Genomic DNA, 71609 nt, shown 5'->3' with positions numbered 1-71609 from the left:
TTAACTAACAACTGTTCATTACCTGATAAGATCAATCATGTATTCATCGCCCAATCAAAACATTTGAAACATTAATCATTTTCCTCGGATAAGAATCACTTACAGACTTAAAAGATTTTCGACGATTGAAACTAACCTTGCTGTGCCAAGTTCAAATAACCTTGTTGTGCCAAGTTCAAATCTTTCTCTGACATTAAACATTTTAAACTCTTAAAATCATCAAATATTTCACATAACTCTTTTTATGCAGCTTTAACTGTATAGAATTATAAGATATACTACACACTCTTGTATTGAAATACATTTCAAACCATTCATTAACATAAGGACGAAAATCGTAATCTCTTTATTGAACTCAGACTGAACCAGAACTGATATTTCGATCAACATTATCTTCGTGCAAATGAAAACTTCAACAATCAAACTAACATTAATTTGTCACAACATTTCCCAAATAGGATCATTCCGATAGATATAATTCAGTATCAAGTCTTCAAGAATATGAGTTCTTCTTCCAGACTATCCCTCAATTCACACATGTTCATTCAAAGTTTATCTCCAATTAAATGAATAGATTCAGACACATATAACCCAATTATCTTTTCAAACAAATAATTCAAATCAGACTAAACCACTGAATCAGTCTTTTTGAATGAATCTTTTCTTCTCGTTGATAAGGATAACCCAGACATATTGTTTCATAGATTTAATATTATTCTTCTATCATTTTCAATTTTATCAATGTTGGACTTTTACGAGAACTAGAAAAGAGTTTATAATGAAGCTATCTCATATATTATTTATCGAAACTCTGAATTATACAGAAATCACCTTTCATAATAGACATAGTCCTCTTTGTCAAATAGAGATCTCTTGCAGATAATCACGTGGAATTATAAGAAAATTGAAATAGCAAAATTTCAGCATATGGAGTCACACAGGATATCTAAAAAAATTACAACCCATATAGAATGATATAAGATTCCTATGATATCCCAGAAAATGTCCAGAAAGAACGATGTCATTCTTAAATACTGAAATCTACAATAACAGAAGCAATATAATCTTCGCATATATATATTCAACAGAACGATAACCAGTAGAAATAGAATATTGATATCATACAGATTTTACCGTCGACTTTCGTATCTACACAATGAAACGAATTACTAGTGAAAGAGATAACAATGCCAAACATAACCTAAACAGATCAACCATGTTTTCATCTATCAGTACATTTAGTTAGCTTTCTTACACGATAAGAATTTTGTTTCTGAATTTAAACAGTCACATATACTTCAGAAGATAAATGTACACATAGAATACCCAGAAAGAATTATAGTAACTGCCTAACTATATCCATTGTACTCAACTATCAACAAAATTCAATCATTATTCCACTGTCTAATTCTGTCATCAAAAATTTTTCACATTATCCTATCACTAACAGAAATAAATTCAGGAAAACTTTCAATTAATACTTTCTTTAGATAACATACCTGAATACGTCATTTAGTCGAAATTAACTTCTTATTTACCAATGACTCTGTATAATCTGAATAGTCTTTAGGACTATCTAATATCTCTTTTAGTACTGTCTTTATTTGCTGATTCATTTTCTTTTCTGACCACATTACTAATCTTTCAAACACGAACTTCTATAACTCCACACTTGTAAGCTTATTCAATCCAAATCTTACAGATTTCATTATAAAATTTCACTGATATGGGGGTGAGGATAGTAAAGCCTCAAATTTAATTTACACATACATGCACATAACATATATTATCACAAATAGCCAATTCATTTTTAAAATTCACATTCTCAAAACATTTAAAAAATTTTTGCTTTTAATCACTTTTATTCTTAACACGTTCATATGTCAACTCAAATCACTAACTCACAACTAGAGCATTTCAGATAACAATCATAACTCAAATATCATATATCATATGCTCATATAATTACAAAATTTATCAATAACAATTTTTCATACAATTTAATCCTTACCTTTATGAGTCTCAACTTATCACCAACACATTTCCACTCAAATATTTGAGTATTTACTTCTTTACTATCGGAATTAGCTCAGTTGGAAAACTTATCTATCTCACCAAAACAAATTTTCGTCAGAGTTGGAAGATATCACACTATCGCAGATTAAATATGGCATGTATAGCTAGACTCACATACGCTATAGTAGTCTTAGAACCGACTAAACCATAGCTCTGATACCAAATAAAATGTAACACCCTAACCTGTATCCGTCACCAGATTAAGGTTACGAGGCATTACCGAACAAGACACAGTTCAGCACAATCATTTATCTCCTTTCATACACCAAAGAATAACGATACATTTATAACATTATCAAACTTGAATATCCTCAATTTAGTTATTTTAAATTCAAATGTATAAAATGATAATTACAATTAAAATCAATCATACCTTACCAAGCATGTATCACAAATAAACACATTTCAAAATTCAAACTAATTCAATTTAAACATACATCAAAGCTCAATCGAACATATTCTATAATTGACAGATTTGAACCAAACTTGTATACATCAGAGTCATGTTAAATTATATAATACTTTCAATATTCGATTTCCCTAAATCCATCATATTAATGACATTTTCATAATTAAATCATATTCAAGCATATATCTTCACTTTTCATATATATAAAATATGTCCGTACATAATTTCACTATCTAAATATCAAACATTGCATTTCATAACTTCTGTATATGTACATAATGAAACCAATATGTATACAACTTAATATCCAATCACATTTACAACATTAGTAACATTATATTATGGCCGTATATACCTTTGATGTCATTATATTATACACATATGACCATTTCAATGAAATCATTCAATCATAAACTATATACACTCAATACAAATCAACTTATCCTTTAATCGACTAATCCAATAAATTTATAAAAGCTAAATTCAAACTTGTATTACTCACTTAACTATCATTACTCGAATTTGTATGTCTTATTCATAAATTTTAAACCTACCTTAAAATCATTTATATATATCATTTAAAAGACCAAAAACATGCATATTTATCTATTACAAGTTTGCGCATATGAATACACCATTTTAGCCATATCAAAAAAAAATCCATACAATTCATATCATTTTACAAATATAAAATCGAATATTAAGTCCACTTGCATGAGCAAATCGTACCTTTATTAAATACTCCACATTTCTAATTTATTTCATAACAAATTGACATCCATAAATAACCTCATAAATTGTACAAGATTTAGCCATTAAATCATAAGTCAAAATATGCCATTTCCGAGTTCACTTAATTACTAAATTACATAACAATACCTTAACAAAGCATATCAAACAAGATTCACATATATTTACTTATAAATAAACCATAGCCGAAACACTACAACTAAAACGAAACATATCACACATATCATATATATAACACATAACCAAGATTAATTAAGCTTGAATATCATTTACCTCATTACCGAAGCACATGACTAAAACACCATAATATATACATTTACACCATGGCCAATTCAGAGATTAACATATTATACCAAACTCACTTCACTTATATACTTTAACTAAGCTCACCTATGCCGAATTATTTACCACCTTCTTAACAAAACATATCAAACATAATTCACATAAATAAATATGCCAGAGCTGAAATACCAAAATCAACATATCTATCACTTGATCAAAAGTATAAAAACCATGCTTAACAAAATAAATAAGCCTTTTTTTTTTTTTTGCATGGCTCATATTTACATACCCAAAAATCAAACATATTAACTAGACTATACATGCCATAAGTTTAAATTCAGACTTAGTAAAATACCGAAAACAGTCGATAGTGTGATAGACTTCTCTGACGATTCCCGTGTTCTTAACCAACTTCCAAATCTATAAAATTGGAAGCGATTACACACAGTAAGCTATTAAAGCTTAGCAAGCCATAAGCAAATAAACATTTAATCATTTACATAAATTAAGCTAGACAATTAGTAATAAATCATTATAATTTCACATATAATTCAATTTATCAACTTATATATCAAAACTTATATAATTTGTAATAACTTCCCTCTTTACCGAATAATCAATTGAACATTAATATAATCAATCATCACTTTCCTCAATGCACATATACGTCAAAGGCCGAATATATATATATATATATTCAAATATGCAATCACATAATTCATATTTCACATAACTTCATATCATCAATTCAAGTATACAACTTACCTTATTTTCAAATAGGTAATCAACTATCACATACCTGGTCACTTAGCCTGATTTATACATTCGTACACAACTTATCTTTGCCCGTTGAACCATTCGGAATTAAAAAGGATACTCGGATAGTCGAAAGACTCGTACAATGCCAACGTCCCAGACGTGGTCTTACATGTAATCACATATCGATGCCACTGTCCCAGGCAGGGTCTTACACGAATCAAATACGATGCCAATGTCCCAGACATGGTCTTACACGTAAACACAAGTCGATGCCGACGTCCCAGACGTGGTCTTACACGATAACATATATCGAAAATCCTATGTCATGACATATGTATCCTATCTATTCCTAAGGTTCGTACGGCTTTCGGACAACGTATCTCGATCGAATCAAACACGAAATAAAACTTCCTGGCTTATCACAAATTCGGCCAATACACATATATATCCACAAAATTCAATTCAACAAATAACATTTATATATTTTCAAATTCAACAACATTTATATGCTAATAGACTTACCTCGGATGTCGTCGACTATTAAATCGGCTACTCGACCACTTTTGTCTTTCCCCGATCCAAATCTGATTTCTTTAATTCTTGATCTTGAATTAAGCTTCAAAATGGCCGAATGTTTCATGCTTTCAAACCTTGTTTTTCTTTTCTACATTCGGTGAAGAAAGATGAAAATAAAATGGTGGCTTTTAATGTTTTGTTTTATTATAACATATATTATTATATTATTATTATTTTAACTTTTATTTATATATATATAAATCCCATATCATCATTATGCCATCCACTAACTATTATTATTGGCTAAATTACAACATAAGGCCTCCAACTTATAAAGACAACAACAATTAGGCACTTTCTTAATTAACCATCAAATTTTCATTTTACGCGATTAAGCCCTTTTTTTTCAAATTAAGCACACAAACAATAAAATTAATTCACGAAACTTTCACATATGTAATTTCACACATCATTAACACAGAAAATAATATTAAAATATTTTTTTAGACTCGAATTTGTGGTTCCAAAATCACTGTTCTGATGAGGGTCAAAATCGGGCTGTTACATTGCGGGAAAAGAAAACTTAAATATAGGTCTTTAGCATGAGGCCAAAAGATTACAGTGAACTCAAATTCAAAACAATGGACTAATGTTACCTAGGAGAATGGAAGCAGCTATAGCAGTGTTGTTTTCTGCAGCAGTTGTTTGCTTCATTTTGGATATATAGCACAGTACAGAAAATAAATATAAACAGAAGTAGCTATAACACAGTCTTCATGTTGTTATTCGGAGGAAAATCTAACTGCGATTTTCAAATATGGGGAAGGAAATCAGGAACATCCATCAAAAGAAATTTGAACATCCACAATTACTCCTGGTAGCTCTGGTTTATGTTGTCAAAGGGAATAAGTGAATTCATACGAGATTCAATAAATTATAAATTAAGGAGCAAAAGATATGATCGAAGTGTAATAATGGTTTATAGAAATCACCAGTAGAAACACAAACGAGCATTTTCTAATTGAAACATAAATGGCACAGGTATATATAAGCAAATTAAAGAGAACTAGAATGAGGATACAATTAGGTAAAAGTAAGCATACAACCTCCACCACCAGCTCCTGTCAACTTGGAAGCTAGTTTATACTTCATTACTATTTGAAGAATAGTTTCTTTAGATGCATGGGTAACACCTATAGATAGGAACAAACCCTGATTCGTTTCCATTAACTCTCTTAGCCTTTCTTCATTTGCAGTTACAGATAAATCATCTATAGTATGTGACTGGATAATCGTAGACCATTCCTTGTTAATAGATTCAATAACACATAACACAAGGCATCGGGATGCCTTGATTTCCTTGCTGAAACATTGGCAACCAATGCATTTGTATCTCTCCCAACTTTTGTGTTGGTAATCAGCATTCTCAATGGCATGTTGGAATCGATACCAGTCATACTACCTCACTTGTATCTTATCACGTTGTCTGTCCCATGAAAAAGAGAAATTAATCAATCACGTAGATATTGATAAAAAATAAACAATGATGCTTACCAAGTTAGATACCAAATGTGCTAACTGAGTTGTCAACACCAAAGGGTTTCCCATAAATTATCTTCTCCTATTCAAAAGCCCATTTATTCACCATTTCCAACACCAGTTTCCTTTAACATCAACCACTCTTTTTGGCTCATATCCAATTTCATAGAATCAGAAAAAGCTGGTAGATCTGTTGAAAGCGCAACACAATATGCAACTGATAAGCCAAGAGCAGCACCTAATGGAAGCTCAGAAGTTACAATAATTGTACCTGGCTTAAACCTAACTCATACAGTCACTGAGTCCATAACTAGACCATCGATACTCAACATGAAAAAGAGTTACATTGAAACATCAAACTTACATCGAAACATCAAACAACATACATACCCTAGGATAGAGGTGTAGAGCCAAAGAAATGCACAAACACCTGAAGCAAGACCAATCCTTGTCTCAGGGAAACTTTGCTCATCAACTAGAGAAGTAATAGATTTAACAGTTTCCAATGAGCATAATGTAGGTGTCGAAGAAAATAGAGGTGTAGAGCCAAAGAAATGCACAAACACCTGAAGCAAGACAAATCCTTGTCTCAAGGAAACTTTGCTCATCAACTAGAGCAGCAATCGATTTAACAGTTTCCAATGAGCATAATATAGGTGTCGAAGAAAATAGAGAACCCAAGTGAGATAACACTTCTTTGATTCTTTTGATTGGCCATGAAAAGTCTAATCCAACATCCTCGAGCTAAAGTCTTATTGGATCTTTATTCTCTATGGAACAAAATCAAACGCAATGAAATGAAATAAAATAAAGTCAAGGAAGATCCCCTCATCAATCATCATCCAACAAATTACATGAAAAACAATAGAAAGAAAGTAAGAAACAAGCAAAAAGTGGGAACTCAATTATAATTTTTTATGATCTCGAGAGGGTGTTTGACAATCATCATTTAAACAATCTCAAAAAGATCAATAGTTACATACTTACATATCATGTGAATAAATAAAGAAAGAGAGATATATATACTAGAGTGAAGACGAAGAGAGACAACAATATAGAGATCAATGGAGGAAGCAATAGCAGTATACCCATGAACCACGGCATGTTCACTGGCGAGAATAAATTGATGATGATTATTGGGTTTCTTCCATGTTAGTATCGACCCGATTAAGCAACAAGTAAAAAAAATTAGCGGAATAAATTGAGAATTGAACTCATAAATTTTTAATGTGTGAAAACTCGTCCAAAGAGGATAAAAAAGTATGGACAAAGTTTAACTAGAAGATTATTTCTCAAATTTGACTGAAATATGAGTCATACTTAACAAATCTCCACATTGACTCATATTTCCACAACGCCATCTTTGCCAAAGCCTGCCACGAATCTATCTTGAACTATGTAAGGAATTAACTGAGTTGAATCTATGCTTAGAAACTGGAAGACTTTTAGCCTTCAACTTGTAAATTGCCAAATCAAAACTAACCTGGGTTTGATTTTTACGAACACAGTGCCTTAACTTTTCAAAACCTGCATCTAAAAGAGAACATCTCTTCAACGAAACGGTCATACATTTTTCCCTCCTATGACCAAGTTGCCTCCGCTTCAAATAAGTTGATTTTGACTCTGTAACGGACAAGGGACGTCCGATTTCATCGGTCACTATAGAACCTTTCAGAATATAAAGACTGCCAGTTATTTTACCTTTTAAAAAAACGAGAGCTTTGCGAGATACTTTAATGTTGCTCGACTCGATATTAATTCTGCATCCTTTTCAAGTCTAAAATACTCAATGAGATGAAATTCTTTCGTAAATCAGTTACATACCTGACATCTGAGAATGTTCTAATTGTCCCATCGTGTACCTAATTTTAACAGTACCAATACCAATTACCTTACTAGATGAACCGTTTTCCATGCGCACAACTCTACCTTCAACCAAATTGTATGTGGAGAACTATTCTCTATTGGGACACATATGGAAAAAACATCCCGAATCTAATACCTACTCAGACGTGAGCTTGGAGTTATCGCTCGTTGATACTAACAAGAAATCATCACTGCTTTCATTGGCCAAATTAGCACTAGCTACATCTTCCTCGTTACTCTCAACAACTCTTTTATTTCACAATTTATAACAATCTACTTTGATGTGACCTAACTTTTTACAATAGCGACACTTTTTTGTCTTGTTTCTTTGATGCTACCAAAACGAAAACTTGCTTATCTACCTTGCTATCCAAACCAAACTTATTGTCGAGTTTGTCTCTGCTCAACAAATGACCCTTCACATCTTCAAACAAGAGTCTGTCTCTGCCATAAATCAAGGTCTCCTTGAAAGACTTATATGAAAGGGGTAAAGAGCACAATAATAGCATAGCCTGATCTTCATCGTCAATATGAACCTCAACATTCTTGAAATCATTTAAAAAAGTAAAGAATTGACTGATGTGATCTCTAAGAAGCTCACCTTCGTTCATGCGAAACGTAAATAGACGTTGTTTCAATACTAAACAGTTAGCCAAAGACTTAGTCGCGTAAAGAGTTTCTAACATTTTCCACAAGGCAGATGAGGTTTTATCCATCAATACCTCCTGCAATACCGTATTCGTGAGACACAACTGGATTGCAGACAAGGCCATTTCATCAAGCTCTTCCCATTCTATTTGATTTAGATTCTCAGGTTTTTTCCCGGTAACAACCTTTTTAAGCCAGTTTGAACTAGAATTTCCGTAATCCAAATTTACCACAAATTGAAATTTGTCTCACCATCGAACTTCTCAATTTCAAACCTTGTTGCTGCCATATCTGAATGGGTTGATCTATGAAAATTGAGGTAGCTCTGATACTACTTGTTAGAATCGACCCGATTAAGTAACAAGTAAAAAAAATAGCGAAATAAATTGAAAAATTGAACACACAAATTTAATGTGGGAAAACCCCTCCAAAGAGTATAAAAAACCACAGGCAAAGATAATTTGACTATAATGGAAAAAGAATGAAGAGTACAAAAGATGGAGATAAAAAAACTAAACCCTGAAAACCTGAAAACAAAGAACCCTCAAAACATAAACACAAAATTCTCTAAATGTGTTATGAGTTCTAATATCTAATGGGTGTTTTTTCTAAGGTTGTAAAAGAGTCTATTTATAGGCTAAATTCATAGGTCAAATAATAATAAAATAATCTAAACTAATCAGTGTTTGATTGAAACAAATAAACAGAGTTTAACTAGAAAATTATTTTTCAAATTTGACTGAAATATGAGTCATACTTAACCTTCCAAAATCAACTTCTTTTCTTTTTTAAGATAAAAGAGACTTTGAAAGTTAAGTGATGGTGTGGAAGGTTGGAGCAAATATTGAAAAGGAAACAAGGCAGCTCGGTGGCAGCCGTGGATTGACCTAGGAGGCGGAGGAGGTGGCTAAGCAAAGGAAGTTGAAGACACTTCTCCGCGCCAATCAAACCAGAATGAATTCTTGTCTTATTTGCTCGTCTGCTTGTGTTCTTTTAACTTGAGATTAAAGTCATGCCCACGAGACTTACTGGCGCGTGAATTTCTCAATGTTAATTTGGCAAGTTAAGTTTTATTTTTTGTTATTTTAAGATTGGTCTAATGCTGCTCAAAGTCTCTTTACTCTTCTCACATCTATAATATGGTCCCTCTTCTCCTTTTGTTTTTATAAGTTACAAGTTCCAACCTAGTTAATATAATAAATTATTATAAGCATCTGAGTGAGATTTAAATACAAGATCTCAAAGTTTGTAGGACCACTATTTCTGCCTTTTCCTCTTCTTTTAATCCCATAAATTTATCCCTCTACACTTTTGTTTCAATAAAACTCAATTGATAATATCTAAAAAAAATTCATTAAATTGGATTATGTGACATTTTTAAAATAATTTAAAAATTGATAAAGTTGTCAGCTTAATGTCATGTGAAAACCATAAAAGCAAAGAAAAATATCGACTTTTACCTTGCTTTTCTAAAACAATGATGAAGATCCTCACAATTCTATGTTCAGAATAAAAAACCTTAGAATCCCATATTTAATATTTTTCTTTTGTTTATGTGGCCTTCCATATGTATAAAATTCGGATTTCATTGATGGTGTGTGTTATCAATTGAACTTTAATTATCATATCATGAGAGTAAAAGGATTAAACTAATGTGATTAAAAGTAGATGATTCCAAAGTGCAAAGAGTATAAGGATAAAAAGCATAATTAGAACTTTAAGATTTGGGAAGTTAACTTTTTTTAATTAACATAAGAAGAGCAGCAAATGTTGTTTTTGTCAAAATAATCAAATCCACATTGAAAATTTTAATGGTGTAATGGGCTTCAAAATGTTGTAGGTTGGTGAGAAAATGAAAATCAAATTCTTACTGGTTATCCTCAAAGGAGTACCAAATATTCTAACAATTAAATATTAAATTTTTTTTATTCGAATCTTATACTAGTTTCAGAAATTATGTAGAAGAGAAAAGACTGGAAAAGAAATGAAAGTTCAGTTAGTAAATTTCTCGGCAAATCCAGCTTCTTCTTGAATGGTATCATAAAAAGCCTCAACTAGATTCAGCAGAAAAGCATCTGAACCATGTTTTGCTAGCAAGGAGATTGATACAGGCAGATTATTATGCATCCCCAACGGAATACTCACCTGTAAAAAAACAAGAAGAAGATGATCATTTTGATATTTTCAGGACCTTTTTCTTGTGTTCTGTTTTGTGTGTGTGTATGTGTCTGAGAGAGAAAGAGGACCTGACAGAATCCGGATACTCCGGCAATGGATAGCAAGCTGAAAGCTCTAGCACGAAACACTTCGAGCGAGGCCAAATCCGTCTGTAGCTTTGGTGGATCACCTGGAACTGTAGGAAGAACAAGGATGCCTTCATCCTGAAGAAACTAAACATCAGTGCTATGAAGGAATTACAATCTTTGTTGCTCTTTTGGCAAGTTTGTTGTTAAGTACCTTAAGAAGATCTGTAAGAGCAGCACGTAATTCAGTCTGAACGGAGCGGCAGATGCCGATGTTTTCTTCTGGTGATCTAACGGCATCCCATATACGTTTGGATAGTCGGGGGCCTAAATTAGGATTCACCGTCGTGAGCCATTCGGCATGGTTTTTCTTGAATTCGCACCTATGAAATGAAACACAAAACAAAGTTCAGGAGTCCATTTAAGGATCGGCATTCAGGTTGACTGAATCGGTTAAAAGTTCCAGGATGCTTTGCACCTTTGAAGCAATCGCATCGAGCTTGAAAGGGCGGCCAATGACGGTATATTATATGCATGATCGTTCCCCTTGGCCATGAAATGATGCAAACTTGGTACTTTTTCCTTCACATAGTCTCCAAGATTTACATGCTTTAGAATTGAACCTGCAGTGGTAAATGTATAAAGTGCATCTGACCTGAATAAACTCTACCATCTCAATACCATAAATGAGTTTTTGCAGTTTGATTATTACCTCCAACGAGCTTCTCTATTGATTTTATGAGAACTCCAGTTGTTCGAGCACTTGGAATGCTCGACAAACTGAAGCAATCTTCTGGAATAAAAATCTGACTAGGTGTGACAGGGTTGACATTAGGTAAATGCAGCAGAGCACGTCCAACTCGGTTTAAAACTGTAGGATCTCTAGCAAACCATCCTACACTAGAAATAATGTTCGAAGAATGACTCGTAAAATCGACCAGTTCGACAACTTACACAGGATCTCTCAACCATTACTTACCGACAGTATCAAAACTCTGAGCCATTGGAATAACTCCAGAAGTACTAATGGCATCATGTGAAGGCCTAAACCCGAGAATCCCACAATATGATGCAGGAACTCTCACACTTCCTCCGGTGTCGGATCCTATTTAAAAGACCGAAACAAACTTCAAATAAAACTATGGAGGAAACTAAGAAATCGAGTCCTTGTTAAAGAAGGAATTTCCACCTAAGGAGAAGTCGACCAGCCCTGCGCCTACTGCAACAGCAGAGCCACTGGAAGATCCTCCAGGTACTCTATCTGGTGCACATGGATTTGTGGGAGTGCCATAATGTATGTTTTCTCCATTTATACTGAAAAACAAAGGGGAACAGTTTAGTCACATATATAGGTGGCAAATATGGAAAGAGATTGGACTTGAAAATTCTAACCAGTATGCCATTTCATCCATGATAGTCTTGCCAACACAAGTGGCACCTCCTTCTAAGACATCGAGCACAGCTGGTGCGGTCAATGTGGCGGCTGAATGAGTCCTTTTCCAGTCAGGGTTTCCAAACCCAGTCACATATCCATCCACATCAAATCTATTTCCATGTTTTAACATGTAGATACTCGCATAAACAATTGGACAGATAAGCTTTATATTGATAAAGTTGAAGACCCCAAGAGGAAACAATGGGTATATGAGCATTAAAGAACATCAGAACAAGGAGCATGCTTTGAGCTATATCCAATAACCATAATCATAGAAAATAAAGATTATTAAATTGAAATTGACTTACATGTCTTTAACAGCAAAAGTGAGGCCACTAAGGGGAAGTTGCTGAGAGGAAGAAGTTGGTTGGAGAATAAATTTCTCGACGAAGGCTCCTGATTCCGAGGTCTTAGCCATATCCGTAACTGTTCTTTCTCCACGTTATGAAGTATTTTTCAGCCAGAGATAAGTGAATTTTGTGAACTGGCGTCAGTTTGAAGATAAATGCTCTCTTAGGTTGCCTTGTCAGCACAACATGATTTTTCTCAAAGAGTATCATTACTCTTTTACCCTTTTTGTCCCTTGTATAGTAGCTGGCTTTTGACAGTTAAAAGAAAGGTTACAAAGATGATATTTTTCTGTAGTTTGGTTGCAAAAGATATTATTGATAAGATGAGACCCAAATTACTAAAGATTTGAGTAGCAAAACTCACATTATAACACCTCTTACTCACATCATTGGCCATCTTTAAATATATTTTGGACCTATTATCATATAACCAACTCCATCAAACATCATAATTATCATTTTTAGGACATAAAATTTATTTTATAATTTTAAAAATTTTATACATTTTCTATTTCTCACTATTTACCCTAATCTTAGGTAATTAAAAAAATAAAGTTAATTTATCTTTTTAAGGTACTGATAATTGTACCAAAACTTCATTGTCTTTTTTTTATATATATATATTTTGCGTCTTAGCAAATAAGAATAGTTTTGTTAAGTTGAAGAGACGTTATAATATAAAATGTTGTGAAAAGAAAATAAAAAGGAAGATTAGAACAAATTCTGAAAACCAAATAAGGTGGTAAGTGGTGATGATGGGAATGATGAATGGTCAAGACAATGATATCTGTAATCAGACCAATTTGCCCGGGCCCACCAAATAATAAAATTAACAGTCCCAAAGTCCTTACAAGCCTAATATGGCCCAAATTCCAAATAGCCCAAATTACAAACAAACTCTAGCCCAACTAGCCCTAAACCTATTTTCAAAAAAAGATAAAACCCTTGTCACCTAGTGTCGCCCCTAGCCTCTGCCGATGTCAGCACCGCCTCTGCCACCACCCTCAAGTTGCACCTGTAAGATAAACACGCAAACAACAGTGGCAACAAACAGTAAAAATAGATTAAAAAAGACATTGTAAAATGGCTATAAAAGCCATTACAAATCGAATGTAATTTTTTTTAGACACAAGATTGAATACAAAAAAAAAAAAAACAGGCAATCTAATCCAAAAAAAGAGAAAGAAATTAAGAAATAAATAGCAATCTAAGAGGTGATTTTCTTTTTTTTCTTTTCTACTTCAAATATAAATCTATATGTATATAAATATATAAAAAACCGAATATAAAGGAGAAAGATCGGAGCCTTTTACCATTTTTCAGCCGGTGATCGACAGATCAGCGCTCGGGAGGCTGAGGGGAAGAAAAAATGTGACTTTTGGCCTTCCCGCCGCCATAGATGACGGTGCTTACGCCAGCGACCGATGGTCGACATGGTGGCCGATGGCTGGAGCCATGGTCGGAGAAGGGACTGAGAGAGAAAGAAGAGAGTGTAACAGCCCGATTTTGGGCATAGTCAGAATAGTGGTTTCGGAACCACTAATTCAAAGTCGGAGAAATTATTTTAATATTATTTTATGTGTTATAGCATGGTTATATGAATGTTTGAAAATTTTGGTGAACTAATTTTGGCGATTTCTTGCTTAATTTCGAAAAAGGACTAAATTGCATAAAGTGCGACAGATTTGTTTTACTAGCTGAAAGTGTTAAATGGCTATGAAACATTAAATTAGAGGTCATTATTCAGTAAATAGACCACAAATATATTAGTGGCTAGACATGGAGCCTTAATTCATGGAATGGTCAAATGTTAGGTGACTTAATTGATAATAAAATATTAACCTAAAAGGCTAGCTATCATCTTTTTCATTTTCTTTTCTTCTACACTAAAAATTTCAGCAAAGAGGGCATTTTGAGAGCTCAAAATTTCAGCAACTTCTATCCCTTGCAAGTAAGTGATTTTGATGGTCATTTTTGTTGATTTTTGTGTTTTTAGAACCCTTATAGCTTAATCTAGCTAATGAGGGGACTACGTTGCAAAATGGTTGATAGTCTAGAGTTTTACCATGAGAGGATTTGTGATGTTTGCTGAGTATTTATCGAAAATAAATCTTGGTTGTTAAATAAACAACTTTTGTGAAATGAGTTTTCATTAAAACACCTAAAATGACCATTTTGTGAAGTTTATAAAATAGGTTGTAAATGTGTGAAATAATTGAAAATTTTGAGTTGCTATAAGAGTAATAAAGGTTTGGCTAGGCTTGTTAAAGGAGGAAATTTGATTAAAATCATTTGACGAGCCTAGGGGCAAAATCGTAACTTTGTGAAAGTCTAAGGGCAAAATGGTTATTTTACCAAAGTAGGTATTTTGGAATGTCTTGTTTAATGTGATGATTAAATAAATAAATTTTGTCATTATAGATCAAGAAATACGGAATCCGGACTTAGACCAGGGAAAACCAAGCTAGTGGACTAAATCAAACTAGTCGCCCATATTTTGCATACCGAGGTAAGTTCGTGTGTAAATAACGTACTTTATATTATGTAACTAATAATCGATGTTGAATGAGTTGTTTAATTAATGTTACAAATATGTCCAAAGAGACTTGATGTGGTAAATTCCCGTTTGAACCCTAGGAATATTAGGATACCGAGGTCATGACGCTGGGGTATATGTGAGCCAGTGTAAGACCATGTTTGGAACGTAACATCGGGACTGTTACAACAGCTAGTGTAAGACCATGTCTGAGACATGGCATCGGCCTCAATATGTGAGCCAGTGTAAAACCATATTTGGAACATAACATTGGCATTGTTAAGAGAGCTAGTGTAAGACCATGTCTGGGACATGGCATCGGCCTCAATATGTGAGCCAGTGTAAGACCATGTTTGGTACATGGCATTGACATTATTACGAGAACTAGTGTAAGACCATGTCTGGGACATGGCATCGACATCTTACCTTTTTTGTATGAAGCTTCTTAGGTATCCTTTAGTATTCCAACTGGCTCAACGAGTAAATTAAAGATTTTATCTAGATAAGAAAAGTTATGATTATGTTGTAAGTGGTACAGGTTCCTATATGAAACTCATGAGAAATGAGCATCGGTTTATATTATATGAATAGTGAGGATAAAAATGAGTAAGTTATGCCTATAATCATATGAAAATTTTGTGTAAGTTTATAATATATTGTGCGTGTGATAGTGCATGATTGATGTTATTACTTATTTACATGCAAACTTACTAAGCTTTGTGCTTACTCCATTTCCTTTCTATTTTCTTATAGCATCACCAAGCTAACTCGGGGATCAAAAGACGTTGGAAGCTCGATCACACTATCAATCAGAATATTTGGTATAGTTAGATTTATCATTTTGAGTATGGCATGTATAGGGACTTGGTCTTTTTGCTAAGTGTCATATTATTTTAGCCAAATATGTTGGCTTGTCATGAAGGTTGATTCATTTTGTATAAGGCCATGGATGTTGGCTAATATTTTTTATTGTTAAATGTAGTTGATGAAGATTTCCATGGATGTGGTTATTGCATGGTTTGTATTGATAAGTAGGAGATGTTGTATGTGATAGAAAATAGCTTAGAATCAATGTGTGGATGTTTGGTTGTGGCTGTTTTGGTTATGTGTTTATGCTTGGATTGGTAATCTTTGATGTTGTATAGGTTGGTGCAAGTAAGGGTGGCAAAAAAGCTTGGTAGATAGCCTTGTTTTTGTCTACCCAGGCAGACACACGGGCGTGTGTCTAGGCCGTGTGTGACACACGGTCTGCCCCATGGGCGTGTAGTCAGGCCGTGTGTCCCCTGCACCTAAACTTGGCAAAACAGAATCCCCAGTAGTACCCACACAAGTAGAGACACGGCCGTATGTCTCAACCGTGTGGAGGATACTGTAGCACATGGGCATGTGTCCAGGCTGTGTGAAGTCTGTACTTAAATGTGAAATTAAATTCGTCACACGGCCTAGCACACAGGCATGTGCCTTGGCCATGTGCCCTAAATAGTTGATGACGTCAGAAACAGAATGTCAATGTTTTAATGCACGGGCTGAGACACAGGCGTGTCATGGTCGTGTGAGGGACACGGGCCATGGACACGGGAGTGTGCCAAGTTGTGTGAAAACCCCTATAGGTTGGAATTGAGAAATAAATCTACACAGGCCATTAACATGGCCAAGTTAAGAGAACACATGGGCATGTCGCCCTTCCACACAGGCGTGTGCCCCTGTTTGCATTGAAATTTTTCAAAGTTTTCTAAAGTGTCCAGTTTATTCCTGAATCGTTTCCAAAGCGTGTTTTAGGCCTCGTAAGTCCATATTAGGGACGTTAAGAGGAAGTTTGAAAGTTTTAAATTTTAGCGAAATTTTATGACTCGAAAATGTTTGTATGCATGTGTTTAAGTCTAGTAATGCCTGCATAGGATACGGGTAAGGGGTGTTACAGGGAGAAAGCATTTTTCTGATTTTTTTTTGAACTGGAGGTGAAAATGATATTTTTAAATTTTTTTTACTTATATAGGCCCCCAAAACAACTTGTTTTGGGACTGGCCTCAAACACCCAAAATAGCGTCGTTTTGAGCCTTAACCCGATTTCGACCCGACCCAGAGCCTAGGATCCGTGTGTTTTTTTAACGGAATAACTAATTGCACTTTTAGCCCTTCCGCTTTTTAATGGTTTTGCAATTAAACATTTTATATCTTTAATTTTTACCCTATTAGTTTGTTCCAATTTCATTTAGTACTTATGTGAACGATGCTGTTTTGGAGAAGAAGGGAGAATTTCTCATTTTGGTCCCTCCTTGTTATTCGCGCGTTCAACTTGGTCCTTTTCCTTTCTATTTAGGTCTGATTTGCCCCAAATTTTTGTTTTAAAATTCAATTTAGTCCTTTCTTTATTATTTTTGCTACTTTATTATTAAATTAATTAGTTTAATATTATTATTATATTTTCTTTTTTGTATTTACTTATTTGTTTTATTATCATATTACTAAATTAATTAGTTTTGCAACATTATTGCTATTATTATTTTTTTTTATACATATTTATTTACCTAAAATTTTTTATATACATACATTTATCTTATTTTATCATTTATCTATTTATATCCTTTTATATAATTTTAAAACTTTAGTTTATTTATTTATTTTATTATTATATTATTATTAATATTATTATTCTTAAATTGTTTTACACCATATTTATTTATTTATGTAATATTAGGTCTTTATCTTCAAATTTTTAATTTGGTATTCTTATTATTTGTTATTTTATTTCTAGCCTGTTTATTTTATTTTATTTCTGTTTTTTATATTGTCATTTACATTAACATACTTATTATTCTATTATGCACGCAAACACCGTGACCCATTTTACATTTCACCACAAAACTGCGTTACATTTTACGCGATGCATTAAAAATTTTGCTTTTAAACTAAGCAATGATTCATGTTTTTAAAATTTGAAAGTTCGTTCTCTAACTTACGGGGTTTCAATTTTCTCGATAAATCTGAATAAACGAATATTTTTTTAAAAAAATTGAATATTAAATAATCTCAGGAATCAAGAAAAAATCGTGTTCTAACTTATGGAATATGATTTACTTCTAAAATTGAGATGATCGAATATTTTTCAAAATAAGTAAATTTTTCGGCATTTATTCTCATATCGGGAATTTAAGACATTGTGTCCTAACTTATGGGACGCAATTCTCTTTTCTCGATTAACGTGAAATATGCCCCTTTCTCAAAAAAAATTTCAATATTTTAACAAATGATCGCATTTTAAATCTCTTCAAGATTTTCAATTCTCGGCACTAAAAAACATGAAATAATCAACTAGGTACCAAATTTGGGCGTTACAAGGGTGCTAATCCTTCCTCGTGCTTAACCGACTCCTGGACCTATCTTTCTAAATTTCGTAGACCAAAATCGTTGTTTAAATAAATCAAACCGTTTATTAAAAACAACCACTTTTCGAAGTGACTCAATCCAACCTTATCAAAAAGGATTAGTGGCGACCCCTATGTTCGTTTTCATTTTCAAAATCAAAGTCGACCCCTTTTTCAAAAAATTGGTTTCGACAGCGTGGCGGCTTTGCTGAAGACCCAAAATAAGAGAGTTAAGCCACGAGTTGATTACTTTTTGTCTTGGTTTAAATTTACGATCCTTTCGTTGCATTTCATTTGTCTTTGTTGCGATCTTCATTATTTTGGTTTATAGTTGCTATATTGGGTTGAGTTTTTGATATATTACTACATATTGTATCGCATAATCAGTCGATTTTACCCTTTTAAGTGGGAGTGAGAAGCTATTCCTTTGTGAGGTATTCACCTCCATATAGGATAGTGGACTGCTTTCGGGATATATCCGTACCTATGTCTTCATAAGATTTTCATCTCCGTATAGCCATAGGGAAATGTATTTCCCTTAATTGAACTCGGTCCATATGATCCTATAATAGGTGAAGATCGAGGAATCTGCTAGTTCAGGTACCTTTACTTTAGAACTGAACCCCATATAGCGAGCATTAAGAGTCCACCTTAGGTATAGCCATACCAAACCCTAGTGGTTACCCGAGTATGTGCTTTACTTATTATTCTTCACTTACTTTAAATTGTGTATGAAGTACTGACTTGTTTTGTTTTACTTTTATTGTAATTACATGGCATTTTCATCACAAAAAAGGTGTTGATACACATTCGGTTGCTAAATAGATAACTTGTCATGGAAAAGGGGTTTCTTGATAAAAAGAAGGATAATGCGACCATCCAGATATAGGCCGAGACAACGCAGCAAGAGAAAAGTGATAGTCTTACAGAAGGGTACGTGTCAGAGTTGTGGGATTTTACTCGTGTCAGCATAACCCAAAATAATCTTCAAGAGATAAAAGAAATATGGGATCAATGGGATGACAAGATCTAGCAACTATTCTACTGTAATTATGGTGATCTGCCCTATCTACTCGATATCAAAGTGGACAAGCACTTATTCCGAGCTCTCGCCCAGTATTGGAACCCTGCTTATAGTTGTTTTACTTTTGGAAAGGTGGATTTGGTACCTACGGTGGAAGAGTAAATGGCCTTGCTCCGTTGCCTAAAAATTCAAATTGACAATGCTTATTCCAGATCTGCCAACGTCCTAACGTTCTTAAAAAAGCTGATGAACATCATGGGAATGAGCGAACAATGGGTTGCAGCCTGAACCAAGTAGAAAGGTGATAGTAAGTGCATTCATTGGAGAAATTTGAGAGATTTGATCCTAGTACATCCTGATGTGAAGAAAAAGGTTGATATATTCGCGTTAAGAATTTACGGATTGGTTATCTTCCCTAAGGCTTTAAGACATATAGACGAGGCAGTCTTCGATTTATTTGACCGACTTGATAAAAGGGTCACACCCATTCCCGCAATTTTGGCCGAAACTTTTAGATCCTTGAACGCATGCCGAAGAACGGGTAAAGGGAGATTCATCGGATGTACACAACTCTTACTAGCGTGGTTCCACAACCATTTTTGGAAAGTGGAAAAAGTCTCATATCGAATCTTCTCCAAAAACTATTCTCTGCTGAAAGAGTTAGTGGCTACGCCAAGACAAGATGATATTACGAAAGAGAAATGGATGATGATTCTCCAAAATCTACAAGATGAAGACGTTGAATGGAGAACTCCTTGGAATGGTGATTTTGATTAAGTTCCCCTACTTGGAATATGGGGGGCTGTCGGGTATGCCCCTCTGCTCACGTTAAGGCAGTACGGATCGAGGCAGTTTACGCCAGCAACACAAGGGTTAGTTCAGTGCGAGTTTGTATACAAATGAGATAATTACAAAAAGAAAGTTCGTGAAATATCGAACGCTTGGAACCGAACTCATAGAATGAAAAAGTTTGCAGCCAACCTGATGACTACCCTTGAGTATGACCAGTGGTGGGGTTAGAGAATTAACGACAACATCCCTACGTCAGACCAATAAAACACTCGATCAATTGAAGAACACTTGTAGGTGATCCCATCTAAGCTAGAGATTATCAAACAGGATTTTGAGAGAAAAGTTTGGAGCTAGAAAAAAGGATAAAACAATTGGAGGAGGAGAAAATACGCTGGGACTAGATGCCGACGTCTAGAAACTAGAAGTCGAGAAGCTGAGAAAGGGAAAGAGTAAGGTTGAAGAAGATTTAGACAGTTTGAAAATAGACTACAAGAAGCTGGGAAGGTTAATAAGAACCGCTGGTCTGGGAAAAACGTCAGAACAATGGCGGCAAGAAATTAAAGAGGAAAAGAGTAAATCCAATCAATGAGAAAGGAAATTCCGAGATGCTCAAGCGCGAGAAGACGTTCTGCAAGGGAGTTTGGTAGAAAGTCAAAATGAGAATGTGGGGCTAAAACTCGGGTGTCAGAGTTAGAAAGATCCCTATATCAGTATCATAGTTGTAACTCTGTAATCGAGTTAAAGGCTAGTCAGAGCAAAATTAAAGAGCTAAAAGGAAATATAGAAGAACTCGAAACCACGCTATAAAACTGTGAACTTCGAGTTGAACTCCTGGAAGTAAATAATAAGCAGTGGCACGAGAAACTTCATCGATCTCAAGATCAGGTCAGGGATAGGGATTACGTCATGGGTGCAACTTTGGCTCAAGTACGAGAGGTGGCTAATCATTTACAAACCTTAGCAGTCTAGGTTGACGTACTGAGTTTGAAATATGAGTCAGATTCAGATCGAGACCGAGAGTTAGTTTGGCTTCTTAGGAAGGTCAAGGCCTTAAGTATTAGGGTGAGGCCTTATATTTAATCCGTTTTATATAAAGAAATTTATTTTCTAGAAAAGTTACTCTAATGAAATTGAATCAGAATCAATGCATTTTTTGCATGCATTTCATGCGTTAGCATCACATTGCATCATGTGCATTAAATCTCACAAAGAAACCCTAAAATCATGGTAGTTACCCTAGAATATTGTTACGGTACACGAGGAAAAATTAAAGCAATGGACCAAAGGTTGGAAAGATTAGAGCAAATGCAAAAAGAAATGCAAGATCAACTACAAATACAGATGCAAGAACAATTTGCCAAACTTCAACAAGACATGAGGGATTAGATGCTAAAGTCCCAAAAGAATATGATGAGCCAATTAACCCAGTTGTTGACTCGAAGGCTAGAAAAAGGAAAAAGCCCTATGGTCAATTCCGGGGATGATAACGAGGACTCTGCTTATCCTCCAAGCTTTACCCCAAAAAACACCCAAGCACAACCAAACTCATATCCACAAAGGGTATCCGTTAACATTAGGCCCCAATATCAGACTGGTACCTTGGCACCAACAAGCTTCCCGACAGGATTAGGCTCCAACCTAGGAGACCATCCAGCGAATCCTGTTGTCCCTGATCTTGATAATATAGCAGAAATAGAAAAGACGATAGTAGAGCTCCTAAAGTAACTTGAAGACTGATGCAGATGGCTAGAAGAGAAATTCAAGGCATTGGAAAGCGCTGATTACCATTGTGGAATTGATGCTAAAGACTTGAGCCTAGTTCCAGATCAAGTGCTTCCGCCCAAGTTCAAGACCCTGAAATTTAAGAAATATAATGGGACGAGTTGCCCCAAAGCCCACATTACGATGTTCTATCGAAGGATGACAGGATATGTCAATAATGATCAGTTGTTAATTCATTGTTTCCAAGACAGCCTGACCGGGGCTGCGGCCAAATGGTATAATCAATTAAGCCGTGCCCAAATCAATTCATGGAAGGACTTGGCATAGGCCTTCATGAAACAATATGGCCACGTAACAGATATGACACCCGATAGAACACACTGCAAAACATGGAGAAAAAGCCAAGCGAGAGCTTCAGACAATATGCTCAAAGGTGGAGGGAAGTTGCTTAACCTATCGGGAATTTAAGACACTGTGTCCTAACTTACGGGACGCAATTCTATTTTCTCGATTAACGTAAAATATACTCATTTCTTGAAAAAATTTCAATATCTTAACAAAGGATTGTATTTTAGATCTCTTTAAGATTTTCAATTCTCGGCACTAAAAAATATGAAGTGATCAACTAGGTACCAATTTTGGGCGTTACGATGGTGCTAATCCTTCCTCATACGTAACTGACTCCCAAACCCGTCTTTCTGAATTTCGTGGACCAAATCGTTGTTTAAATAAATCAAACCGTTTATTAAAAACAACCACTTTTCGAGGTGACTCGATCTCACCTCATCAAAAAAGATTGGTGGCGACTCCCATGTTCGTTTTCGTTTTCAAAATCAAAGGCGACCACTTTTTCAAAAAACTGGTTTCGAAAATATCTATTGAAACATTTTCAAAAAATGTATAGTATTTCAATAATTGTAAATGAAAAATTAAGTAAAAATTATGTCACTTTGTTATTATTCAAAAGTTGTCACTATTTATAATAATGAGTTATATCTCTTAAATTCAAAAGTTATGACACTTATTTATTAATAAATAATTATAATTATTCAAGTAAATATCTATTAAATAATTATATTTATTGCTAAAAAGATGACTATATTCAAGTAGTTATGTCCTTATGAAGAGACATAAGGCCTCCTATAAATAAGAGTGAACTTTTATTTGTATGACACATAAAAAAAAACATAGAAACAAATTTTATTTCTATTGTCTCTCCATCTTTTATATTCCTTTATTGTTCTATAAAGAATTATGGTAGAAATTCTATATAGAAGCTCAATGCTCAATGGACTATTTCTGTCAATGCAAAACGTAGACAATCATTGGACTTCATTGTATTCTCGAAGATTATTTTTCAATAACTCTTTTGCACAGCATAATATTCTTGGGGGCAGAATAGAACCTGGCATTGATACACACCTTGAAACCTTCCTTAGTTTCACATAAATTTATTTTTATTCCCAGGCATCAACAATAGCTGTGATTGTTGTAGAAGTAACAGCAAAAAAGTTGCAGAGAGAATCTTTAAAGTGCTCAAATTTACCAGGTCATCCAAAAAGCCCCATATAAAACATTAAAACCTTTATTTATAGGCTCTAAAATGAAGCTATTAAAGAACGGTTAGACATGTAAAAATAAGTGAGAGAAGTTATCTGAACATGAATAATGGAAGTTAAGCTATACAATGAAGAGATAAGAAGGAAGCACCTGCATTCCAAAAATAAGTTCTTAACTATGTCCATATCTAATCTTCCAAGCCATATCCTCTAAGATATCTCAAATTTGGAGTAACCTAGTATTCCTGCTAACCTTCCAAGATTAGCTCCAAAGCATTTCCAATATAGTGTTGCTTTTGAAGTTAGTTATTCTCAATATGATATTGTTCCCAAAAGTAGTTCCCATATAGTGTTATTTTTACATGTAGTTGTGTTGGAAAATTTAGACATCAAATATATAATAAGGATAATTACATGTTATTATTTACTATCATGATAGGTTAGCCTAAATTAAAAGTGATCTAATTTGGTTAGAATATTATTGGGCTTTTAATTATTAAATAAAATATGGGTCAAATATGTGTAGATACTCTTCTAATCAAATTCTAATTAATGATGGGCTAATTAAAATTTGATTAGAACTAATATGCTAAGGTTGTAAATGTTAGGGTATCCCATCATTAGGAAAGAGAGAGCAAATATTCTCTAAATTTATTGTGTGCTAATTTTGAAAGATCAAAACCCTAAGATCCAAAAAATTTCAAGGAATCTATGGATTCAGGTACGCTTCTGTATATAGTTCTGTTATTTATTTATTCTTGATGATTTGGCATGATAAATCCTGGTTTACAGTTCTAATTTTATATTAGATATTATTTAAAATTCTAACAAGTTGTTCTCGAGAGTAACTGTCCCGAAGATAATTTTTCTTAACAGAGTATTGTCTTAAAAAGTAGTTGTTCCCAAAGGTACTCCTGTAGAGAAGAACATTTCTTGAAATTATTATTGATAGAAGCATTAGTAATAAGAAACAAGCATCTACAAATGCAAACAAGTGATATGCCTCCTTTCCATCTTGTGTACTAAACTTCATAATGTTCATTTTTTGCTCTTTCTCCTGCTAATTTATAACCGATACCTAGCCTCTTCTTGATTATATAATATATATTGGAAGACATTTCAACTTCATTCCTGTGGAGGTGGCCGTATAAGGATGTTATGGCAAATTGGAAAAGGGGAGGGTAGGGATTGAGAAAGATTTTAAAATATAATATAAGAAAATGGTGGGAATTCTTTAGAGGGTGTCTTTGTGAAGGTTGAATGCTTCTCAATAAAAACTGCAGTGAACCATATTGGGACCATAATGACAATGTTTTTCCACAAAATATTATATATTACAAAAATAGATTCCGTAAGCATTTAGACTTTGGTTTAGTCAGCTTTACTATATTATATAATCAAAATTTCCACACCTCCCAGATTAAAACCAGGATGTTCTTCATGAATGTTAATTTTTTAAAACTTTTTTCCAAGTCATATGTTTTTATACACTTCTAGAAGAAACTTTGATTGGTGGGCTACAGGAGCTGTGACCGAGTCTTGGTAGACCAAAGAACATTTATTTAATACAAGTAGCCATGGAAAGGAAAAAAGTCTCGAAAGAAATGTGTGAAGCTGCACTAATATGCTAAAAGAGGTTCAAATATATACTATTTTACATATAATTGTCAATGACTAAATTACTTGTAATAAAAGCCATTTTTCTTGAGAAAAAAGATATAAATGTATTGGACACGTAAGATTTCGTATGTAAAAGAATAAAATAAAACCGGAAAGGCTCTTCCTTGCGGCACCTCTAATGCAAGACACTTGTATATAAATTAGCTTCAAGATGAAGACAACTTCACTTTCTTCACTTTGCATGGTCATGGACAATTCCAAGAAAGTTGGAACTATTGTTTTCTTAGAGTCGTTTTGTCTCGGTTGTCTAGTTATTAGTATTTGCAATGCAATCTTGGATGTTGCTTGTATTGAAAGTGAGAGACAGGCTCTTCTGAGGTTCAAACAAAACCTGACAGATCCTTCGGACCAGCTTGCCTCTTGGAGCAATGGGGGCAACTGTTGTGACTGGACTGGTCTTGTATGTGACAACTTAACCGGTTATGTCATCGAGCTTCATCTTGGAAATCTTCATAATCCAACCGAAGATACAGGCTTTCCAGGCAAGCCTTTTGAGCGGTCTAGATTCAGTGGCAAGGTAGTTTCTTCTTTGCTTGATTTGAAGCATTTGCAGTACCTGGACCTGAGTGGGAACAATTTTGGAGGACAAATTCCTGGATTCCTTGGTTCTTTGCACAATCTTAGATATCTCAACCTCTCTAATGCTGGATTCGAGGGTTCGGTTCCCCCTCAACTCGGAAACCTTACACATCTGCAGTACCTTGATCTCCATTATACTTTATCTACATATCTGTATGCAGAGAATCTTCAATGGCTTACCAATCTTACAAAGCTGAAATCCCTTGATTTGAGTGGTGTAACTCTCAGCAAAGCCTCCCATTGGTTAGAGGTGACAAATGCTCTCCCTTCTTTGATTGCTTTAAGTCTATCCAACTGTGATCTTGATCCTGTCCCTCCATTGAAAAATGTTAATTTCTCATCCCTGGGATCTCTGGACCTTTCCTATAATACATTTAGTAACTTCATTTCTAGCTGGATTTTTACCCTTACTTCCCTGGTTTCACTTGATCTAAGCCATAACAGTTTCCAGGGTCAGTTCCCTGATGGTCGAAGAAACATGACCTCTCTTACATATCTCAGCTTATCAAGCAACGGATTCAATTCATCGATACCCGATTGGTTGTACAGTTTGAACCATCTTCAGCACCTCAATCTTGGGTCCAATAACTTTCAAGGCACAATCTCAGAGGGTGTTGGTGTTGCGGAAGCGACGATAATATTAATAACAATATTATCAGAAATATTTAGATAATTATTATGCCAACAATTATACTAAGAAAATTCCCAGTTAAATTGGAGGGGTCACAATGGTCCCGCTTAAAACCCAACAACTAGACAGAACTCACTTAGATATTTATAGCAATAATAACTAAATAAATATAACCAACATAAAGCTATTAAATAAAAGCAAACAAATAAGAAATAAAATACCAGAGTTTTAACGAGGTTCGGCCAATTTAGCTTACGTCCTCGGACACTACCAAATTAATATTTCCTCTAGAAATATTACAAAGGAGAAGATTTTGGGATGATACAACCAAAGGGGGAGGGGTTCTATATATAACAAACCAAACCCCCTCCATTTCTATCTTTTCCTAATGTGGGATATTGCCAATATTCAACAAATCTCCACCTTGGCGATATTCCACATCTTCGAACATCTTCTCATAACACAAACTTCAATAGTGTCTTCAAATTTGCAACCAATCGCCTTCTTCCCTTTTGGTAGTTGTGCCAGCTTCCACGTCTTGTTTTTTTCTAGAGATTGCATTTCCTCTTCCATTGCACCTAACCATCTATTATTCTCTAAACTCTGAATGGCTTCGGTGTAAGTGGATGGAATATTATCAACAACTGGAAGTGCATAAGCTACCATGTCAGTGAAACGAGCTGGTTTCTGAATTTCTCGTCTCTGCCTTCTGACTGCAATTGGCTCTGATTGCTGTTGAGGTTCTTGGGTAGAAACCTCTTCCTCATCTGACTCTGCATCTGCCAATGAAGAATCACTAGTGGTACCTTCTGCTGGAATTACCACACTCTGCTCAAACTCCACCTGCTGCGGAGTACACTCCACCTGCTGCGAAGTACTACTCACTCCTTCTGGATTTACCTTATTCAACATGGCAGATTCATGAAAGGTAACATCCCTACTGATTATCGTCTTCTTTGCCTCTAGACACCACAAACGATATCCCTTAACACCAGCATTGAAGCCCATGAATAGAGCCTTCTTTGCTCTTGGATCTAACTTTGATTCTTTCACATGATAATATGCAATAGAACCAAAAATGCGCAAGGTGTCATAATCAGTAGCAGGTTTTCCATACCATTTCTCCAAAGGAGTCTCGCCATTTATAGCAGATGATGGCAAATGATTGATGAGATGTTGAGCGTACATCACAGCCTCAGTCCAAAACTTTCTATCTAATCCAGCATTAGATAACATACATCGAACTTTCTCCACAAGCGTTCGATTCATACGCTCTGCCACCCCATTCTGTTGCGGTGTTCCACCTACGGTGAAGTGCCTTACTATGCCACAATCTTGGCATATCTTCAGGAAAGGATCGCTTTTATATTCTCCACCATTGTCTGATCGGAGAACCTTAATCTTCCTTCCTGTCTGATTTTCAACTTTAGTTTTCCACTTAAGGAAAACTTCAAGCACCTCATCTTTGTTCTTCATAGGAAACACCCAAACTCGTCTGGAAAAATCATCAATAAAGGTGACAAAATAACGTCTTCCTCCAAGTGATGGAGTCTTGGACGGTCCCCATACATCAGAATGCACATAATCCAGAATACCTTTAGTATTGTGAATCCCAGTGCCAAATTTCACCCTTCGTTGTTTTCCCAGAACACAATGCTCGCAAAATTCAAGTTTGCAAGTCTTTGTACCTTTCAATAATCCTTGCTTGGCTAGAGTTTGCAAGGATTTTTCACCAGCATGGCCCAAACGCATATGCCACAGCTGTGTTGCCTCAGCGTCCTTCTTGGTACTCGTAATTGCTGCTGCTGTTGTCCCGACCACTGTACTACCTTGGTAGTAATACAGATTGTTCTTTCTTATGCCTTTCAACATCACCAATGCTCCTGAAGTTGCTTTAAGAACTCCATCTCGTATTGTCACAACTAGGCCTTTAGATTCTAACGACCCCAAAGAGATGAGATTCTTCTTCAACTTTGGGACATATCGTACATCCCGCAAAATTCTAGTAGATCCATCATGACTCCTTAGTTTAATTGAACCTATCCCGGCTATTTTACATGTGTTATCATTACCCATGTAAACAACCCCTTCATCTAGTTTTTGAAATTCAAAGAACCATTCCCGAATGGGACACATATGATAGGAACAACCAGAATCCATGATCCACTCATCTGTATATAATGTTGAAGATGTCATACTAAGAGAAAAGTCTGACTCTGCTTCACTATTGCATTCTGCAACATTTGCATCTTGCGGAGTCTTCCCTTTTTTCTTCAATTTTGGACAATCTTTCTTCCAATGTCCTTTTTCTTTGCAAAAAGAACATTCATCTTTGGCAACAGCTCGACCTTTGGACTTTCTTCTCTTCCCCTTAGACTGACTTTGCTGACGACCTCTTGTTACCAATGCTTCCACTGCTCCTTCACCTGAACCTTTCAACTTATCCTTTCGGCGTAGTTCATAGCTATACAATGCAGCAGTTACTTCATTGAAAGTTACTTCCGATTTTCCATGAAGTAGAGTAGTTTCAAGGTACTCAAACTCCTCAGGAAGCGATCCCAACAACATTAACGCCAAGTCTTCGTCTTCAAAAGTCACATCCAAATTCAACAAATCAGCCACCAGCTGATTAAAATTGGTAATGTGCTCGTTCATCGTGGTACCAGGAACATAACTGAAACGAAACAGTCTTTTCTTCATATGTAACTTATTTTGACTGTTCTTCTTCAGAAATTTCTCCTCCAATGCTTTCCACAATTTACTTGCAGAAGTCTCTTTACTGAATGTATACTTCTGCTCTCTGGAAAGACATGATCGAATTGTACCACATGCCAATCGGTTGATGGTCTTCCATTCTTTATCATCAACCCCTTCTGGTTTTTCTTCCTCAATGGCAATATCTAGACCCTGTTGAAAGAGGGCATCTAGAAGCTCACTTTGCCACATGCCGAAATGACCTGTTCCATCAAAATTTCCACTACAAATCTCGTATTTGCAGTTCCAATCCTCGGCAAAATGTACGAAGTGGAAGTTGTTGATATGGATGGTTTTTCTTCTGTCATTTTTGCCATAGCTTCTATTTAATAGCCACCAAATGCGGAATACCCACAAGCTTTCGGAAATGTTTCTGATGTGTAAGATCAGACTAAGCTGCAAACACAGAGCATACTACAAAACCTTGGCTCTGATACCAATTGTTGCGGAAGCGACGATAATATTAATAACAATATTATCAGAAATATTTAGATAATTATTATGCCAACAATTATACTAAGAAAATTCCCAGTTAAATTGGAGGGGTCACAATGGTCCCGCTTAAAACCCAACAACTAGACAGAACTCACTTAGATATTTATAGCAATAATAACTAAATAAATATAACCAACATAAAGCTATTAAATAAAAGCAAACAAATAAGAAATAAAATACCAGAGTTTTAACGAGGTTCGGCCAATTTAGCTTACGTCCTCGGACACTACCAAATTAATATTTCCTCTAGAAATATTACAAATGAGAAGATTTTGGGATGATACAACCAAAGGGGGAGGGGTTCTATATATAACAAACCAAACCCCCTCCATTTCTATCTTTTCCTAATGTGGGATATTGCCAATATTCAACAGTTGGAAACTTGACATCTGCCATAAGCCTCGTCTTTGCATACAACAAACTTGAAGGAGCAGCATTAAGATCATTGGGAAAGCTTTGCAGCTTGAGAATCCTTGTTCTTTCTGGTCTCAAATTGAGTCAAGATATATCAGATGTCTTAAAATCTGTGTCAGGATGCCTGTCTGATAGACTTGAGTCCTTGGTTCTGGTTAACTGCCAACTTTCAGGTCATATGAGCAATCAACTTGGTCTATTCAAAAATCTAGTCGACCTTTACATTACCAGCAATTCAATTTCGGGTCCAATTCCAGACTCATTAAGAACACTTACATCCTTGAGAGAAGTGGACCTATCTGAAAATAGATTTAACGGGTCTTTTCCTGAATGGTTTGGACAGCTTAGGAAACTGGAAGTATTATGGATTGGTAAAAACCTGTTAGAGGGTGTGGTGTCCGAGGCTCATTTCTCATGTCACGAGACTGAGGTTACTTCAGGCTTCGGGGAATCGACTGAGTTTGAAAGTGAGTCCTGATTGGGTACCCCCATTCCAACTCGGTGTTATAGCTTTGTCATCATGGAACTTAGGCCCAAGATTTCCCAATTGGCTACGTTACCAGAAGGATTTTCTGTTTCTGGATATATCTGTTGCAAGGATAATTGATACAATTCCTGACTGGTTTTGGAACTTGTCTTCCCAGATCTTTTATATGAACCTTTCTCACAATCAAATCCAAGGGAGAGTAGCTGGGATTCTCAACACAAATCCTCCACTTGGTTATGCATCTTCCATTGATTTGAGCTCTAATTTCTTCCAGGGTTCATTACCTTGTTTGCCATCTAATGTTGGTACATTAGATCTTTCAAACAACTCATTTTCAGGGTCCATTTCACCCTTGTTGTGTTGCAAGATGGAGGAACCAAAGAGCTTGGGAACTCTTCGTTTGGCCTATAACCATCTAAGTGGACCAATTCCTGACTGTTGGATGAGTTGGCCAAACATATTTTCCATGGATTTAAAGAACAATAATCTAAGCGGTAGCCTTCCTAGCTCCATGGGTTCTTTAAGCTTTCTTCAGTCTTTACACCTAGGCAAGAACAACCTTTCTGGAGTTTTGCCACCATCGCTGCAGAATTGTTCATCATTGTTGGCTCTCGACCTAGGTGAAAACAAACTTGAAGGGAACATACCAAACTGGATCGGTGAAAGGCTGTCAAGAATCATGATTCTTGGTCTTCGTTCGAATAATTTCCAAGGTGATATTCCTCCTGAACTCTGTGCTCTTGGTTCTCTAACAATTTTAGACCTGGCACACAACAATTTGTCAGGAAATATACCAGAATGTTTCAATAATTTTAGTGCAATGGCCAGTGTAAGAAACTCAAGTGACCCAATTTCTTATTCTTTTGGTCATTTCAAGAACTCAATAGAGACAACGTTAGTGGTGATCAAGGGAATATTGCTTGAATACAGTACTACCCTTCAACTTGTGACAAGCATGGACCTTTCAGATAATAATTTATCTGGTCAAATCCCTGTCGGGATTACAGACCTTCTCGGGTTAAGGTCGCTCAACCTGTCGATAAATCGTTTGTTGGGAAAGATTCCTGAGACCATAGGCAATATGGGGACATTAGAATCTCTTGACTTTTCTTTCAACCAACTCTCTGGTGCAATCCGTCCAAGTATATCAAAGTTGACGTTCTTGAGTTACTTGAACGTGGCTTACAACAATTTAACGGGGAAAATTCCATCAAGCACTCAACTCCAAAGTTTTGCTGCATCAAATTTTGCTGGTAACACCCTTTGTGGACCTCCACTCACAGATAACTGCAGCATAAATGCTGTGGAACCTGATGCTGGTGGAGGAAATAGTGAGGGATCAGAGGGTGGACTTGAAGTGGATTGGTTTTGGTTTTATGTGAGTATGGCGCTGGGATTTGTTGTTGCTTTTTGGAGCTTTGCAGGGCCTTTGCTGTTTAAGAAATCATGGAGATCAGCCTATTTCCAAATGCTGGATAGCATGGGGAAGAAAGCTCGGCAGTGTTTTTGTTAGTAGTTTCTGAATCCAAAGAAGCTGAATGATGATCTAATTATGTCTTTGTTTATATGGTGATCGGTTGTCAGCAATGCGTTTCAGCTAGTTGTATTGTATGCATAGGTTTTTCTTGGAAAGATAAAACCACAGGAGCAACTTTTGTGTTCAAAAGCTTAATAGCAGTATCCATACTAAAACTATATACTATACAAACTGAGCAGCAACTATGTTCCTATATATATAATTACACTTTAGCTTCCGGATACTATGGCGTTCATGTACATGAATCTAGAAATAGAAATTGTGGAACCAATTTCCCATGTCTTCTGCACCATGGGAACTTGGAGGCACAATTATTTCGAGGCATGATTATTTATGGAAGACATAATTTATATAGTTTCTTGGAGGGTGTCATATAAAGTCTCGACAAGATTGAGCAGGAATGCATCAGAGCCATGTTTTGCCACTAGGGAAATTGCCAAAGGAACATTATCATACCTCCCTAGAGGTATGCTAACCTGTAGAGAACACATGGTAACCCATTTCAAGAACGCTGCCAAAAACAAAGAAAAAAAAGGGAGCATATCAAGTCCGAACCTGACAGAAACCAGATGATCCAGCAACGGACAGTAAGCTGAAAGGCCTAGAAAAGAATATATCCGATGTGGCTGGATTTGCTTGCACTTTTGGTGGTTCCCCTGGTGTTGTTGGGAGAGCAAGGATGCCATGATCCTAAAAGAGCCGATATAAGTAGATTGATTCATAAGAAATGAATAAGTTTATATAAAGTGTCCGTATTTGCCTAGTACTGTTTACTTGAACCAGCAGCATATTTGGCTAGCAAAACCTTTACAATGAATGTAATAGAGGTTACCCCTAGCAGGGCAGTAAGCGCAGCGCGTAATTCAGTCCTCACTGAGTGGCAGAAATCAATATTTTCTCCTGTTGCTTTAATGGCATCCCATATCCGCTCAGATATTCCTGGACCGAAATCCGGATTCACTTTGGTGACCCATTTGGCGTGGTAATTCTTAAATTCATACCTACAGGAAATAAGCTAAGTAACCAATGCTTAAATATCTTATCCTAAATTCATACTAAAAGTTTCAAGATGTTTAGCACCTCTGAAGTAATCTCATTGCACTTGAAAGGGCTGCTAAGGATGGTATATCATCCTCTTGGTCTTCATTTCCCTTATCCATGAAATGCTGCAAACTTGGTACTTTGTCCTTCACATGGTCTCCAAGTATTACATGCTTAACACATTGAGCTGCACTTTTAAGTAGACAAAATGAGAGCCAGCTTACTGACAAGCAACGCAATTTTCAGTACCAAAGCATAGTTGGTCCCAAATGCAAAGTACCATGAATCGGATGACATATTTATTGGGACAAAATCTATCTTAATATCAGATGCCTGAAAAGAGACATTCAATTCTGGATGCCCTCAATGCCTAAAGGAAGTCCTTAAAGGACAAGCCTTCAAAGGAAGTCCTGTGAACAAAGTTTACAAAAGCCTAGTGTAGAATTACTTACCTCCAAAGAGCTTTTCAATTGACTTTACAAGAACTTGAGCTGTTCGGTCACTTGGAATAGTAGACAGCCGAAAACAATCTTCTGCAATAATGATCTGACTTGGTTTGATAGGATCAACGTCAGGTAAATGCAGAAGAACACGTCCAACGCGGTTTAAAATCATAGGATCACGAGCAAACCATCCTAAATGAGAAACTGGGGTCAAAATAGATATCAAATTAAGGCTCTACAAGTTATACGGTTCTGACTTAAAGTACAGATAAAAGTAGTTATTAATGTTGTCTGGTTACATTAAAAAGGGAACCTTATTATTATACAATATCAAAAGCTAAAATTTCCAAAAACATCCTTGTTAATATGTTTGATCCTTGAACTTGTGGCCTCTGAAATGTGTTTAAACGTTGCAGCATCATTGATGCATAATCAAGATTAGACAAAATTTCGGCTATCAGATTTATTTCTTACCCACAGTATCATAACTCTGTGACATCGGAAGAACTCCTACAGTAGAGACGGCACCGAGTGAAGGCCGAAATCCAAGAATTCCGCAATATGATGCAGGGACTCTTACACTAGCACCAGTGTCAGTTCCTGTGTTAGAGATAAATATTCATTCAGTTCAAGGAGGATACATAAAGAAAGGCATCTCATTCTGATTGGAAATACTCACCAAGGGAGAAATCTACCAGCTTTGCAGCTACTGCAACAGCAGAGCCACTGGAAGATCCTCCAGGCACCCTATCTGGTACACAAGGATTTGTGGGAGTGCCGTAATGTTTATTTACTCCATACATACTGAATAAAGAAAAAAAAGTACACATATAACAAGTATTATGAAAAGAAAATATATATGCAGGCATAAAAATCTATCAAAATTGTGACCAGTAAGCCATTTCATCCATGACAGTTTTTCCAAGACAAGTTGCGCCTGCCGTTAAGAGGTCCATCACTGCTGGCGCTGTTGACGTGGCGGCTGAATGAGTCCTGGCCCAGTCAGGGTTTCCAAAGCCAGTGACATATCCCTCTATGTCAAATCTATTTCCAGTTTAGAATTTAAATAAATTAGACTCAAACACTGAGATAGAAGAACAGGAAAGAAAAGGTCCAATAATAAAACAGCCTAAAAATTTTAGAGCTCGCAAATACTTGACAAAATAAAGTATTAGATGGAGAAAGGGAGTGACAAACATGTCTTTAACAGCAAACGTGAGGCCTCTCAAGGGGAGTTGGTGCTGTGAAGGGCTTAATTGGAGAGAAAACTTCTCCATGAAAGCTCCATAATCCAAGCTTTTTATCATGTCTGTGTTTAGTGTGTAGCACTAGTAAGTAGTATTAGTAACCTCGTTTATCTGTAAATTCTATTGTAAGCAGAGAATCCAGGTAAAGGCAAAACAGCGCTGTGACAAGTCTTATGTTGGGTTCCTTGTCAGTATCATTCTCGAAAGTAATGCAACTTCATGTCATGTCATGTCTAATGACTTTTCTCCCTTGCCACACCGCATGTAGAGATATTTTAAAAATTAGGATGTGCTGTATGTCTTTTTGCAGTTGAAGATTCAGCAAAGATGACAATTGTTGAGAAAAATCAGTGGTCAGATATTGCTGAAAAATTGGATATTTTGGCAAGAACTGTGATGTTGGTGATTTAAGAGTCAGTGGATTATATAAACCAGAGATGGAAAATAATTGCAGTGCAATAAAGGTTTACACACCACCTTCACTTTCGGTTTATTCAATGGTTGAAACGGGAGAATGAAGAAAAGAGACAAAAAATGAAGTACCGTCCACAGTTGTAATGTCATATACCCAACAAACTTTTTGAGCCAGTTACAGGCCATTTGATCCAAGTTCAAACATTGGCGTTATATTTCGGTTACAAAGATGTATTTTCATTTTTGATTAAACCTGGACGGACAAAATCGAGTGATTTCATATTAATCTTGCTTAAATTCCACTTAATGAAAGTTTATCTAATGAAATAAACTAACGGAAAATTTTTGGATTCTTAAAAGGCAAGCACAATGGCTTTGATACTTGATGATGAAGGAAAGATTACCTCATACTGAAATTTCTACATATATAAATATATATTTATATTTACATCTCTATGTAATCACTCCAACTAGAATTGAGATAGAGAAAACAAAGGAAATGAAATGAAAATTGTTCAGAGTGATATTTACAGTCTGATCTTTGAGCTAGAATCTTGACCATGCTTTTCAACAAGACAACACCTCCTTATTCAGTCTCCGTACAACATTCTCGAGATGTCTCAAGAAGCATGTCTGTTACCAATTTGCAAAGTAAGCAAATGTAAGAATACATGAAAATGAAAGTTCCCATGGAATGAAACAGCAACTAAAGCAATTTACAACACTGCAACTGCCTTGTTACCTTCTACGAATAGAGCTGCTAATGATCAGAGGATGACTGCTGTTGCTCGGGACCTGGTGGTGGCCACATCTGCTGTGGCTGTGCCATGTACGGATGAGATTGCTGAGCATACAAAGCAGGGTCCATGACCGGCTTCCCCATAATCATGCCCGGAGTTCCAACTTGAGGTGCATGTTGGGCAGGCATGTAATAAGGAAGTGCATCAGCAGGTCCTCCGACGGGTACTGTTCCTCGTGGAATTGAAGCAAGAACTTCATCTTTCAAATCCTCCCTGGGAACTATGTCAACTAAGAAATCAAATATGTCAGTCCTAGTAATCGCCGCTGCGATGTCGTTCTTCTGAAGCGTCCTCCTTTTGTTCTCTTCTGTGTGATTCCACGAACGCAACGTCAATTCCAAGATGAACATCTCACATGCCCTGGCGAAAATGACAGGGGCTTCAGCTGATATCATTCGCACGTCTTCATCTGCTTTCATGATCTTCTTGATCCTGGCCAAAGGAAGACTATGGTTCTTGAAATCCGAAACTTTCTCAACTTCTTGATACTGATTTGCCCAAAATGTCTGAAGTTGTTGCTGAAGTTGCTGTTGCTGCTGCTGGTGAATTTGCTGATAAGCAAGTTGGTGTTGTGCAAGTTGAGCTCCTGTTGGCTGGCTGCTCGGTTGAATGCCTCCAACCGATCCTGAATTCGGGGCCCCAGTCACTTGGTTTGGATACGGGTTAGTGCCGTACGGCATTTGGGCTCCACCACCTATGATCCCCATTGCCGGGGGCTGTCCATGCCCCTGGTGATCCATTCTAATCTGCACGACTAAAACTTAAATGTATCTGCTCGAAATAAAACAGAACATTGTAGCAAAAAACTTCGGTTAGGCATTACATTTTTAGTTGCAGTCCTCTCAGACAAGATCAACTCTTTATAAGGAATATCAGAAAGGTAAGCAAACAAGTAAACACATCAAGAGAACTCGAAAACTGATTGATTTATACTCGGTTTCTTTCTTTGCGAATTGTATTTGAACATATAAATATAATCCATCATTTCCCCTTCCTCTAATATCTTGCTATGGAAGATCAAGTTCCATTAGAGATTCAAACAACACTGCTCAAGCTAATTGGCAAATAAATTACCATATAAACAACATAATATAAAAAAGAAAAACATAGGGCAAAATTTGTTGATCAATTTTCCATTTAAATAAAAGGCAGTAAAAATATGAACTTGTTCATGATTTTCCTAAAAAAAAACTGTAAGAACCCAAATATGGTAATTAATCAGCAGCTTACTCAATCAAACAAATCCAATATATTTACAGCAATTAAACATAGAAGAAAAACCATGAAAAGTGAAGATCATTCAAATAACATACATCCCTAAAACAACCCAGATTATACGTATAAAAGAAAGTATAAAAGAAAAATAAAATAAAATAAAATAAAAAGCTTATACCTTTTGGAGAAAAAAATTGTACCTTTGAATAGGAAGATTGAGAACCACCTGAGACAAAATAAAAAGAAAAAGAGAAAAGATGTCAAAAGAGAAGAGAAGCTTCCAAGATCAAGACGGTAAATTTGGGTAAAACGCTTTTTAAGAGAATTTTAGCCGTAAGATGAGAAAAGATCTGATTATGGAAAATTTTTAGGGTTGAGAGAAAGAAGAAAAGTTTGGAACTTTTATCGTACAAAAACTAACCTAAGATTGGAAACAACAAAAGCAGAGTTGTTTCAATTGATGTTGTGAGTATTTTCTCTGTTCAATTTTGACCCTATGATGTCAGAACCTACTTTTTATATTGCCTTCCCCCTTTCTTTTTCCTATTTTCGGTTTTGGGACCAACTTGCCCTTTCCTTCAATTTACCAAAGATTTCTCTCACCAACATTTACTTGCAGAAAAAGTAAATTTTGATGTGATTGGTTCAAAGTTTGCAAATCAAACCCCTTCAAATAAAAAGTTTAAATATTATTACAAGAGAGATTTGCCTCCCAATTCTTATTCATGTTGAAAAGTAAGGTGACATGTGAGAAGATCACCTAGAAAATAAAAATATGATTGCACTTCGAATTTGACATTTATGTTCATGAATATTTATATATGAATGTGAGGATTAATTTTTTAAAATAAACAAATTTAACAAAGAATGAAAATATCTGTTTTAAAATATACCCAACACTCACACTTGAATCAGAATAAGATATTCTTACTAACTTAATAGTTGTACACTTTAATCTAACAATGTTAGAACAAGTTTCAAAGTTCATCTGACCAGCAGAAGTGGAGCTTTTTTTGAAGCTTCACTTAAACCAAACCAAGAATTCGGGCAGGAACAAGCAAAGTAAAATCCAGCCAAGAAGATGTAAACCAAAGGTGCAAGGAAAACAAAATTGAGGAATTTCATTACTGAAAGTATGCATCTATTGAATACAATTACATCATTTTAGGCTCAGACTAAATGCCTATTACAAAGAAATTATTCTGATTTGTATGATATTCTAATTTGCTCTTGAGCAAAACATTCATTATCATATGGAGAATCTAATACATGAAGAAATACAATTTTGTCTAGAAATTGCAGGTAAACCCCCCTCCCCAGCAATTCCCTGTACTCATCCTCCTTTCACACAATCAATATATACTAATCTGGCACCACATAATGCCGAGACAAACAATGTATAAAGGCCATACATCAGCATATATGAATTGAATGCCTTCAGCTTAGAGGATCATAGCAATCAACCGGAGAACTTAGCGATGATCAAGCTAACTAGTGTGAAAATTATATAAAGGCCAACAAGGCAGAATCCCCAAAATCTAGGCACCCGGAATCTAGACCAAGTTATAACCAATAGAGATCCCATCAGGCTCAGAAGCAAGAAGACAAATGCAATAATAATACCAATGTGAAAATTAAGCTGATAGGCTTCTGGATAAACATTAGTTGTTTGCTTTACCAAAGCTGATCCAAGCCCGACAAGCATATTAAACATTGGCCCAGCAAAGCATCCAGCCATAGCCATTGCCGGATGACCGGCTTTGGCAACCGCAACGTCAGCTACAAGATCTCCCACAGAGTTTCCCCATGCAAGTACCGTGAGACCAAGGAGTGCTGGAGGCAGTTCAAGAAGTGATCCGATGGCTGCCAAGCAGTTCAGCAACTCCCCCGCGACAGTTGATATCCAGAACACGCTCATTACAAAAGCCAGAACCACTACAGGGATTTGATCGTTCTTTGGAGGTTCTTTTTCCAACATAAAGTGAAGGGTGGCAAGAGAGAAGCTTCCAAAGAGTACAACAACCCAGAGAGGGAAATGGGTGTTTGGAAGGAGGAACACAATCGGGTGATCTAATGGCATGAATGAGTTGCAAGCAAATAAAAGGGCTAGTGGGCAAAGCGCAATGTTAGCAGATAGGTAGAATCTACTCCATTCAGAAGGGGAAGATTGCGGAATCGTGAGCTTGAGAAGAAAAATTATAGGAACCTCCCATGCTTTCGAGATCTGCATTGAAGACAAAATACAAAAACATTATAGTGAAAACTGGAAGAAGTTATATGAGTAGAAGCACAAAACATCATTGAGCTGAACAAAAGAAAAAAAAGGTAAATTAGAACCCAATTTGAGAAATTTCATGGAACCTGCCTTTTTCTAGCTCCTAACATGAAGTAGTAAGCAAAATATAACATTCTAATTTCAGCCATGAAATTGCCAGGTCAATACAATTTTTGCACTCAAACCTTCAAGGTCTATCAATCCTGCAAAGGACCCATGCACACTATATTCTTAAAAGGGGCTAAAACCAATGTGTATAGTATCATATTTCCCAGTGTCTCAGGTTAGTTTCATAGTTACAGATTACAGGTACAGTCATAAAAGCATTGACATCAAAGGAAGAATGAATTTCAACAACATACAAACTGCATTTTACTTCTTTCATTCCAATGCCATGGTCCATAGACAAGAAATAGTGAAAGGAGGGCACAACCAAAACTCTCTTTATACCTTCTTTTTCCTCTTATGTTCATGGCATGCAACATGTACATTCTTCAATTTACAGGGAAGGAACCTGAAAAATGTGCTCACCTCAAATATTTAATCCAGGAGATAAAGAAAAAAGGGCAAACGACAGAGCTTTATTAGATGTTACTGTTTCAACTTTTAACCCCATTTCTAGTTATCTATCTCAAGCAATATGTGAGTTCCAGAAATATAAGCCATTAAGCATTAGCCAACAGCATCAAGATTCGGTTCCTAGTAACACTTAGCACCTACAATCAAAGTAGCATCAAGAAATGCTTGTATACCCTACCAATGCTCTTTCATTCCATCAATCAAGTAATGATACTTGCATTCAACATTAAAACAAACAAATCACAGCATATAAAGTTTCTTTTCAAGTAAATTATAGAAACGTACCACTTCACATACTCCTGCAATTCCAAATGCTTTCTTGTCTACCTTCATACCCCTCTCAACATCTCCAACCTCACCATTTTTACCCAGCAAATGGCTTTCTTTTGTCACCATCTCGTTCTGTAAAGCCAGCTTCTCCTCCTCTCTTTCGGTCCCAAAATCCATCCAAAACACAAACCCAACAAAGAATATATAAAATGCAACAAAAGAAACAGCTTGCCACACAAAAATCTCCCCACTCAAGTACACATAGAACAAAAACAATGCCCCAGTTAGATAAAACAACACATCCCTTATAAAAGGAGCAGGTTTTACCCCAAAAGGTGCTGCATAGATAGCAACAAAACCAACCACAAAAGCAGATACAAATGTCCCAGCCGACAAAATTGCGCCAAACCCAGTTCTGTAATGACCCGAGCGAACAGCATGGAGGGAGGCAAACACATCGGGAGCACCATTTCCAAGGGCTAAAAGAGTGACAGCAGCCATGGATGGGGACAAGTTAAGGAGAGAAGAGAGCTTGGTGGTGACAACAGAGAAATGGGATTGGGCTGTTTTGATGAGAATGTAAAAGTCAAGGAGAAGAAGAAGGGAAAGGAAAGGAATAGAGAGGAAAAACTTTTCATTGAAAAGACAGTAATGAAGGGAAAGGTAGTTAATGAGGGTACTATCAGAAGATTGTCGAGAATAACAGGAAGTTGAAAGGAGGGATCTTTGAGGGATTCGTGGGGGTTTTCGTGGGGCTTGGAGGAAGAAGAAGAAGAGAAGAGATGAAAGGAGTGTCAAGCAAAGAAGGGTGGATTTGAGGAAAGGTGGGAATGAGAGGGCCATGCCATTAAGATCCAAACTTTGGGTGTTCTGAGACTCCTTATTTCTTGAAAGTTTCAGCCTTTCTGTTGATTCTGTTCTTGAAGGAATGGAAATGAAGGTGAGAGGAATTGTGAAAGGAGAGGGAAATTCTTGAAGATCTTCAGATTTTCTGCTCTCTTGGGTGGAAATGATCATTAGATCTTTTGTTGTTTTTTTTTTCTTTTGGATCTTTCACTCAAAATCCTTCCAGTTCATAGACAGTGTTCTTCCACTTTCTTTAACGCGTTTCTTGGTTGTTGATTCCTTGACCAAAAAAACTGGGTTTTTCTTATTCTTAGAGCACCAAAAAAAAAATCCCAGATGAGATCAAGAGATGAATAAAAAAGGCGTGTTCTTTGCTCAGCAATGCCAAGGTTAGCTTTCCTTTGGTTATTCTTGGAGGGGAGTGATTTGATTACCGGCCATACTTTAAGCGGAACTGAGAGTAAAAAAGGCATCATTTTCAAGCTCTTGAAAGGTTTCAAACTTTGGAGACTTGAAGGCAGAGACTCAAATCCATGGTTCTAAGGGCTTTAGATATCCCAACCCAAGGTCTCTCAGTAAGGCGAGGAGGCCCAATCCTATATGTAATGCACTAATTCTAATTGTCTTTGGTAAATAAATGATTGTGTGTAATGGTAAATCACCTTATATTTTGAAGGAGAGAACACAGGTTCGAACTTTGAAAATATTATTAGTAGGAGGAATAATCACAAATCCTAAATATAAATTGTAAAACGGATATTAATTATAATTATATTTTTATTATTTAATATATATATATTTATTAAAATAATTAATATAGACTACATCTTAAATTTTATCCAAGGGATCAATATTAAAATTTTACTGTTATTTTATAAGGCAAAAAAAAGAAAAGAAAAAGGACATGTGTGATAAAAGAATCACTTAGTACCTTCTTTTTATATAAATAGCTAATGAAATTATAAACATTTAGATACCAAATTATATAATAAGAGAATAGAATATGAAGATTAAATTTTAAATTTGAATGTAGTATAAAGATCAAAATTAAAATTTGACCATTTTTATGTAATTTAAATAAAATAAATGTACTACAATTGAAATTTTAACCATTTATAGATGTAAAAGAAATAAGGCTTTTAATATATAGCAGTATAGATATGTTTTTTATATTGACAAAATTTAAAATCTAGTTGTAACATCCCGATTTTGAGCCTAGTCGGAATAGTAGTTTCGAGATCACAAATACAAAGTAGAAATAATTATTTTATGAATGTGTTGAGGTCTATGATATGTTTTCATGATTGTGTGAAAATTTCATTGAAGAAATTTTATTGATAAAGTGTCCAATTTGACATGTAGGACTAAATTGCAAAAGTTACAAAATATGTGATTCTAGAAGCTTTAAGCATAAAATAGCTATGGATTATTAATTAGAGGTCTTTAAATAGCAATTTTACCAATTTCTATTTTTATGGAGAAAAATGGCCATGAATTGGTAAAATTTGAAAGTTTAGCAAAAAGGGCATTTTTGTCATTTGGTTAATAAAAGAATTAAAAGGGAAAATGAAGTAAAAATCTTGTCCATCTTCAACCTCTTGTGCCGAAAATTCTAAGGAACCATAGCTAGGGTTTCTTCACTTTCCAAGCTTGATTGTAAGTCAATTCTAGTCCCGTTTTTAATGTTCTTTACATTTTTGAAGTCCTCGTAACCCGATTTACTTATTTCTAGCCATATTTTGAAGTAGGGCTCATGTTTGAAATTTGACCCATGTGTGACATGCATGTATTTTAATGTTTAATGAAAGAATATGAATATTTGATGTGTGATAAACATGTTTTACTAAGTGATTTTTGATGAAAACACCTAAAAAGGACATTTTTGTAAAAGTTGTAAAAATGGGTAGTAAAAATGTGATTTGATGAAAAATGTGGGCTGGTACAAGCATGATATAGGTTCGACTAGGATTGGGTACCAAAGAAAATGAGTACATTTCATTTTACGAGCGTGGGGACTAATTTGTAAATATGTAAAAGTTTAGGAGTAAAATTGTATTTTTCCAAAATATGGTTTTTGGACTGATTTGAACAATATAATAATTAAATGAGCTAAATTTTCTATTACAGATCAAGAAAAACGGAGTCCGGACCTAGACCGGGGAAAGAGCAAGATTTTGGACTAAATCCAATTAGTTGTCCATATTTTGTTCCAAGGTAAGTTTGTGTGTAAATAATGCAACTTTGTATTATGCATTTAATATTTTGATATTGCATGAATTTTTTAATTATTTTTATGAATACGATCGACGAGGATTCGATGTGGTAAAATTCTCTGTTGAACCTTAGGAATAGATAGATACAAATGTCATGACATTAGGGTTATGTGTGATTTCTTGTAAGACCATATCTGGGATATGGCATCAATATTTGATTTCGCGTAAGACCATGTCTGGGACATGGCATCAATACGAGATATCAGTAAGACCATAGTTGGGCTATCGGCATCGATATATGTGATCCCATGTAAGACCATATCTGGGATATGACATTGACGTATTATTATATGTATGAGATTTTCCCGGGTATTGTAACATCCCCTACCCGTATTCCGAGCCTAGAATAGGGTACGATGCATTACTGAACTTAATATGATCAATCATGTAAAAATTAGCCATAAAATTTCTTCTAAATTAAAAACTTTCATACATATGTTTAACGTCCCTTATATGGGCCTACATGGCCCAAAACATACATTTAGGGTGGTTTAGGACCAAACCGTAAACATATGAAACTTTTGTAACACTTAAAAAAATTTCACACTTTGGAGAGCCACACGCTCATGTTTTCAACCCTTGTAACTCTCTGTTTATAACTTTATCACCCGTGTCAGTCGTACACTTCATATAAATAACAAGAAACGTGTATGGGCTCAATTCTCATTAAATTTCTCATATATATACACAATTTCACGTTATGTAATCATACAACATATATCAGCCATATCAAAATATCTCTGTAATCTAAATATATTTTCATAACAACTTATCTTGATTTCATATTATTTCATATTTAAGCTTAAATAACCAAAGTATTTGAAATATCATCTTTATGCAAATAGTACACATGAGGTATATAATTCCATAATTATGAATAAACACATTTATCAAACACTTTCCATATTCATATATCAATGTCTCATGTCTCCATATATCAATAACCGTCATTTTCATGAATTCCGAGTTCAATTTCATGATTATTTATCTCGTGTTCAATTTATTCCATGTCAGAACTTTATTCATTAAAACATTTGAATTATCAATACATATGGACAGTACATTCAAGATGAACAATTGTATAATCACAAATGAATTCATTTATCAACCAAGTTCTATACTCGTATCTTATCAACTCGTACTTCCTTGTATCACATAATTCCATGTAACACTTACCAAACTTTGTCAAATTAGTGAACGTCTTACGGAATTGAGTACTTCGTTTTCTCGATGCCATAGTTCAACTATGGTCTTACACATCTTCACATAATGATGCCATAGCCCAGCTATGGTCTTACACATATTCATATATTGATGCCATAGCCCAGCTATGGTCTTACACGAATCATATATCTCACTGATGCCATATCCCAAATATGGTCTTATACAGTAGCATATATCACACCGATGCCATATCTCAGATATGGTCTTATACGGAAATCACTTGTCACTTGTAGCTGAAGCTACCACTATTCACTGATCAGGTAGCCGGAGCTACCATTTTTCACTGATCAGGTAGCCGGAGCTACCATTTTTCACTGATCAGGTAGCCGGAGCTACCATTTTTCACTGATCAGGTAGCCGGAGCTACCATTTTTCACTGATCAGGTAGCCGGAGCTACCACTTTTCACTGATCAGGTAGCCGAAGCTACCACTTTTCACTTGTCATTTGTCCCTGATCAGATAGGTGTAGCAGAAGCTATCACTTATCACTTTCACTTTCCTTGATCAGATGAGTGTAGCCGAAGCTACTACTTATCACTTTCATTTGTCCTTAATCAGATAAGTGTAGCCGAAGCTATCACTTATCACTTATTGCCATGGTCCAACCATGGTCTTTTCCTTCAATTCATCTTGTCACTGAACTGAAATGCTCAATTTGATCATTTATTCAATTTTCATGCTTTTACATTATTCACGATTTTATCATCGATACATATGAAATAACACATCATGAAATTCATAAAAATGAACAGATAATCATAACATTTAGCCATATAAACTCACAAGTTCAATTTTTGTATTATAATGATAATCATAATTTCATAATAAATATTCCAAATAAAACATTATATCATTTCTAACCCAACACTTATCGATTATTATCGGGCATGCGATCAATTTATACACGAGTCATTCATATATTTTTGTATATTTTCCTCCTCCTCCTCTCCATCCACATCCTTAGTATAAACAACACACTTGTAGGTAACATTATCCATAATTTTCATTATCTACTTATGTGAATATTCAAGCTGTCCATCTGTGTCATAGTCACTAAATTATTTTTATCTTGAGCTACAGAACTCAAAATTAAGATCCATAAATTTTCCCAAAAACTAGACTCATATATCTTCTTAGCATAAAAATTTCATAATTTTTGGTTGGGCCAATTAATACAGTTTATTCATTGAAGTCTCCCCTGTTCTGCTGTCTGACAGTTCCGACCCTTCTTCACTAAAAATTAATTAGCTTCTTATACAGGATTCGAATGATGTTCTCGTTTGTTTCTCTTGAAAATAGACTCATTCAGGATTCTAAACATATAAATTTAAGCCTCTAATTATTTTTATCCATTTTTTTATGATTTTACAAAATAAGAACAGGGGAACCCGAAATCATTATGATCTTGTCTCACAAAATTTATCATATCTCATTATTTACAACTCCATTGCTTACATAATTTCTTCTATAAGAAACTAGACTCAATAAGCTTTAATTTCATATTTTATTAATCCTCTAATTCCATTTCTACAATTTTTGATGATTTTTAAAAGTTAGACTATTGCTGCTATCCAAAACAGTTTTAGTGCAAAATGTTGATTTCTATTTTGCCCCAAATTTCATAATTCATACAATTCGGTCCTTACTCAAATAACCCCTCCATTAAGATAATTTTCTCAATTAATACTTTTCCTAGACATTATAAGTTATTTCATAATTATTTAAATTCAGAATTTCCATATAAAACTCTAACTTCAAACTCTTTTACAATTAGGTCCCAAACATTCACTTTCTATTCAATTCTTTCAATAAAATCAGCATATAAACAATTTAAAGCTCTAATTCCATGCCAAATAATCGTATACTTCCAGCACATATTCATAGAAACTTTCAATTTCTTTCATAGAATCAAAAACTAATGAATTCAACAAGTGGACCTAGTTGTAAAAGTCACAAAAACATAAAAATTTCAAGGAGAAGGCAAGAATTAAACTTACATGAAGCTAGAGTATGAAAACCAGCTTGAACTCTCCTCCATGGCTATTTTTCAGCTGATGAATATGAAGAGAAATGAAGAAAATTCTAGATATTCCAATTTAGTCCCATTTTTATTTAGCCAATTTTGGCAATTTTCCAATTTTGCCCTTATTTCATCCGTTTCCTGATTTTTCTCAGCTATCGCCGCCCAAAATATCTCCTTTAGGACTATTTTCACTTTAGGTCCTTCCTCATTTGACAATTGAGCTATTTAATCCTTCTAGCAACTTTTACACCCTTTTCAATTTAGTCCTTTTTATTTAATTAACCACCCAAACGTCAAAATTTTCTGACTAAATTTTAATACTACCTCACCAACACTCCATAAATATTTCTAAAAATATTTATGGCTCGATTTATGAAGTTGAGGTCTCGATACCTCATTCTCGACCCAATTTACCTAATTAATTCTTTTAAATCACCAAATTCACTAATTCAAAAATGCTTTTATATTCGCATTTGACTCATAGGTATTAATTTATTAAATTTTAACTCACCCGTCGGATTTGGTGATCTCAAATCTCTATTCCCGATACCACTGAAAATTAGGCTGTTACAGGTATCCTTTAGTATTTCAAGTGGTTCAACGGGTAATTTGAAGATTTTACCAAAGATGTGAAAGGCTATGATTATGTTATGAAGTGATACAGGTACGTACGCAAAACTCATGAGATATGAGCTCAGTTTATGATGCATTATTGGTAAAGATGCAAATGAGTAAGATATGCCTATGATCATTTGATGATTATGTGCAAATTTATAATATGTTATGCGTATGTTAATACTTGTTTAATGTTGCTTATTATTTACATGTAAATTTACTAAGCTTAAAACTTACCCTCTTCCTTTTTTTTTATTCCTTTTAGTGTCGTCAAGCTAGCTCGGCGATCGAAAGTCGTCAGAGTATCGATCACACTATCAACTTAGTCATTTGGGTATAATTGGTTTTGATATTTTGAATATGGCATATATAGGGGACTTGGTCTTTTTGTTTATGTGTCATATTAGTTTGGCCCAATACGTTGGCTAATAATGACTTGACTATTCATTTTGTATATGGCCATGAGCTTTGGTTCATATTGATTATTAGGGTGTAAACCTATTCATATATCCTGGATGTGCTAAGGTCATGCATGTTGTGGTTAAAATTGTTTGGCATGGTTGAATTGTAGATGTGATCATGAATGATGATGATGGAATCGTGAGTAAATGACATGATGACAACTAAGATATGAATGTGTAAAATGGAGTAAATTGATGTTGCATATTGCATGTGATTTGGTAAACATGGCTTAACAAGGTATGGTAACATGAGCATGTATAAGTTGATATGGTGTTGCCATGAACATGACTTAATTGATGATGTTTAAGCACTTAAGTATGTCATGATAAATTCCCTTGAAATTATGTATGCGTTTGAGTAAATAAGGGTGGCAAATGGCTTGGAAAATAGCCTCAAAGTTGTCCACACTGATAGACACACAGGCATATGTCTAGGCCGTGTGTGACACACGGTACCTTAGTTTTGAGAAACAAAATGCCCAGTAGTAAGCACACGGGCACGAGACACGGCAGTGTGTCTCGGCCGTGTGAGAGACACAGCCTTAGGACATGGACATGTGCCCTGGCCGTGTGAAGTTTACTCCTTATTTATGAAAATTCATGAAAATTAAATTCGCCACAAGGCCTAGCACACAGGCGTGTGACTTGGCCGTGTGACCCTATTTTGTTAATAACGTCATAAACAGAGAGTTACACGGGATAAGGACACTGGCGTGTCCCAAGCCACACGGGCGTGTGAGACCACACGGCCTACCCATATGAGCGTGTGACCCTCCAAAACAAGAAAATTTTCTAAATGTTGTAAAAGTTCCAAAATTCCTCGGTTTAGTCTCAAACCACTCCCAATGTATGTTTTGGGCCTCGTAGACTTGTATAAGGGACGATATGCATATCTATGTCTGGTTTTAAATTGGACGCATTTTTTATTACCCAGTTTGGTATGAATGTTTATGTTTAAGTCCGGTAACGCCTCAAACCCTGTCCCGGTGTCTGATACAGGTAAGTGGTGTTACACTAGTTTCCTACTTAAAAGTTAAGAATCAAGTTTTTATACATTTTTATTTAAAAATTTTAGTTTAATTATTAAAATTGTAAATATTTTTTATTAAAATTTGTCAATTTAGCATGTTGATTAGGCAACTTTTATATGACATAAGATATTATTAACAAAAAATAAACATGATAAGTTGAAAATTTTTAATAGAAATAACGAACGACAATAATGATTGAATTAGGATTTTTAAATTAAAAAATAAGAAAATTGAATTTTTATTTTATTTTTAAAGTATAAGGACTAAATCTCAAATTTTATAAAAGTACAGGGACTAGTAACATATTTTAACTTAATATTTAAGTTTTAAAAAGAGAGTTTAATTAGTTTACAACTTAATGGTAATGAGAAGATTTTGGAAATTCTAAAGTCCCATATTATATTAATTGTTTAGCTTTTACTACTTGTAAAGATTAATTTTGATGATTACTGTTAATATGATATAGTTGTAAGAGATATAAATAGTATTATATTTAGGCGTTTTAGTTGTTGAAAATTATGATATACATTATTTTTTGGATAAACTGTAAAAATGGTGATTAGGCTAAGGTTAAAATTATATTTTAATCATCCCTCACTTCAATCAACTAAACTATGTCATCACTTGCTCTCGAAATCAAATTTTCAAGGCTAAGTAACTTTTTTTATTATCTAACTCACATAACTTTGAGTCACCTCTTTCAAACAAGTTACCAAATATCTACACTAGCAAGCAACGATGTAAGAGGAGTTTGATATCTTAAAAAGTAATGAAACCTAAACCCTTTTCTTTGAGATTCAAATGCCAATGTAATTGACCACAAATGGATTTGTAAAATTAAGCAAAAATTCAATTGAACTTTACAAAGCTTGACTTGTTACAAAATGGTACACTCAACGGGAAGATGTGGACTATCATCCTACTTTTAGTCCTGTCATTAAGTAAACAACCATTCTCCTTATACTATCAATTGTTGTTCAAAATTAGTGGTCAATAAAACATATTGATGTCAACAATGCTTTTCTACAAGGCTATATTGATCAATAAGTTTATGTGAGACAACCATTAGGTTTTGAAGATCATAATCATCTTAACTATGCTTGCCAGTTAAAAGTGCGATATATGGACTCAAGCAGGAACCTTAATCGAACCAAGGACTCACAAAATTTCTACTAAAATTGGCCTCAAATAATCTACTTGTGATGCATCCTTATTTATCCATGATGAGTCTAGTATTTTAATTTATTTTTATGTTTATGTATACGACATTATCGTGACTAACAGTAATTCAACAATTGTTCAACATGTTATTACTTTTATTTCATAGAAATTTTCACTTAAAAGAATTTGGTTCATTAATTTTTTTTTTAGGATAGAAGTAATACCAACTATAGATAGTCTATTCTTATCACAAAGTAAATACATTCACGATATCCTAAATGGCACAATGATGCAAGACAATAAAGGAGTTCTTACTCAAATGAGTTCATCTCACCATTACAAGTTTCAAAATAAGTTAACCCTACTGATGTCACTATATACCGAATAACTATTGAGAAATTCCAATATCTTTCCTTTACAAGATTTGATATTTAATTTTTTATGAACAAACTTTTGTAGTTTGCTCATGCTCTATTGTTCTTACATTGGAAAGCAGTGAAACACATTCTTTTGTACTTGAAACAAACCTCCATCTATGGTATTCGGTTCACTTATCATTTGGATCCAAATCTTTATAAGTACTCAGACAATGATAGGGAAAGTGATCACACTTATCATAGTTTGACAATTGATTTTATGCTTTATTTTGGTCCAAATCTAGTAAATTGGTCCCCAAAGAAATAACCTACCATCGTTCGCTCCTCCACTAAATTTGAATATCGAGCCATCACAATTGTTGCCTCTAAAACTCTTTGGGTCATGAATATGGTAAAAGAGCTCAAACTTCCACTATTTCATCCTCCAAAAATCTTTTGCAATAATAAAAGTGTAACATCTTAGAGCCAGCATCCGATTTTGCATAGAAAAATAAAACATCTTGAGATAGATTTACATTCCATTTGTGATTATGATCAAAGAAATTTGTTTATTGAGGTAGTTTATGAAAAATGCCTAGGAGGAGTGTCCACTGGTGTCTGACATTACTCAACATGATAACTTACTATACATGGACTAAGCAATTTTGGTAACAAACTCCTTGAGCTATGATCATGGTTGATACCTTGGACGTGTGCAAGCCTATTTATGATATCCAAACCTATTATAGGAACATATCTTAAAGATTGGTTTGGATTGAATTAATGAAATTTACTTTTCTATTTTGAAGAGATTAGACTAGATCGGATAAATGGGTAACATCTCTTAAGGATTTGAAGATCTATCTTGGTCATATTGAGGATGTTATCCCTACTAATTATCTTGTTATTTTAATAAGAAGATTGAATATAAGTGATCTTTATCTTAACAAGTGTTAACTTCTAATATATTAAAGGCTTGTGTAGGTAAAGGGGTGTAGAGAGTTTTAGCATTTATTCTATTCTTTAGAACTTATTTTTCAGGGTGCATTTTGTAAGTAACCAAGTGAGTCATTTGTTTTACAAACTAAGTTCTCATGGGGAAATTAGAGGAAAATGATCTAGATCTTAGGTGCAATAGTGAGGTTAATAATGTGGTGAGTATTAGAATTTGTAATCATTTGTTGTATGAAGTGTTAAGATAGTAGATTCTCTCTCTAGGTAAGGCCTCGTAGATGTAAGAAAACTAAATTATGTAAACATATCGTTGTGCTCATCTTTGTTCTTCATCAATGCCTGGAGTAGTTGACACTGCTCGTAGCACTCTTTCCAACATTGCTCAAGCTACTTGCAATTATCCTTTTTTTTTCAAATTTGAATGCTACTCACATTCCTACGATGAATCAAATTCTTGACACACTTGTAAAAGCACAGCCTAAATCAATCTTTATGCATAACCTCAAGTTAGGTGTTGCTCCAGAACCTCAAACTTGAGAAGGCGTATTGGTTGACCAAATCATTGGGAAACTAAATTTCTCTTCTGAATTTTAATTTTTAAATTTATTTGAGTTAACTCCTTTTATCTATGAATTTTGTGATAATTTATGTGTATAAATATATGCCCACTCCAGGAATAAAGCACAACTTACTTTTATCTTTTTCATAAATATCTTTATTTCTTCATTCTCTTCTTTTATTCAATAATTTTTTTAGGTATAAAATTTTTAGCATTTATATTCAAAGTCATCTAAAACTTGACTTTGTTTAAAATAATGTAAAATATTTATAAAAGGATAAGGATAAAAATGTACAATAAAGAATTTCATAGTTTAAAAAATTAGGTTAATATACTATTTGTCCTCCAAAATTGCATTCAATTATCATTTTAGTATCAAATTGATACAAAAAAAATTAAGTACTTTAAGTGATAATTAGGTACAACTTTGGGGGGCAAATAGTACATTAACCCTTTAAAATTTACATTTATCAAACAAATACTACTTAATTTGAAGTAGCATACCAAACGAATTTTATAATTTAAAGAGTCAATTGCATTAAATGTCCTCAAACTATGATTCTCATTATAAATTAATTTTTAAACTTCAAAACATTCTAATTACATCTCAAAACTATTGATGTTATGTCAATCATGTCCTTATATTATTAAAATCGTTAATTTAATTGTTAAATGACACACTAAATCTTATGTGACATAATTTAAAACGAAAATTTTAAAAAAAAGTAAAACATTACTGTATAAATTTTAAAAATTAAAAACGAAAAAAGAGAGAGTGAATAATAAAACTTCTGTAAAAGTTTTGAAAACCTCATTTTTCTTTACTTTTTGAAAAGTTTTGAAAACTTCTATAAATTTAATAAGATTCATTTTTCTTTAAATTTTGCATTTTAAACTATACTAAATAAGATTTGATGTCCCAATTAATGATTAAATTAACATTTTAGTAATGAAATGACCTTATTGATATAACATCAATAATTTAAGGATGAAATTAGAATGTTCTAAAGTTTAAGGATCAACTTAGAATGGAGGTTATAATATAGGGATGTATGATGAAATTAACTCTAATTTAAATTCAATATTGATTTTTTTTAATATTTAATCTTTCATTACTTGATTTTTCATAATTGATTTTTCAATATTTAATTTTTCAAATTACCAAAACTCATTAAGTAGTAACTTCAAATCTATGCATCTTTAATCCTTGTTTTCTTCCATTTCATTGCAACATGGGAAGTTGTACAACGGATGTCAAAATCAAGAGTCAAAAATTGAGGGGATGTTGTTCTGACCTAGAAAATAGAGAAGAAGCCCCTCAAATGAAGTGCCTGAAGTTATTTAAACTATAGGTATTTTAGGTTGAATAATCAGGTTAGATCTTAAGTCGGATCCCGGATAGGGTCCTTGTATATTTTTTTATAGTTGTATAACATAATACCAGCTAAAGATCAACTACTAGCAAGCACAAGCTAATATATGCAATGGGCTAAAACAAAATCATTCTCTTTATGGAATAGCAGTGAAATTAAGTTATTACAAGAAGTCTTAAAAAACAGCAGGGAAGAGCTGAATCCCAGCCTTGATCTTGCCATGTCAAACAGTATAAGATTATTCTCCATTTGGTAAGCCCCAATAACAATTGCAGCTCGAGTGTTGAGTCCTCCGTCAACAAAGGCTAAGCAAGAAACTCCTGGTGTAGCTTCAACCACAGAGTTCGATCCGTAAATCCTCCATATAACATGTTGGTCATGGAGCACAAGGTCGATAGTAGGAACCTTTGGTCCAACCCTGGTTCTTTTGTCGATACTTTTCGAGTTAAAACAAACCTCAAACGGTTCCACTGGCTTTACAAGGGGAATACCAGAGAGCTCTTTAGTGAAAAATTCAGTGACAGATTTGAAGATCGAGTGTTCGAGAATGGTGTAAGGATTTATTGTGCTGAGCTTTGTACCTCCAATGCCTCGTCTATCGATTGATAACAGAGTTGTGTTTAATGGAACATCCTTGTTATTTATTTTGATTGATTTCACTTCTATGTAGTACTCTCCTAGTGGACTAATGATCAATGGAGTGTAGCCTAAAGGGAGTGAAATATCAATACCAGGAAGCATATAATAAGGGCTATCCCCAAAGAAAATGACCCCATTTGGAGCTAGACATAAGGCAAATGTTGGGGCAAAGCCAGCATATCCAAAGTGTGAGGCAAGTTGAGTGGGTAGAGAAATAGGGGAATGCCCTAATCCAGCTATCCCTTGAACATTCCCTGGTAACACTGGTTGCAGCAAAAGGGAAGGTGCACAAGTGAACAAGAACCGAGGTATCTTAACAAGGGGACCAGGGTTAGACCCTTGAGTGGAATAGATTGACAGAACATCTTGTGCAAGCTCGCTCATGGCAGTTAAGCCCGTCACAGGGTTCACCGACATGAGCCCACATGTGTTGTTGTGGCACCCCGGTCTGGCCTTGGAGAAGCAAGTGTGGCAATAGTGTGTGTTGGCTCTAGCACATTGAGTCGAATAGCATCGAGGGGCACGGTAGGTCGAAGAAAGGTAGTTTTGTTCGCAAGTAACCCATAATAACCTCCCATTCAAGTCCACAACAAATGGGATTTGCAATAATGGAGTTCTTTTATAAATGTTGGCAACATAGAGATTGGTCTTGTTATCTTGGTGAATTGGCAAAACAAGCTTGTTTAGCTTGGAACTTGTTTGGGATTGTGATAAAAGGGTGAAAGAAGAAATGGAAAGGAATATGAGAAGAAAATAAAGGGAAGAAGAAGCCATGAATGGAACAAGGAAAAGGTTAAGCAAGGAGGGCATCAAAAGGTGTTATTTATTGGCAATTTAGTTCTTAAAATCAAGGCATCTTTGTGTCGTGACATTTCTCATGTGAAGGTTCATGAGTGATTTGCATTTAGCTGCCTGAAAATCAGGCTTTGAAACATGTGAATCGTGAACTCATAGAGGGCTCCATGGACCTTACTGGCTTTGCCTAGAATTAGAGGCCATTGTTGTGTACAAGTAACATATTTATTTTCTTGTATACATCAATGACATCATAACATGACCTAAAAACCCGTTACCTAAATTTCATAGACAAAGACAGCTGAAAACTTATTCATGCCTTTCAAAAGTAGGCTCAAGTTCATGGCTATAGTGCAACTCCACTAATTGGGTTCTACAAATGGCTAATAAAAAGTAGTGGCAGAGATGGGTGATGGGCTCATGGCTTCTAAACAAAAACTAGAAAACGCAAAAGTAAAGGACAAATGCCTAAAAAGTTGAACATTGTTATAAAATGAGTATGAAAACACTTCACCTTCTAAACTCAAAAAGCAAGATAGCCCTCTCAATGGAATTTCTTCAAAGCAAAAATAATTGAAGATTGCAATGATAAGAAAGAAAAATGGGGAAGTCAAAACCTGAAAACCAAATGGACCCTTTAGATAGGGATTGATGCCCAACCATGTTCTTTTTTATATTTGAAACCAACAATACATAAAAACCTACATTTGGTACATCTTTTGAGAAAGCAACTATATATACTTCATTATATATCCCTCAAACTTTAACTACACTTCTCTTCTACATAGTGACCCAAAGACTGTTTGGGGAATGACTATAGGGAAAACTAAACATTTTCCATTGGCAAGAAAAACATAAGCAAATGTCTTCTTGAACCTCGCAAAGCATGTATAAAAAAACCACCCTAAAATGAAAAACCCAAAAGCAAAGAAGGGAGAAAATGGCACTAAAATGGGGAAAATTTTACATGATACTACAGCTGTTTGCGTTTTCATCACTGAAGTAATGAGCATAAGATTCAGATGGGGGTGGATGCATGGGTGGAGGTCCATAATTTGGTTGGGGATATGGTTGATGAGCATACATCATGGGTGGATACATCCCTCCATTTGCACGTTGTTGGTTCATCATCATGGCTGCCATATATTGAGGCTGATTATAAGGATTTCCTGGTCCCATCCCTTGATAATACCCACCACCATTATTCATTGCTGCTGGTAGTCCTTGCACTGCAGCAAAATTACTCATCTGGTTCATCGGATGGTTTCCCATTTGGCCCATGTTATAACCCATCTGACCACCCATTGGACCCATGTGACCCATCTGACCACCCATTTGGCCCATCTGCCCCATATTCTTACCGCCGCCGCCGGCACCACCCCCACCCCCACCTCCTTTGCCATGATTAATAACATCAATGTCTTGAAACCCACCACTTTTAATTTTGTTCATCATCTCATGGCCCCCACCACCACCATTTTTGCCTCCACCCTTTTTAGCTCCATTGCCATTATTGTTTCCACCACCACCATTGCCTCCATTTCCATTGTGGGAACCCTTCTTTTTACCACCACTACCATCCCATTCATTTTTACCCTTACTTGAAAAATCTTTTTCACCTTTATCCTTCTTGAAAAATCCAAGCAAACCACCACCTCCTCCTTTTTTACCACTCTTTTTATCTCCTTCCCCATTGTTTCCTTTCCCTCCTTTGTTCTTTTCACCACCTCCTTTCTTTCCTCCATTACCATGCTTCCCACCATCAAAATCCCCCATGCCTTTCATTAACATAGGCATATCAATACCTCCTCCTTTCTTACCATTATCCCCACCACCACCACCACCTCCTTTCTTACCATTCATGGCAAGACCATTAATCATGCCATTTGGCCCTTTTCCCCCCATAGCTACCATCTTGTTTTGCATTTGATGATTCCCTTTCCCATGGCCATGTCCATGACCAAATTCCTCATCATCAAACTCATCATCTTCATCATCATCAAACTCATCATCAAATTCATCATCGAACTCATCATCAAAATCATCATCACTTCCATCTAAATCATCCTCAGGCAACTGAAACTTCACAGATTTCTGGTCTTTGGAAGGGTTAAACCCTTGCATCATCATTTGCTGTATCTGTTGATGTGTAAATTGCTGCCCACCTTTCTGCTGGTTATTCCCACCACCACCACCCCCACCCCCACCCCCACCCTTTGGGGATTTGTTGTCTTTCCCACCTTTGCCACCATCCATGTTCATGTTCTTGAACTGGTTGGCTAGCTGGTTTGGGAAATTGTTTGGACCCTTTTGAGCCCCTCCCAGTAGCTGTGCATGTTTCCCTGATTTCTGCAGCTTCTTAATGAGTACAACCGGATCAACATTACCAGTCACTGTTACCTTCCCTTGCTCAGCATTTATACTAGTGGTATACACCCCTAAATCATAAATAAAAGAAAATCAATAACCCAAAAGGAAAAAAAAAACTTAAATAAAACCATATGTAATCAACATGCAAACCATCAACTTTCTGCAATAGTTTCCTTATTTTCTGCTTACACCCATCACAGCTACACTGTATGTTAACTTTCAGAACCCAAGTCTGAACCCAAAAAAAAAAACAGAAACAGTGTTAAAACTAAAACAAAAACAAGGAAATATAATTACAGCATTATTGAAAAAAAAACAGTGACATAACTAAACTAAATCAAGTACCTGCAACTTCATGACATCTTGTTTATTCATCCTTTAATGAAACAGAAGGGAAAAAAAATATGAAAGAAAACTGAACTTCTATGCTTCTTAGTTTGGGAAACAAAGAAATAAAAACCCTTTTAGCTACAAGATTTTTAAGAAAGATAAAGAGCTTAAAGGCGGTTGGTAGGCATTAAAACGCTTCTCTTTTAGCTTTGTAAAGCCTTTGTATTTAGAGAAGAGAGCAAGGAAAGAGAAAGATAAGGCGGTTGCAGGAGGGGCAAGGTATCTTCAAGATTTTAAATATAAAAAGAAATGAAAATAAAAATAATGAAAAAACAGCCTAGCTTAGGTTATTGCTAGTATGAGCTTAGTTCAGTGAGGCTTGGCTTTATACTATTTGAAGCTTCCTAAAGTGATTTACAGCCAATTTTAATTTTTTAATGAAAAAGGAAGAAAATTTTAATTCTTGTGCCACAGTGGAACACTTGGGTTTTAAGTGGTTGTATTAACTTTAGTAATTGAACTATTTAATAATATAAAACTATGCATTAACTTAATCTTTTTTATTTCTCCATTTGTATACTATAATCATCTCATTTTTAAATATCATTTTACTAAATTTAGTTCGATTATAATTTTTTATTTAATTTTAATTAATTATTCAGTTTTTTTTTGTTTTAAAAGAAAGCTATAACATGTTGATATCATGTCTTAGTAAAAGTGATTAAGCCTAATAAGTCCAAAGCTGAAGCAGCTTTGTGTCTCTCACTTGTTTGGTCTGGTCGGTAATTGCGGTTTCAGACTTGGGTGTTTGACTTAAGAGGCAAGTTGTGGACTGTCATTGCACATGCTGTTTTAGTGGGTTTTTTTTTCTTTAATTTATAATAAATAAAAAACATTTAAATAGTTTAATAGTTTGTAGTTTGGACATTGGATCTTGGAACTTGTTAACAATAATAATTAATTAATTAACATTTTAAAAAATCTAAATATATAATAATGGTACTTGTACAAGTACTGGAGTATCAACCTAAAATTTTTAATTATTTTTGTATTTTCAAATTGTTAGCATTACTCTTACAATTTTTAAACTTTTAAATAATTTGGGAGTTATGAATAACTGTCTAATGATCGCGTGGAATGCTAAATGGAGTAATGTTATTGTTAAATTGAATTGTGCATTTACTATTAAAGGTATCTATGATGGTTTGAGAGGGTAGTTACGTAGAGACTTGGTTTTAAGAATTTGGAAACTGTACATTTGTGAATGAAGGGTAGGTTTTGAGTAAATATGAAAGGAGGCGAATTATGCCACTCACTTCTTAACTAGAATGATGAAGAAATCCTCAATTGGCGCCCAGATTTTTCATATAGCTCTCTGTTTAATCTTTCACCAGTTAATAATTGATAGCATGTTTGATCTTTCATAATTAAATAATTCTTTTTTCCTGTTACCCAAAAAAAAGATAATTATCTTCAAATTTATTTTAAATCAAACTTAAATATATTTTAATTATCTATACTTAATAGTTTTTTTAAAAATTTTGTAAGGGATTAGTCTCAAAATTATACATAAACTTTGGTTTAATGTGTAATTTTATATATGAACTTTCATTTTGTACAACTTTATTAACACAATTATTGATATAGCATCATTTTATGTATATGTATTGCATACAAAAATAATTATATTTATCCGACATAAAATAAATGTGTATGGTTGAAACTCAATTAAAATTTCAATTGTCAATTGAGTCTTAGCTCGATTGGCATGGGCATTGTTATCAATTCAGGATGACATGAGTTCGAATGCGTTGAAACACATTATTCTACTATTTATGAATTGAAGAGGGGGTTATGGGTAATCCTAGACACTTGTACCAAACAAAAGCATATATAGTTAAAACCTATAAAAAACTATCAAAAAATTAATTATATAATTGCATAAAAAACAAAATTGATTTATAATTTTAAAAACTTAATCCATTCTTTAATAAATTAGTTTTTTTTTATTTTATTTTCTCTAACACTTATCCAAACATGTTCTTTATCTTTTCTTTATTTTGTTTTTGGTAATTTCTATATCATTTTTTTAAATTAAGGGTCACTGCTTATCTTATTCTATTTTTAATTCTCTCTAGCCTTTTCCATTAAGTGGGTTAAGACTTAAAATAAAGGGAAAATGAAGTGATACCAACCAAAAATAAATAACATACCTAAAATATGTACATTTATTTAGGGTAAAATATATGTAACATTTTATTATGCAAGTGAATGCTTTAAAATAAAAAAAGGAAAATTATTTTGTCAAAGTTCGTAAGCTGTAAAATAGGTTATGGAAATTTCTTTAAGATTTCTTAATAAATAAATATCTATGTGTGGGTATAATTGTATAAAATATCTATGATTTCTGATGAAATTTTTATTATCTGTCATGTAAGTAAAGTCCAAATGGAGAATAATAGAAATAAAATTATTTATAAAAAATGAAAAATAAGATTAATTTGTAATAAAAAAATGAAAAATAAACAAAATGGGCTCAAAACAAAAGAATGAAAAAGATGTGACATTGTGTTCCAGGACTTATCCTAAATGCCAAAACCCATGCTATTAAGTGCTGTTTCCAATAATTCAACTTAAATTATATTAATTTGACCTAAATTGTGCATTTCCATTCTTTATCACATTTATTTTTTATTTTTCAATCTTTTCCTTTTATTAAATAAATTTTAAATGTTTTGGTTGTAGTGGGTGAAATTAAATACATTTCATATGTTAAGGTGCGTTACTATAAATATGCGACGTCTTTGTACAAATAGGGTACCATTATTAAATTACAACAATAACATCGTGAATGATAATAAAAACAACGCTATGTTCAAAAAATGAAAGGATTTAAGTAAAATTATTAGTTTGAAAAATAGTTTTGGATAAAAAAATAAGTTCTGTTTTTTAATCTAATCGAGTATTGAGTAAATATTTTTGGCGCGGGCCTAGCTTGACCCGAATTTGTAAAAATGGATGTTGCTCTTTTTTTTTACTGTTTTTCGTTGTTTTGGTATCATTTTACTATTATATTGCTACTAATTTATTGTTATTGTTTTATTATTAATTTTGCTACTATTTTAGAAGTATTTGTTTGCTAAATTACACTTATCTTAGTCTTATTTAAGTTTATTTTTTTATTTTTTTCTATTTGTTGAGAAGTATTTATTTTAATATTTTTAATGTATTTTATATATTATATCTTTTTAAATTTTATTTTTATATAAAGAGATAATATAAAAAAAATTTATATAGACAGAGCAGGTCGGAATTGGACAAAAATTTAAGCCCATATTTTGAGTCGAACCTACAAAATGGGCCTAAATTTTTTACTTGATTTGGCCATGGAAAACTCTATGTTGAATACATACAAGTGATTTTGATTTGTATTTATTTTATTGATTAATTGTTTTTTTATAAACAAACCATATTTATTAATGAATAAATATCACAACAAACAATATTCTTACCATTCGAATATCTATTCTATTTATAAATATTTTTATTGGTGTCACCTAATAATTGGATCTCAACTCAATTAAAAATAAAACATATTTGCTAAATAACTTACATGATTAAGAAGGTGTTTTTGTCTTTTTATATATATTTCTATAAACCAATAAAATTTTATACATAATGAGATTTAAACTAATAAAATAATATATAAAATTTTAATAAGTATATTTGTTATATACATTTTGCATTGGTAGATCTTAAATTTGCGACTCAACCAAAACTTTATTTTGATTTATTTATACATTTTAAATTTTTTATGCAAACTTTATTTCCTCTATCAATTGTGTATATTGATAATGTTGTTGTTTAAGACGGTGTCACCAACTTATGATTGATGACAAAACAATGACAAATGATCGTATTCATTTAGTATTCTTAATATGACATATTCATGTATTTAAATTTTGTTTTATTTATAATCTAATGTAGTTTTTTCATTTTAAAATCGTGCACATTTCACGTGTTACTATTAATTTTTAAACTATACAACTAATTATTTATTGTATATTATTTTTAAACATAAATTTATGTTTCAAATATGTGGTTTTTAGTGATAAAATTTTTAGTATTAATAAAAAGAAATATGTTAGTAAAGAACAATTTCACCCTAGATATAGTTAATATTGTTTACAAATTATATTAGCCAAATTTTAGTGAATTGGCATGACTAAATTCTATTTTCTCTTTTTAAATGATTAGTTATTTAATTATGAATATGAGACGTGTAAGTTTAATGTACAAAAAATATTAATTTCAATGAATGATTCATTCCCTAGAATTACCATATTTATATTTCGCTTATTTTTAAAGAAAAATACGTCATTAATAAGAATTCTAAACCATAATCATACATATATAAGCATGATTTATAGTACATATGAGAAATAAAATAAATACAAAGTTATGCACAGATATCGTTACTGTCAAACAAATGCAAATTCGACGACAAGCTCCGATCAAGCGATAAGGCAATGTCAAGAGCTCAAGAGGCATAACATATCAGTTATTCACATAAAGTAAAGTTCTAAATGATCAATCCTCACTTTCATCATCTAATGTTCCAAATTTCTGAATTATATCATCACAATAGTACTCTATCATGACGAAATCTTCTAATAACAATTCTCAATAATCTAATATTACCATTGCCCGAACAAATCTTGTTAAAAAAATTAAAATTAAGATTTTAAAATCGAATCGGTAGTCTAACTGATAAAATTATTAATTCATTAATCCGATTAAATTAATTAAAAATTATTCAAAATTCATGAAATAAAAATTTAAAAAAAAATTTGACATATCAATTTGCGGGTCAACCCCACCTCTTATTCAAAACGAATACTCCTAATTAAAGAAAAAAAAGGACCACCGCGCAGTTCTAGAAAAACAAAGGTCGGAAAGAAAAAGCCAACAAAAGAGACGAGAAAGACATCAGATTTTCAAATCATATAAATAATCTGTTTTTTAACGTTTCCTTTAGAAATTAATTATTTGTTCTTGTTGTCGGTGACTACTGTAAATAAATTATTTTACCAACTGTAAATTAATCTTTCATTCTATAAATTCCATTTTTTTTGTATTTTTTAATTTTAATCTCATCATTATAATTTTTTATCATATATGTTCTTTTTTATATAATGCATAGAGTTATTCATAGTCTTCCTCCAACTCCTAAATAAGAGGATAATTCACTTCAATGTATTTGAAACTCATATCCTCTTACATTGACAATAATGTTAGATATCAATCAAGCTAAAACTCAATCAGCTTTTTATTATATTCTTTTTACAATAATGAGTCATTTTCAGATTATAAAATGATGAGTGACTTTAGAACGTTAAAATTTATTTAGAAACAATCCTAGGTGGCATTTTTAAAATTATGATAAGTGGATAATGTCTTTATTTGATATGTTAGCATTTTATTTATTAAACTAATGTAGGCTCCATAATTTAAAACACATTTTAATATGAAATAATATTTGATGATCATTAGTTAATAATAAAATGAAACATCATCATTATTGGAAGAGATAAACTGGTAGGTGGCTTTGGGAGATTGGGAGAAATATTGAAAGATGCAGTATTGAACAAGCTGAACTTTGGGTTATTTATGACCGTCAACTTGCATGAGATTTTAACTGGAAGGAGATTTTCTTGAGACTGACTGCACTCAGACTATTACAAGTATTCATGGGGAGTTTCAAATGACAAGTGAATAGAGATTTTATATTACGTATCCAAGAACTATGCAAATGTGATTAGCAAGTGGTCATTAAATAGATTTCAAGAGAAGCGGACTTTGCCCCCCATATCTTGATTGGTCTAATAAAAGAGTTTTCGTTTGGGCCCGTGTGTTTCATGTTACCCCTACTAGAGTTGCTGATCAAATCCGATTAAATAATACTTCTATGCTATCTAATTCTAATGTTGTCTATGTTGGTTGTAATTTACTCTATTTTTCCTAAAAAAAAAGAGACATCATCATTCAATTAAACAAAAAAATGTGGAGGACATGTAAATTAACTTTTTAAAATAAAAACATTTTTATGAAATAATATAAATTTTAATTTTTAAAAAATTAAAAATAATTTAATATATTTTAATTGATACATACAATTAGCAAATACATTACTAAGGGTAAGAAAACAGATTTTATTATGTATCTATACGGTTATACATGTGGATATTATCTTAAGTATCACATTAAAAAAACCAATCATTTTAAAACTTATTTATAAAATTGCCAAAAATTCATTTTTTTACATAAAATGTTAGAAAACATGAAAAAATATATTTTTTAAGATTTTAAAATTAAATATAGAAAAATTAAAATTAATTTCACATAAATTCCCTTCCAGGGGTCTTGATCCTTTAGTCAAAACTTAAATGATAGAATTGCAATTTTAGCCCCACTCAAATATCAATAATTCACCATAATTCCTTTTAGCTTGTTTGTTAAATGAACTCCTGGTACAATAAAAATAGTTTCAGTTTTGGTACAAATTTTTTAACTTAAAATATTTTTAAAAATTACATCTAGACCCTCCTCCATAATTGGGCTCTAATTTAACCTTTTTGCTTAGTTTTAACTTTTCCTTAAACAATATCAACTGTCAGAGGCTTTTGTTTTACGAATTTACAGTGGTTCTTTACTTGTTTGACCACTTAAAAAATGGGGAAATTATTATAGGGAAATGTGTTACAAAATGATAACAAATAAATAGAATAAGATCAAGAGTGCCATCATTGTTAAAAATAAGAATAAATATCTCATTTTCATTTTCATTTTCAATATTATATATACAGAAACAAGAGATTGATAGATAAAGTTAAATAAATGATGTAATTTCTAAATTAAAAAAAATTCAATTTTTATGTTTATAAAATATTAACAATTGGATCATGAAATGTGTTTCATTCTTATAAGAGAAAATTGAATCTTATTTGCATGATTAAGGGATAAGATGATTAACTATCACGCCACACTTCATGGGTTTTAGAATCCTTTTTATATAAATTGAAATTGAATGCTCAAATTCAGGACAAATATTTTATGAGTTTAAATTTTTCAAAATGGTCAAATTATGTTCAAACTTTTTTGAATATGCTCAAATAAAAACATTTCTAATTATCGTATATAATATTTTAATTTATGTTTTAAATTTGTTTCTTTTCAAGTAATATGTAATACAGTTATCACGTGTTCTATTTTAAACATGTCAACATTGTCTTTAGGGAAAATTCTAGAAAACTTATTATGTATTAATTTATAATTTCATTATTTCTAAAGGGATTAAACATAATTTTTTTTATTTTTAAGGACTAAATTATAATTTTACTATATTAATTTATAACTTCCTTATTTATAATAAGACTGAATTGAAAATTTAACCTTTATTAGTTTAATTTAAAAGCTATAAAAGAAATTTTAGTGTGGATTTAGATGGACAATGCATTTACTTGCAGTTAGTATAGAAATAACAGTGAAGGTGGATTAAATACTGTAACGTAAAACGAAAAGTAAACTAAATACACTCTACTATCTATCTAAACTTACCCTTAACCTATAAACTAATTAAGCTAAGTTCAAATTCAAACTGAAACTCTCAACCAACCAAAATAGTTATTAAGTTAGTTTGTTGAATCTTAAAAGCCTAACTAGTGAGAGAATAAAAGTAATTGTTGTCCCCAAAATATCTTCTACTTCCTTTTTCCTCTAAAAAGATGTTTGAATATAGACAAAAAGATCCCCCTTACTATAGGGTACATACCCTAAAAAATCTATTGAAAAACCCTAAAAAAGGTGTTTTTTTTTTGTCTTTTGACATGTATATTAAGTTTAAAATATAATTTTTTTGAAGAGTTAGTATTTTATCACTGTTAATGCAAATAAGGTTTCGTACATAATAAATATCTGTTTTAATTTAATTTTTTTTTTAATAGAGCACACACCAAATATTTCTTTTATAATATAAATTTTTTTGTCAGTATTTGATACTTTTTATCACATAAATAGCTTTAAAAAATTGAAATTAATCTTTTTTTTAATAATTTATTATATTTTTATAGGATACTTATCCACTCTTAATCTTATTTACAAAATCTAAAAGTCCCCCTCTATCATCTTCTTTATTTATTAAAAGAATGGTGGAATATCTTACTTGTAAATTGTGCATATCTCTAATGCAACTAAGTCATGAAGCTATGCTTAGATTTTGAGGAAAACATTGCTTTTAAGCAATAATGGGTGTGTGTATATATATTAGAAATTAAAGTGGATTAAATCATGTAAATATGATTTATCAGAATCAAAGTGGAAAAATCTTATAAAGTTGGTTTTGTAACTTTGGGTATATGATTACATTAATGCTTTTGGATCATATATCACACTAGATCCACAATTTGCTTTAGTTTTTCTTTTTTATTCAATCACTTTTTCTTACTCTTTTTATTGTTTGTAAACATCATTGAGAATAGCTTTGTCTAAAGGTAAAGTTAGAAAATTTTTTTTAAAGGAGATCGAAATTAAATTATAATTTTTATGATTAAAAGTTTAATTTTAATTTTTTTACTCTTTTTTATAATTTTTAAAAAAATTAAATTAATTTTTATCATTTTTAAAGAGGATTAAAGTATAATTTTATTATTATTAATTTAAAATTTTAAAAAGCTTTTACAAGAGAGCTGACTTTGTCTGTGCAAACATAGGATTTTTCTTAGCAAAATAAAATGAAATTTTTATTTAAAAAAGAAAAGCTTTAGGCAATCAATAAAACCCAAATTTCTACTTTTACATGATGAATCTCTAACTATGCATATATGCAATAGTTATAATATTTTTAAACTTTCAATATTAGATGGTTATATTGAATAATATTTTTAGGATTAAAATGTAATATTATTATTATATTAATTTGAATTTTGAAGAAATTATATATTCAATTTATAATTTTTTGGGTGGTCAAAATTATTACATGCCTTTGTCTATACCCTTACATTAGATCTTGACTAAATATAGAGCCAATCGAGACCGACCCCTTAAACACGAAACAAAGCTCTCCCAATCCTATTGCCTTCATCTATAGGACCCTTAAACACCGTAATATGAATATGATGAGCAAATGTAATTTTATATATGTGATTCATCAAATACTCAAAATCTTAAAATCTAAAAAATCTTCCAAATTAATGCTTTGTATTATAATATAATAATATTAATAAGAGTAAAACAAGGTTGTTTGAATTGGACCGGATCGATTAAACCAGAAAATCAATAATGATATTAATCCGGAAAGAGATATTGAATCGATTGACTTGAAAATCGATATAGATTAATTGAACCAAGTAAAATTTTTTAATATGTATATTTATTTCCTATAAATTTTTATAAGTTTTTTAGTGACTCGTTTAAAGATTAATTTAACTAAAAAATCAATAATCTGACTAATTTAATCATCGATTCGACATTAAAAACTTTCTATTAAAATAAAATATAAAACTTGAACACCCAAACTATTTTAAGGATTGTCAATATTCTAATAAAAAGGACAATAATTTGTGATGGTTAGATGCAGTCAACCTAAGTGGATCAGATTCAGGTGATGGGGGGTGGTAAAGGAACAGTGAGTATAGTATAGGTGTAGGTGTTTGCTATATTCCCATAGATCAAAAAGTGATGAACATTGAACACAGCTTCAGCTTTTTCAAACAAGCTTTTGTCACTTCTACTTTTGTGTTTTTGCTTTTCATCTCTGTTAAACAGTAGAAATCATAGAAAAAGAAGTAAATTGCAGGTTTACGTTACTGACACTGGAATCAGTTTCAGCTCACCCTTTTCAATCTTCTTCTATTCATATCTAAACTTTACTTCTTTATATCCTTTTATCCTTTTTGGTATAATAACCCAACCCAAAAATTTTGAAGATTTTTATAATTTTAAAATCGTTTTAAGTTAATCAAAATTCCAATAAATAAGATAAGCTAATACGTTCGGTTGTTGAAATTAAACTGAATTAGTTGGATTGAGAAATCGTTAATATATTAGTTTAGAGTAAGAGAATGAATTGGTGAGTTTATGGATCGAGAAAATAATTAATTGAATTTAAATTTATAATTTTTTTAATTCATATGAATTTTTAATAATTTATTTAATTGAAATTAAACGAGTGATCAAATTGATTGGACCAATCATATCAAGAACCAGTAGCTTGACTAGTTTAATTATTGGTCAAATTTTAAGAACATTGTTTAAAGCATTTAAGGTTTTGGGATTCAAGGGATAAAGTTTGAGTCTAACTGTATACAAATTATTTATGTTGCTACCTCAAATTGCTTATCTGTTGAAATGCAAAACTATAATAAAAGCACTAGATTGTAGTGATCACTATGGCTGGCACTGAGAAAAACTGTGTAAACAAAATAGAAATTAGCACAGAGATTTGTTTACGCAATTTAGTTTTCCTACATCCGTGAAACTTATCTCAACGAGTAATTTCACTATCTTTGAACATAACTACAACAAGTGATCTGTACTCTATCACTTCTCAAGTATACAGATATCACATTTGTACCTAAAGACTATAACACTCACCTTCAAATCATTCCATTGAGAACTTGGGCAGTAAACACTCTCAATAATGTTTACAATACAATTTGCACTCTCTCACAAAAATGTTCCTTAATGAGCAAATTTAAATGCACTCAATAAGCTCTCATACATAATCTATATAAGCCCCTCCACATATATTTCATTCATTTTGCTAACATAGTATCTAAGTGAATACAGAGTAATTAATTGAAAATAGCTAATCCAATCACACTAATCAAAGAACAATCAATCGAATATATGACTTCCAAAATAGCAGCATAATCTTGATCGATCCTCCACATTCCAATGATTGATTTGATTAACTCGAATCCAATTTAATGTTAAAAAAATTCTTCAATTAAATAACATAGAACCAGTCCAACGATTTTCTCTATTAAATTATCAAATCAAACAAGCGAAGTATTTAACCACTTCAGTGGTAGTCAGTAGTCGACACTGTCGAGTGCCTCTCAACACATTTTGTCTCAATAATTTTTGACTAATTAGTTTGTTAATAGAGTTTAATTTAATTAATTAATTTAAGTTAGAAATCGTTACATATAAAAAATTAGTCGTAACTAAAAAAAAAAGAACCTTTAAAGTTAAATCCATCTTTATAGATATTTTTAAAAATCTTATTGTCATTATTTGGAAATTTTATCTTTGGAAAAATGTAGAAATCCTGTTTGATAGAACATCACCGCTTACTCCAATTTCATGAAAATACATTAATCTTAAACTTTAGTTATATTTTTATTTTTCCTTTATTTCTTTCTTGTTGTTTTAATTTATTTATTTATCATTAAAATCTTTTAAACGTTGATATTTATTTTAAATAAAAAATAGTGTAAAGAATTCACCTTCAAGTTAATATATAATTTAAATATAGTTTAGAATTTTTAATTTTCACTTGAAATAAAGTTAAATAAATTTCTATTTTATAGTAATTCAATATAAATTATTTTTAATTAAAAATAAACTTAAAAATAGATATAAAACACATGGTTAATAAAATACGGATACAACTTTTTAATTTACTTAGTAAATAAATATTAGGGGAAGAGGTTTATTTGATTTCCATCAAATTTTGCAGGGAATAAAGATAGTATGTTTTTTTAATTATTTAATGACATTTAGGTAATTTTTTTTAACGTTTTTTATACACAATTTTGGTAATTTTATTAACTTGAACATCAAATTCAGAGTCCTGAACTTAACTCTTAAACCTAAAACTCTGCCTCTTGAACTTGAAACTCTAAATCTTAAATATTAAACTTGGCCTTTTAATTTAGGGTTTAAGGTTCGAGTTTAGGGTTTAATATATGGGCTCGAGGTTCAAGGTTCATGGTTTGGCTTTAAGGTCAAGGTCAAGGTCGAGGTTTAAATTTAAAAAATTACTAAAATTATGTATTAATAACATAAAAATTACTAAAATATTAAAAAAAAAACAGAATAACCTGATATATTAATTCATACAATCCTTCCTCATGTTGTAAGTGAGGTTTTTCGTTCTTTTTTTTTTCTTTTTTCTTTTCAAACCATAGCAGCGTAAAATTTTAGCTGGACCATCATCATGCACCACATGCACCACAGTAAAGAGAAAATAGCTTAACCTCCACATGGGCATATTTTTGAATATTTTTAATGTAAACTAATTTTAATATAAATATATTTTAAAATAAATATAACCAAAGGCTATTATAATTTATTATTTTATCATATAAAATAAAAATATTAATGTTATAATAATTTAATAAATATATAAATATTATATTTTATATGAATGAATTATAAAGAAGTAGATATACCAATTGTTATAAAAAGTGAATTAACCATAAAAAAATAATTTTTTTATCATTTAATATAATAAGTAATTTAAAACAATTAAAAAATTAATTAAAAATATTTTATTAAATAAAATTACAAATTCAAATATTTTTAATAATTTTAATTTTAAAACTTATATTATATATAATTTCTTATCTAATATTTTTAATAGTAATATTCTATTTTCACCTTATCATTACAGTTACTTTTGAATCCAAATATACACCTTACTAAAGTTTTTAATTTCACCGTTACAATAATTAATTTCACTATCACTACTATTTTTAACCTCACCAGAGACAAACACTCTCCGCCAGTCTAAAAGAAGCCTTAAGCTCCATTTAATATCCAATAATATTTCTATTTTCATTTTAGAAAATAACTAATTTTCTAAACATGTTTAGTAAAAATAAATAAAAATTTCTAGTATTAAAAAAATTTAACAAGTGGTTGGATATAATTGTAACATATTATATTTCTAAGAGGAAAATATATGTTTTAACATCGAAAATAATATTGTTGAGAAGGACAATCGCAAACCCTGAATATGAATTATAAAACCGACATGAAAGTGAGAATATTTTTGATATAAAATTTGATAAATTTGCGTGTTGAACAACTGGATATGATGATATCTTATGAATTTATTTCTGGAAAAAATGTATAAGTTAAATGTTATTGTCATTCTTACAAAGCAATAATAGAGTAGAATAAATACTTATTTATCATATTACTGAAGTGAGGTTATGGCCATGGAGAAACTTTATTCAATTCTAAAATTAGAAGGAATAAAAATTCCTTATTAGTCCCCATCTTTTCATTCTCATCTAATAATTCAACCAATTGAAAATTTTCCTTATTTTCAATAAAAAAAATTAAAAATGGTAAGTAGGGATACAAATACCTATTTATCAGAAAATAGATTAATATAATTAATTTCACATGTTTCGGATTAATAATTTAAAGTTATTTAAATTCAGTTAAATGAGTTGAATAAGAAAAATTAAAAATCGATTTAACTTAACGTATTTGGATCATTTACAGAATATAAATTAAAAATTTTAAAAACCCGAACAAATTAAATCAACCATGAAGCTAATCCTAGTACACCATGTCACAACTTGCTATATATAAATCATGATGGTTTATTTGAATAAGTTCGGAAATTAGTAAGGTTCAAATAAGTGGAACAAATTGGTTGCCAATTGCCATCTTCTCATTGAAGCAAAAGGATAAAAGAAGGAAGGGAATTGAGCTTTTCTTTTTGTTATTTAAACATATTAAAAGAAAAGAGAAAAAAAAGAAAAAGAAGTGCTTGAAAAAAAATATTACAGAGTAGGACAGTGACATGTTTTTTTCACAGCTGGTTGACAATTAAGTTGGGTCCCTCAA

At 33.1% G+C, this 71609-nt stretch overlaps 7 protein-coding genes and 1 pseudogene across 12 annotated transcripts; 1 reads left to right on the top strand and 7 right to left on the bottom strand.

Moving 5' to 3' along the window:
- Window positions 1–5875: 5875 nt before the first annotated feature.
- On the bottom strand, window positions 5876–8186 carry LOC107955693 (mevalonate kinase-like; annotated as a pseudogene).
- A 2500-nt stretch (window positions 8187–10686) lies between these two features.
- Window positions 10687–13081, bottom strand: LOC107887653 (amidase 1). Of its 3 annotated transcripts, XM_041079855.1 has the most exons (10): window positions 12832–13021; window positions 12481–12660; window positions 12278–12402; window positions 12068–12193; window positions 11801–11983; window positions 11567–11711; window positions 11303–11471; window positions 11198–11226; window positions 11092–11121; window positions 10687–10990 (listed from the first exon to the last, which is right to left on the bottom strand). In XM_041079855.1, exons 1-10 carry the CDS (start codon window positions 12939–12941, stop codon window positions 10987–10989), a joined length of 1101 nt encoding a protein of 366 aa, XP_040935789.1. In that variant the 5' UTR covers window positions 12942–13021; the 3' UTR covers window positions 10687–10986. The 3 variants fall into 3 exon arrangements, with proteins under 3 accessions (XP_040935789.1, XP_016667393.1, XP_016667389.1); XM_016811904.2 differs by having other exon boundaries at window positions 11092–11226; window positions 12481–12633; window positions 12832–13081; XM_016811900.2 differs by having other exon boundaries at window positions 11092–11226.
- A 12621-nt stretch (window positions 13082–25702) lies between these two features.
- LOC107887669 (receptor-like protein EIX2) lies at window positions 25703–32424 on the top strand. Its single transcript, XM_041082137.1, has 3 exons — window positions 25703–26747; window positions 30385–30891; window positions 30935–32424. The coding sequence occupies exons 1-3, from the start codon at window positions 25703–25705 to the stop codon at window positions 32422–32424; spliced, it is 3042 nt and encodes a 1013-aa protein (XP_040938071.1).
- Window positions 32425–32563: 139 nt separating this feature from the next.
- Window positions 32564–35538, bottom strand: LOC107955704 (amidase 1). Of its 2 annotated transcripts, none has more exons than XM_016891504.2 (9): window positions 35130–35538; window positions 34824–34976; window positions 34612–34736; window positions 34407–34532; window positions 33942–34136; window positions 33529–33676; window positions 33281–33449; window positions 33004–33138; window positions 32564–32924 (listed from the first exon to the last, which is right to left on the bottom strand). In XM_016891504.2, the coding sequence occupies exons 1-9, from the start codon at window positions 35237–35239 to the stop codon at window positions 32796–32798; spliced, it is 1290 nt and encodes a 429-aa protein (XP_016746993.2). In that variant the 5' UTR covers window positions 35240–35538; the 3' UTR covers window positions 32564–32795. The 2 variants fall into 2 exon arrangements, with proteins under 2 accessions (XP_016746993.2, XP_040935788.1); XM_041079854.1 differs by having other exon boundaries at window positions 33942–34124; window positions 35130–35531.
- Window positions 35539–36001: 463 nt separating this feature from the next.
- LOC107887675 (nuclear transcription factor Y subunit C-9) lies at window positions 36002–38160 on the bottom strand. Of its 3 annotated transcripts, none has more exons than XM_016811919.2 (4): window positions 38030–38160; window positions 37809–37834; window positions 36336–37164; window positions 36002–36226 (listed from the first exon to the last, which is right to left on the bottom strand). In XM_016811919.2, the coding sequence occupies exon 3, from the start codon at window positions 37131–37133 to the stop codon at window positions 36354–36356; it is 780 nt and encodes a 259-aa protein (XP_016667408.1). In that variant the 5' UTR covers window positions 37134–37164; window positions 37809–37834; window positions 38030–38160; the 3' UTR covers window positions 36002–36226; window positions 36336–36353. The 3 variants fall into 3 exon arrangements, with proteins under 3 accessions (XP_016667408.1, XP_016667403.1, XP_016667413.1); XM_016811914.2 differs by having other exon boundaries at window positions 37787–37834; window positions 38030–38143; XM_016811924.2 differs by having other exon boundaries at window positions 37809–38093.
- Window positions 38161–38703: 543 nt separating this feature from the next.
- On the bottom strand, window positions 38704–42130 carry LOC107887692 (cation/calcium exchanger 5). The gene is made up of 2 exons (XM_016811931.2): window positions 40748–42130; window positions 38704–39832 (listed from the first exon to the last, which is right to left on the bottom strand). Exons 1-2 carry the CDS (start codon window positions 41747–41749, stop codon window positions 39068–39070), a joined length of 1767 nt encoding a protein of 588 aa, XP_016667420.1. The 5' UTR covers window positions 41750–42130; the 3' UTR covers window positions 38704–39067.
- An 11443-nt stretch (window positions 42131–53573) lies between these two features.
- On the bottom strand, window positions 53574–55658 carry LOC107887708 (gamma conglutin 1). The gene has a single exon (XM_016811947.2). The coding sequence runs from the start codon at window positions 55056–55058 to the stop codon at window positions 53709–53711; it is 1350 nt and encodes a 449-aa protein (XP_016667436.1). The 5' UTR covers window positions 55059–55658; the 3' UTR covers window positions 53574–53708.
- A 33-nt stretch (window positions 55659–55691) lies between these two features.
- On the bottom strand, window positions 55692–58104 carry LOC107887701 (heavy metal-associated isoprenylated plant protein 34). The gene is made up of 3 exons (XM_016811940.2): window positions 57759–58104; window positions 57564–57645; window positions 55692–57481 (listed from the first exon to the last, which is right to left on the bottom strand). The coding sequence occupies exons 1-3, from the start codon at window positions 57786–57788 to the stop codon at window positions 56007–56009; spliced, it is 1587 nt and encodes a 528-aa protein (XP_016667429.1). The 5' UTR covers window positions 57789–58104; the 3' UTR covers window positions 55692–56006.
- Between the last annotated feature and the right edge of the window lie 13505 nt (window positions 58105–71609).

The sequence above is a fragment of the Gossypium hirsutum genome, chromosome A11 (assembly GCF_007990345.1).
Source record: "Gossypium hirsutum isolate 1008001.06 chromosome A11, Gossypium_hirsutum_v2.1, whole genome shotgun sequence".
Lineage (NCBI taxonomy): Eukaryota > Viridiplantae > Streptophyta > Magnoliopsida > Malvales > Malvaceae > Gossypium > Gossypium hirsutum.
Note: the sequence above shows the minus strand (reverse complement) of the source record. Positions and strands in the feature narration are given on the sequence as shown.

Bases quoted from the DNA above. Each gene is read 5' to 3' on its own strand.
- LOC107887653 (XM_016811900.2), bottom strand. From the start codon at position 12,941: ATGGCTAAGACCTCGGAATCAGGAGCCTTCGTCGAGAAATTTATTCTC. The intron at 11,984-12,067 runs GTAAGTAATGGT...TTTCTAGTGTAG, and splicing joins TCAGAGTTTTGATACTGTCG to GATGGTTTGCTAGAGATCCT. The intron at 11,472-11,566 runs GTGCAAAGCATC...TTCATTTCATAG, and splicing joins TCGATGCGATTGCTTCAAAG to GTGCGAATTCAAGAAAAACC.
- LOC107887669 (XM_041082137.1), top strand. From the start codon at position 25,703: ATGAAGACAACTTCACTTTCTTCACTTTGCATGGTCATGGACAATTCC. The intron at 26,748-30,384 runs GTGTTGCGGAAG...AATATTCAACAG, and splicing joins CACAATCTCAGAGGGTGTTG to TTGGAAACTTGACATCTGCC. The intron at 30,892-30,934 runs GTGAGTCCTGAT...TCGGTGTTATAG, and splicing joins GGAATCGACTGAGTTTGAAA to CTTTGTCATCATGGAACTTA.
- LOC107955704 (XM_016891504.2), bottom strand. From the start codon at position 35,239: ATGATAAAAAGCTTGGATTATGGAGCTTTCATGGAGAAGTTTTCTCTC. The intron at 33,139-33,280 runs GTAACCTCTATT...CGGCTCTTTTAG, and splicing joins CGCTTACTGCCCTGCTAGGG to GATCATGGCATCCTTGCTCT. The intron at 32,925-33,003 runs GTTCGGACTTGA...TGTTCTCTACAG, and splicing joins GATCATCTGGTTTCTGTCAG to GTTAGCATACCTCTAGGGAG.
- LOC107887675 (XM_016811919.2), bottom strand. From the start codon at position 37,133: ATGGATCACCAGGGGCATGGACAGCCCCCGGCAATGGGGATCATAGGT.
- LOC107887692 (XM_016811931.2), bottom strand. From the start codon at position 41,749: ATGATCATTTCCACCCAAGAGAGCAGAAAATCTGAAGATCTTCAAGAA. The intron at 39,833-40,747 runs GTACGTTTCTAT...TCTTCAATGCAG, and splicing joins TTGCAGGAGTATGTGAAGTG to ATCTCGAAAGCATGGGAGGT.
- LOC107887708 (XM_016811947.2), bottom strand. From the start codon at position 55,058: ATGCCCTCCTTGCTTAACCTTTTCCTTGTTCCATTCATGGCTTCTTCT.
- LOC107887701 (XM_016811940.2), bottom strand. From the start codon at position 57,788: ATGAATAAACAAGATGTCATGAAGTTGCAG. The intron at 57,646-57,758 runs GTACTTGATTTA...TTTTGGGTTCAG, and splicing joins AAGATGTCATGAAGTTGCAG to ACTTGGGTTCTGAAAGTTAA. The intron at 57,482-57,563 runs GTTTGCATGTTG...TTTATGATTTAG, and splicing joins ACTATTGCAGAAAGTTGATG to GGGTGTATACCACTAGTATA.